The 60,948-nt window shown below is 46.7% G+C and overlaps 1 pseudogene across 7 annotated transcripts; it reads left to right on the forward strand.

Annotated features, from left to right (window-relative positions):
* The first annotated feature begins 54,948 nt into the window (after positions 1-54,948).
* On the forward strand, positions 54,949-60,547 carry LOC123775844 (large ribosomal subunit protein eL43 pseudogene; annotated as a pseudogene). Of its 7 annotated transcripts, none has more exons than XR_015725572.1 (3): positions 54,949-55,807; positions 56,320-56,803; positions 58,758-60,547. The product of XR_015725572.1 is annotated as a large ribosomal subunit protein eL43 pseudogene, transcript variant X2 (transcript). The 7 variants fall into 7 exon arrangements; XR_015725573.1 differs by having other exon boundaries at positions 59,219-60,547; XR_015725575.1 differs by having other exon boundaries at positions 59,337-60,547.
* Positions 60,548-60,948: the final 401 nt, after the last annotated feature.

Here is a 60,948-nt window from a genome sequence, read left to right on the forward strand (position 1 = left end):
GTCTGAAAATGAGGGGAAGTTCCTCTGAGTTTGTTTCACTAACTTCTATTGTTTTTCTCCTGATTTTTCTCAAAATACACATGCATATTGTCGTTAAGAAAGAAAGAAAAATGAAAGAAAGGAAGAAGCAAGAAAAATGAAAGAAAGAATGAGAAAGAAAGAAGAAAGAAAAAGAAAGAAGGAAGGAAGGGAGGGAGGAAGGAAAGAGAAGAAAGAAAGAAAGAAAGAAAGAAAGAAAGAAAGAAAGAAAGAAAGAAAGAAAGAAAGAAAGAAAGAGCCAGATTACTGAACATTTGTTTTGTAAACTGCTTTTTCTGCAACATGTGTACATAATAGGGATTTGATTTGAGGGTAGAAGTGTACATAGCAAATATACAGTCCAGCCAGATCTTTGAATCACAAATCATTAAAAACTCCATCTTGGTGGAAAATTATGTGTTTGTGAAAAAGTTTCAGGGGCCCTTCAAGAATTAGTACTTTCTTCAGACAGGTGCACAGAGAGGGAGACAAGGTCAGATTTACGTAGGGTTTTACTCTACAGTCTTTACTCCCTCCGTATTTACCCCAAGAACTGAGTTCACAGAGTCAGGGTAACAGCCATCCTCATTCCAGGGAGCAGGCACTGTGACCCCCACAGGCTGGCACGGGGCTGGCACCAAGCAGACATAAAAATACATATCAGGTTGAATAGGAACCAGTTACAGTCAGCTTCATGCTGATGGTATCTCATCCCTCTCTTCTCCAACGACTCAGACCAGAAAACTGCGACACACCCCTTTTTCCATTACCTTCTTGTCTCTCAGGGCCTGGTGATTCTCCGCCCCCCAAGCATCTAACTCACCTTCTCCCATGTTCCCATCACTTTTGTAGACCGTTAGGAACCCAAGCCCAGACTTCTGCCCCTGCCTGGCCTTTGGGCTCTCCAGCTCCCCATCCACCATTTACCTTTCCTGAACCCAGTTCCTCCCACCACCCTCTGCTGAAGGTCATACCCATGACCCCCTTTTCCCAGGATGCTGGTCAAATTCCTTAGCCTGATATTCAGAGCACCACATAATCAAGATTCACCATCTACCAGCGTGGGAACCACTGAGCATTTGAAATGAGGCTGGTGAGACTGGGGACATCTTACTGGAATGAGAAACACTCTTGTTTTGCCACTGATACAACGTTTTTGTTGTGCTAAAACTACATTTCATTTTAACCACTGCGTTACACAATACATTGTTTTGTTTTTGTTTTTGTTTTTTTACACAATATATTGTTATTAGAGTGCACGTGTAGAGCACGACGTCATGTTTACATGTAAACTTGTCAATGAATTGTTCCCATTCAAATGGCTTTTCTCTATGCACCTACCTAACATTATAATGTGTTTCTTCGACTATTTTCTGCACACAATTACTGTACAGAGATACCCATGTAAATCATAATTGGTAATTAAATTATAAAATATTATTTTAATTATGATGTAATCAAAAATTTCCAGTTAAAATAAAAGGTTTAGCCAAAAAAAAAAAAAAAAAGTAAGATGTATTTATTTATTTGGGTGGGGGGAGAGAAACCTAAGCAGATCCATGCGGAGGGCAGAGCCCAGCATGGGGCTCGATCTCATGACCCTGAGATCATGCCCTGAGCTGAAACCAAGAGTTGGATGCTTACCCAACTGGGCCCCACCAAATTTAAACATTTTAAGTAAAGATATACTAATGATTCAGAATCGAGTGGAGATGCAGATGCTGGTAGTAGAATAGAAAGAGGAAAGCAGGAAAAAAAAATAATGAAAAGCAGTTGCAATTTGCTTCAGCAGATCATGGTGTAAAACGAATTTCTTAAGATGATGGAGACATTTTCAGCAAATGCACAGTGAATTTGATAACGAGTTTCTTTTCAATGAGTCCAAAAAAAAAAAAAATCAATGAAATTAGCTGCCTAAAAAGAGAATTAAAAGTTCAACAAAAAACTAATTTTTTAAATTTAAAAGATTTTTTAAAACTTTTTAAACTTTTGAAAATAAACAGAATCTGTGCTTACAAATTTAGCCAGCTATAAGAGCTTGGATTCTTGCACAAAAGAAAAATGCTTTTAGATGAAGAACTGAGAAAAGAAATTATTTTTCAGTAATGGAAATATTATTAAAAGATCCTGAGAACACACTAAAAAAGGTATTTTATAAAAAGTGAAAGCCCTAGCATTAAGTCACCAAATAATTGCCCATAAAATACAGGCTCTTCTAACAATAGCAAAGACCAATCAATAAACTTGAAAAATCACAATTACTTTCCTTAGCTTTAGATGAGTTATGCTATATAATAGGCACCACCCAATTAATACTTTGGGTACATTTTGTCTCAAAGGACTTCCAATTTACGAAGACATGTTGTTAATTCACAGCCTAAAAGATTTAACATGCAGCACAGATATTTTTAATTTTTTACATACTATAAAAGAAGTATTCCAGCTGGATAAGAAAAAATTAGTTTCTATTACTACAAATGGTAGTTCCATTATGCTAGGTCAAAATTCTGGATTTATGGGAATTGTCTTTTTTTTTTTTTTTTTTAGAGAGAGAGAGAAGGGTGGGGAGCAGAGGGAGAGGGAGAGAATCTCAAGCAAGCTTCATACCTGGGGCACAGCCCAACGCGGGACTCAATCTCAAGACCCCGAGATCATGACCTGGGCCAAAACCAAGAGTCTGACACTGAACCATGTGAACCACCCAGGCACCCCCAGATTTGTGGGAATTTTCAAAGAAGAAGCCAATATTTTTCTTACTGCTTATTTCACTCTAATACGTATTGAAAATATTTGTGCTTAGTTTCCTGCAGCAGACTTTATGAAAGGCATCGTGGATATAGTTGTTCAAATTATTCATTACATACATTTAAATACTATAAATTATCTCCAGTTTATGAAACAGTTGAAAGAAATAGAGGATGACCTTAATGAACTTCTGTTCCTTGCCAATGTTCTCTGCTTGAGTCATGGGAGAGTTCTCAAAGACATGGAATTTTTAACTCCAATCCGAGATTTTCAAAACAAAGGAATACTTGTCAAATATTCAATAATTAAAGACAGAAAATAGCTGTGTGATTTATGTTTTCTCATCAAAATCATACTGCATATGAATGAGCTAAATTTAAAATTCCAAGGTAAGAAAAGCTTTTTGTGACACAGAGATGAGAATTTACATCGAAACTGAGACTTTTATAGTACGAATCAACATAATGATTTTACACTTTTTTCTAACATGATTAGTATGCAAATTATTTTCATTGTAGTTGACAGGTGTTATGTGGATTAGGTAAAAAGACCAAAAAGTGTAAGGATCATTTCATTGTCATTGATAAGTTTTAAGTTGCTTTTCAACTTACACAGTAGGCTTCTGAACTGACCCAAGAGTTGGTGAATTTACTTAACTTGGATAGATTTCGTTTTAAAACTGATATGCTGGGGTGCCCGGATGGCTCAGTCAGTTAAGCGTCTGCCTTTGGCTCAGGTCATGATCCCGGGGTCCTGGGATTGAGCCCCACGTCACACTCCCTGCTCAGCTGGGAGCCTGCTTCTCCCTCTGCTCTTCACCCTGCTCATGCTCTCTCTCTCAAACAAATAAATAAAATCTTTAAAAAAAACAAGGGGCGCCTGGCTGGCACAGCAGTTGGGCATCTGCCTTCGGCTCAGGGCGTAGTCCGAGTCCTGGGATCGAGCCCCACATCAGGCTCCTCCGCTATGAGCTGCTTCTTCCTCTCCCACTCCCCCTGCTTGTGTTCCCTCTCTCACTGGCTGTCTCTATATCTGTCGAATAAATAAATAAAATATTTAAAAAAACAAAAAAACAAAAAAGAAACTGATATGCTTTTGTTTCAAAGTCAAATTAATTTTTTTAGAGAAGATGAATAGGTTTTGTGAATATGGATGTAAATATTAAAGAAAAATTGTTTTTTGGTACTGTTTTTGGTCAGTGAAAACTTTGATGTTTGGAATATATTAGGTATGTAAGCTACTTTTTCAACTGTAAATTTTATGAAATGCACCAGAGATCAAATATATCCAATGAAAATGTTGTGTTTGAGTCAAAATGTATTGTAAGTAAAAACTGAACACTGAATTTCCAAGATTTAGTATGAAAAATATGAAATACATCATTAAGAATTCTTTTTATTGGGACACCCGGTGGCTCAGTCAGTTAAGTGTCTGCCTTTGGCTCAGATCATGATCCCAGAGTCCTGGGATTAAGTCCCACATCAGGCTCCTTGCTCAGAGGGAAGCCTGCTTCTCCCTCTGCCTGCTGCTTCCCCCTGCTTGTGTTCTCTCTCTCTCTCTCACAAATAAATAAATAAAACCTTTAAAAAATTTAAAAAAAAGAAATAATCAGAGAAAGACAGTTATATGATTTCACTATATATGGAATTTAAGAAACAAAACAGAGGAGCATAGCGGAAGGGAGGGAAAAATAAAACAAGATGAAATCAGAGAGGGAGACAAACCATAAGAGATTCTTAATTATAGGAAACAAACTGAGGGTTGCTGGAGGGGAGGGGGTGGGGGGATGGGGTAACTGGATGATGGGCATTAAGGAGGGCACATGATGTAATGAGCACTGGGTATCATATAAGACTGATGAGTCACTGAACACTACCTCTGAAACTAGTAATACACTATACGTTAATAAATTGAACCTAAATTTTAAAAAAGAATTGAAAAAAAAAAAGAATTTACAGACATTTCCCCCAGAAAAGATGCACAGATGGCCAATAGGCACATGAAAAGGTGCTCAACATCACTAACCATTGGGGGAAATGCAAATCAAAACCACAGTGAACTATTACCTCACACCCGTTAGAATGGCTGTTATCAAGAACACAAGAAACAACAAGTGTAGGCAAGGATGTGGAGAGAAGGGAACGCTTGTCACTGTTGGTGGAAATGTAGACTAGTACAGCCACTGTAAAAAACAGTATGGGGATTCCTGAAAACAAATTAAAAATAGGACTACCATATAACGCAGTAATTCCTCTTCTAGATATTTATCCAGAGAAAATGAAAACACTAACTCAGAAAGATACATGCATCTCCCATGTTCACCACAGCATTACTTACAGTAGCCAAGACGTGGGCGCAATCTAAATGTCTACTGATGGATGAGCAGACAAGAACATCTGGTGTGTATATATATATCTATATCTCCATATATCTAAAAATGTTATTCATCCATAAAAAAGAAGGAAGTCTTGCCATTTACAACAACACGGATACACCTTGAGGGCATTATACGAGATGCAATAACTCAGAGAAAGACAAATACTGTGTAATTTCCCTTATATGTGAACTATGAAAAAATTCAAAATTTTAAAAAATTAAACTGAGCTTACAGATATAGAGAACAAATTGGTGGTTGCCAGAGGCAGGGGGTAGGAGGTAGGCAAAATGGGTGAAAGGGGCCAAAGGGTACAAACTCCCTGTTATAAAATAAATAAGTCATGACATGTATGTTCAGCTTGGTTATTATGGTTAATAATATCAAATTGTACATGGGGCGCCTGGGTGACTCAGTCGGTTGAGCATCTGACTCTTGGTTTTGGCTCAGGTCATGATCTCAGGGTCCTGGGATCGAGCCCCACGTCAGGCTCTGCGCTTAGTGGGGAGTCCGCTTGAGGATTCTGTCTCTCCTTCTGCCCCTCCTCCCACTCATGCTTTCTCTCTTTCTCTCTCTAAAATAAATAAATAAATCTTTAAAAAGTAATATCATATCGTACATTTGAAATTTTCTAAGAGAGGAGATCTCAAAAGTTCTCATCACAAGAAAAATAATTAGTAACTAGGTGTGCTAACGGAGGTTAACTTATTGCTGTGACCATGTCACAATATATACAAATATTGAATCATTATGCTCTACACCTGAGACTAATACAAGACATGGTTATATGTTGTATGTCAATTATGTTCCAATTTAAAAAAAATTTACAAAATTTGATAGAAGGGCTAGAACAGTGAGCTCGAAACCAGACAGACACCCAGACCATGGTGCGGGGGACAGCAGTGCAGAAGTAGCCGGATGGGGGAGCTGCCATTTCTGCCACCATCAGGAAGGCAGGACACAGGAAGCTCCTCCCAGAGCTGCTGGCTCCACGAACACACCTCTTTAAGCATTGGGTGTTCGTTCTAGCATCAAATATTAGATTTGGAACCACACCACTCCTGAGAGATCCAACATAGCGGAAAAGATGCCCCAGGGAGTTGGTGTCTGGACGCTGGAACATAGTACAAAAAATGAGCAATGCTGTTCTATGCATGGCCCCAAGTGGATTCCTTCCAATTCTCATGCAAATGCATTTCAGTTATGAAGCCTGAATCACACCCAGAAGCCATTACAAACAAGTCTCTGCCATCTCCTCCTTCTCCTTACTGGCTGAACTCTTGCATACTAAATACCCTTTCCTCCTGGAAGCCTTCCCTGACTTCCCCAAGGCTATGTTAAGTCAGCTCTCCGGGTACTTCATATGCATTCTTGGCTCACTCCGTTGAATTTATTTATTCTACGTGTTTCATTGTCTTTCTCTCCCACTAGACCCTTAGCTCCAGCTCTGTCAGCTTAGCCACCGTTATGTTTTCCCCACCTAGTGGTGATGCTAAATTCACCTGTGTTGAATGAATGAATGAATGAATGAATGAATGAATGAATGAATGAACGAACGAACGAACGAACGAACGCTCCTGGGGTGGGATTTGAGCTCACCTTTCTCTGTGCCTCAGGCCTTCTCACAACACGTCCTGTGTGCCCTCACAGATGCCCGACACCTGCCAGAGAAAGACCGGAGCTGGCCCACCTATCACCCCTGTCGCCGGGAGGCAAACTTGCCCTCCCAAGGAGGATGGCCTGGGGCCGCTTCTAAGAAATGAGGAGGGACTGTTGTCTGCACAGCGACTTTCAAGAAAATGCCTTGGGTTGTCCAGGCTGCAGAACAATCAGGAAAGATAGGGCCAAGGGGTTATGCTGGACATGGCACAGAACACACCCAGCCACACTCCTGTCATCCAGGAAGACGTGTGTCACTTAAGGGAGGGACCTGGAGGAGGACGAGGGTCATGCCAATGGTGGCACCTGACACTGGAGTGTTTTCATAGCTTAGGAAGCTTACTCACATGCATTGGCTCATCCGTTACTGCCCCTCCCCCGTTTTATAGATGAGGAAACTGAAGCAGAGCGAGATCAGCAGCTTTGCCGAGGTCCAGTGTCAAAGCCTGGTCTTGAACCCAAGCAGCGGAGCTCTGTGCTCACAACACATGCTGTAGAATTGGAGCCAAGTTCAAAGTCATCTCTTGCTGCACACCAGCAGGGTGTCCTTGAGCAAGTCACTCTCTGAGTCTCCATCTTTTCATACAGAAAACAGAAGATGACACCATCTCACTCCCAGGGTGCTTGTAAAAATTAAATGAAACCCTCATGCAGAGAACTTAGCTCGACACCTTGTGCCCGATAAGGATTCGGTCCTTAGTATCTATTTATTATTATTATTGCTATTCTAAATGTAAGACTTTATTATCTCAGGCTGTCCTTTAATAGTACAAATCTTACTATGATATTAATGATTTACTTAAAAATACTTCAGCAAGGGGCACCTGGGTGGCTCCGTCGGTTAAGCATCTGCCTTCGGCTCAGGTCATGATCTCAGGGTGCCAGGATCGAGCCCTGTGTTGGGCTCCCTGCTCAGCGGAGAGCCTGCTTCTCCCTCTCCCTCTGCCCCTCGCCCTGCTCGTGCTCTCTCTGTCTCTCTCTGAAATAAATAAAATCTTTTAAAAATAAAATAAAATACTTCAGCAAAGCCAGTGTGATACGAATGTGGGGGGGATGTTAAGAGGCGTGACAAGGGACAGTCACTCTGATTAGGGCTGCACACTCCAGGCCTGGTGAGCGATCACTGAACCCCAAAGACTCTACCCCAGAGGACAGAACTATAAGCACTTCCTCTATTTTTATGTCCAGTCATGACACTTAGAGGCTCTGTTAATCCACATAATGAATCTTAGAATGAGTTTCTCCAGGGGTATTAGTGACTTGTTGATCTGCGTAATGGATATACCAAATGGGCTCCGCTGACCGAATTAGTGGCATTCAATATACAGAATAAAGTACAGGATAAAATACTTTAGACACTTCCTAGCCTTCCTAGATCCTGTACCCTTAACCTTTAGGGACAGTACCAGAGGCTTGATCCCTAAAACACCCAATGCCCCACATAGAACCACTGTAGGACTATTCTGTAGAGCTCTTCTGAGCCCATAGGCTAGTACCTACCTGTGTAGTCACATTTGGTCTAATACATATTTCGTTTCTGCCTTTTATCCAGGTGGTAGTGAGTAGCTAACACTCACTCACTTCCGGGGCTACCAGATTTACCAAAAAGAACCTAATACCAGTGAGTCACCACATTAGCCCAGGTCGATTTGCAGCAACGGTTCTACAGAGCAGCTCAACAGGACTGTCAGGAAGCCCAAATCACAAAGCACATGGCTAAGCCCCTGTGAATTCTTAATTCTTATAAGAGATGAGAGTAAGAGACCTAAGCATATCTGTCCGCTCAGCTTCCTTTGCTGGTTCTTCTCTAAGACCCAGTCTTTAACCTTTATTTTCTCTCTAGGTGATCTTATCTAGTCCCCCAGCCCTAAATATCCATCCTATGTTGAGGACTTACACAGTTTTGTAGCGCCTGGGCCTCTCAACTGAGCTCCTGATGACGCATACCCAACAGCCCACTAGACCTGTCTGATTGAAGATGACCAACAGGCATCCCAAACTGACCATGGACAAAACACAGCTCTTGACCCTTTGTCTCCCAACCCCCCTCAGATGAACACCACCACCTCGAGTCTTACCCATCTCAGAAGACACTGCTACTTGGGCCAAAGACCTAGGAGTCATCATCTTTGGTTCCTCTCTTTCTGTCATTGCCCTGTCCCTTCCCCCTCCCAGTGCCCTCCTACTCATTGGTGATGGTGTCACCCTAATCACCACCATCTCACACACACCCTCCAGAAGCCTCCTAACTGATCTCACAGATATTTTCCTCCCTCACCCTCGGACAGAATGGCCTTTAAAAAATATAAATCAGACCATGTGACTCCCTATTTCAATCTTCCACTGGCCTTCCAACACTCCTGGAATAAAACCCAAGCTCCTTTTCCATACACACCTCCTATTTCCACCCTCCTCCTCCGTGGCCCCATCTCCTGCCACTTCCGCCCATATTCACATCATTCAGTTCCCCTGACTTGTTCCTGTTCCTTCAACACTGATGTGGTCCTTCCAGGCCCACCTTATGGCCTTTGAGCCTGTTGTTCTCTAGACCCGAGTTCTCCTCTTCTGGGTCTTCACCTTCACCTGGCCACCTGTGTATCACCTCTTCGGAGAGGCCAGTCCCAGCCACCCAAGCTAAAGAAGCCACTTTCCTGCCATTGTGGAGATCAAGTCCATTCATAGCACTTCTCACCACTGTCCTGCTCATGGTTTCAACTGCTTGTGTATTGTTTCTCTCGCTGCTAGAATAAAAGCCCCATGAGGACAAGGGCTTTGTCTTGTTCACCAGTTTCCCAGCACCTCCAACACCGCCTGTCATAGAGAAAGCTCTGGAAAAAACATTTGTCTGATGAATAGATGAGTAATTTACATATGCTCACCTCTACATGACTTGTAGAAGTGTAAAAACCAGCTTACGAGAATGGATAAATGAACTGTATACACCCATTTCACAGAATACCGTACAGCCACGAGAACGAATAAGCTGCTAATACCCTCACAACATGATTGAATCTCAAAGCATGTTGAGCAACAGAGAATGTACTGTAGGATTCTGCTTCTAGGAAATGCCAAGGACGGGGCACCTGGTTGGCTCAGTCAGTAGAGCATGGGACTCTCGATCTCAGGGCCATGAGGTCAAGCCCCATTGGCATGGGGCTAGAAAGAAAGAAAGAAAGAAAGAAAGAGAGGAAGAAAGAAAGAACAAAGGAAGAAAGGAGGAAAGAAACATTAATCTATGGTGTTAGAAATCAGAACACTGGCTGGTTATCTCTGAGGCTGAGAACCAACCAGAGGGGCACATGGAACTCTGTAATGTTGAAGCTACTCTGTTTTAATCACAGTATAGCGCAATGGGATTATGCATTTGCGGAAAGTCACCAAATTGTATGTTCCAGATATGTATGCTTCTCTGTATGGAAATTTTCCCTCAAAACAAAACCAAACCTGTTCTTACAAACAGACTGGCCAACTTCTTAGTATCTATTGATTCAGAATGAGGTATCAATCTGCTTTAGCTCCAGTTCAGAGGCTGCTTTGGAATCCTGGGTTTTGACCTTTTAGAATATCTACCTGTTTCTTTTAGCTTCTTTGGGCTGTTTTGATAGGAGGCAACAGTTTGGCTCTGTTTGTCGTACTATAAAAAATGATAATATTCAGTGTGGTTCTGTTCAGAGACAGATTCCTTTTGGTTTTGTGGTGGGGTTTTTTGTGTTGTTGTTGGGTTTTTTTGCTTTGTTTGCGAAGTAGATTCGGCTTTACCTCCTTGCTCCTTGGGAGTATTTTCAGGCAAGTAACACATGATGCCAAATATATACCAATCACCCCAGACTTCTAACCATCCCGCCTAAGTATAAAAACCTAAAGGAAGGAATCATCTTGAAAGTATCCATCAGTTTAGGCCAAAGAGATGAAGCTGCATTTGCCAACAGTAACGATATTTTGTTCTTGCCAGGGGGCCACTGTGACCCCAAACTCGTCCACTGGTTCCCCCCTCACCACACCCACAAGAGGTAAATACTTTGCCCCCAGGACCCTGCTCTATAGACTGACAAAGAGAAGCTCAGGGGAGTTGGGGGCTGGTGGGAGTCCACACCGAACAGGGTTTTGGGATTGGTACATTGCTCTAGTCCTGGAGGAGGATGCTGACTGAGTGGAGGTAGAATAAGTTTTCCAACTAGAAACAGACCCTGAAGGAAGGTGCACCGCCTACTATCCTCCACCTGCAAACAAACACGGCGGGTTTCCGATCACCGTCTCAGCTTCCAGCACGTTACAAAGAACCCGCAGCTTCTCTGGGAACAGCTTCACCTACAAGATGAACCATCCCAGGCACTCGGGCAGGCTGCTGGGCGGTACGTGGGGCTGGACTGGCATGGTTTTTGTGGGTGACATCCTCCTACCCTTTCGACTCCCTTCGGGGAAGTTTTTCTGTGGGCAGGCGGGCCGGGCCTGGAGCATCAGCTGTCTGAGAAGTCACACAGGGCCAGCCGGGCAGGAAGCTTTCTTGCCCTGGCTGGCAGATGAGGCCACTCAGCAGGAAAACAAGTGGGAGATGCCCCCAGTTTGTCTGGGAGAGCAGGGTGTGGACAGGAAGGGGGGCCACGGTGGTCTCGCTCCAAACCTGCAAGCAGCTCAAGAGCCCCTCGACCTTCGAGGGGAGGGAAGAGGCAGGGTGCCCAAGGGGAAAGAAGGAAAGCTGTGTCTGACGGAAGTCCAAAGCTCTTCTGGGGATCTAATGAGGAGTAGATAAAACTAGGATGTCGTCCATGTGTTCAGAGCATTTGGCTCTTGCCTGAGCAGGGAATGTGCCAAAGGCAAAGGGAGCTGCTCCATAAATAAGAGGAACCAGCCATGCTCTAACTACCTTGGCTGTTTCCCTCCGTGATGCGAGAGTCAAGCTCCGGAGGTGATGCCACGGTCATGGGCATGCAGGGTCCCCAGGGAGCCAGGCCCGAGCCTGGACCCCGCTGTGCCATGTGCTGGCTACATGAACTTGGGCATTTTCTGGACCTTTCTGTGCCTCTCTTTCATCATCTGTAAAACGGGAATAATACTAGCACTTACCTTCCAGGTTTACGATAAGAACTGAGTGCCTGCAAATTACTTAGTACAGTGCATGACACATAAACAGGGCTCCATAAATGCTATGCCTTTACTAAAAAGTTCCTTAGTAAGTTGCATGGGTGATTAATTTAACGAAGTGATTTAATTAACTAGAGGCAAAACGGCTCTTCCTGAAATACTAACCCTGGAACTCACCTCTCTAGTTTTGCTGGAACGCAGCCATGCCCATAATAATGGGGGGGGGGGGTATTGCTTAATCATAAAGGGCCTTCTCAGTAGACAGTGTGTTTAGAAGCCTACAACTGAGATATGGAGGGGGGAGGAAGGGTACGATTGTCTGAAATTACTCAGAGGTAATTTAGAGGTCTGCAAATTAGGGGTTACATTTAAGCCATGGGCCCCAGTGAGAGGATTAAATCCAGTAGGAGGAAATTGCAGGGAACAGACTTCTTCCAGGTAAGGAAGGACTTTTTGTATCTCAGAGCTTCCCCCACCCAAAAAATGGGCTATCTCTGGAATGAGCTCCCCGTCAATAGGTGAGCAACCCTCGGGTGGATGAGCCCCATGGCATGAGCCCTTGTGTAGCCTTTTACAGGTTCACAGGCACATCTGAGCTATCAAGGGATTTTCTTGGCCTTATTTCTTTTTTACAGATGAAGAAACTGAGGCTCAGACAGAACGTGTCCCTTGCCCGATGTCCCACAGTGGGAAGGTGGCACCACCAGGTGGGACCTCTGAGCTCTTAGCTCTAGCTCCAGCACTCGGGCCGCTCAGCCAAGCCTCAGTGGTGACAGGATTCCACCAGTTCTGGCTCATCGTCAAAGGGACTTGGGGAACTTTTTAAAAACCAGTTTCCTGGGGTGCCTGGGTGGCTCAGTGGGTTAGGCGTCCAACTCTTGATTTCGACTTAAGTCATGATCTCGGGGGCATGAGATGGAGCCCCACATCTGGCTCTGCACTCAAAGGGAGTCTGCTTCTCTCTCTCTCCTTCTGCCTCTCTCCCCACTCATGCTATTTCTCTCTCTCACTCTCAAACAAATAAATAAATCTTAAAACAAAAAAACAAAACTAAAAAAACCCAACCAGTTTCCTGAACATCACCCCTTCTGGATCCAAACCTTCAGAGATAACTTTTATTTTTTTAATTTTTCCCTAATTGGAATGATAAACACCCAATTCAGGATGAAGTTACCTTTGGGTTGAAGGGACTTCAGCTGCACTGGGAAAGTTGGTTTCTTCAGTTGGGTGAAATGTACAATGATGTGGTTACATTGTCTTATGTGTGTGAACGAAGCCACCATAAAAAGTTTAAAGCTCCCCAGTGACCCCATAAGCAGCCAGGCATGGGGTCCACTAGATGGTCTCTGGGGCCCTTTTCAACTCTAAAATGATCTGACCTAAGCCAGCTGGAACTGGGGGCAATTTCTGCAGGTCCATGGAGATCTGTTGTCAGTAACTAGACCCAGTTCCCACTGGGTCTACCAATCAACGTTGTTCCTGGCGCACACACCAGCCACTTCTTGGACAGAGTCAAAGGTTTAGTGGGGGCTCCCCCCAGGCCTGCCATTCAACCAGTCCTGATGAAGCCAGCCACTTTGAGGGTTTCCAGGGTCATGGGCTCCCGGGCTGCCAGAGCTGTCTGGCTTGGCCAGGCATCAAGAAGCGCAGCTGCTGGGGGCGGGGGGCTCAGTGTGAGTGCACTACAAACCCGTCCTTAGGTAGTCTGTCTTAATCAGCTCTCATCACATTTGATTAAATTGATGGCTGGTTTCAGAGCACAGACTAGCAAACAGTTGTTCCCATGGACTTAAAGCTCCCTGGCTTTAAGCTGGGCAGGGGTTGCTTAAGTCTAGGGAGGCCCAGACAAAGCACGGAGCAAAGCCCAGGCACGGCTTCACCCTGAGTCATGATTAGGCAGGACGGGACGGGCCGCCAAGGACTCACCAACCCCACGTTCAGCCTGACCTGATTACTGTTTACAAGCAGAGAAGCCGGGGGATTTGCGTAGAAATGAGAGTGCACATAATCCACAGGTGGGGAAATCCACCCACCATCCTGCAAGCTTTACGAGGTCCCTCAAGAATCAGAGTACTTAGGGACACGGTATGTTCTTGTCTTTGCTTATGGCCGTTGTCTCCCGAGGGGAGGTGAATGTGCCCCAGGGTTCACGAGATAATCCAGAAATGTCAAGGTTTCGACATATTAGAACTTCTATTGCTATTTTTTCATCTAAGTTTAAAGTTTCTTTTTTTTTCTATTTTCTTCGTATTTTATAACATACCGATTTTATTACACAATAGTCATATTAATACACAACGTTACTGAGTTCTTATTCCAAGCCAGGCCATCTTCTTTTCTTTTTTTTTTGTTGAGATTTATGAATTTATTTTAGACAGAGAGTGAGTGAAAGAGAGAGAGCACATGTGCAGAGGGGCAGAGGGAGAGGGAGAGAAGCAGACTCCCTACTAAGCGCTGAGCCGATGAAAGGCGGGGCTCGATCTCAAAACCCTGAGATCATGACCTGAGTCAAAATCAAGAGTTGGATGCTTGCGGTGCCTGGGTGGCTCAGTCAGTTAAGCATCTGCCTTTGCTTTGGGTCATGATCCCAGGATCCTGGGATCGAGCCCCACATAGGGCTCCCTGCTCGGCAGGGAGCCTGCTTCTCCCTCTCCCACTCCCCCTGCTTGTGCTTTCTCTCTCTCTCTCTCTCTCTCTCTGCCAAATAAATAAAAATTAAAAAAAAAAAAAAAAGAGTTGGATGCTTAACTGACTGAGCCTCTCAGGCCCCCCATGCCAGGCAATATTCTAAAAACTTACATACATCATTTCACTTAACCTATACAACAACCCTAGAAGGTAGTATTATTATTTCTACTTTACAGGCACAGACAAGTCAAGTGATCCTTCCAATATCACACAGCTGACATATGGCAGAGCTGGGATTTGAACCCCACAGTCTGGCTACAGAGTTTGCATTTATAACTACTACCTTATTCTGCTCTCATATACAAATATAATTTACAAATTTTAAATGAACATACAGTGGGGCTGCGTGTTCAAGTTTTTGTTTTGTTTTTAACTAAAGGCGTTTAATAAAAAAAATAAAAATAAATATAGAAAACCCACCTTTGAGGAAAGTTGGCAAGTTCAGAAAAAAAGCAAACTTCTGTGTGAACCCCTGGGCATGGAGGGTAATTGTCAGCCCCTTCCAAGCCTTACAGCACCACGGTGAACTCACAGGCCAGACCTGCGGCTTCCAAGACCAATCACTTGCACGCCTTCGCAATTTTTGCCATGTTTTCTAGTATTTTTGTCTAGCTTGTATTTTTCTTTAAATCATTTTTAAACTTAAAACATGAAATTTTGAGATAAACACTGTATCACCACTACAAAGGGAAAACCAGCATTCCTTGCAGAGATGCACCGTCTCCTTGTGAAGTATTATACAAATTCTACCCCTAAAGGTCTTGTTTTTATAAAGACAACAATAGCTAATGTGTTACCATGTCAGGTGCTTTACAGTGCCCCACACGGTTCCAGCTGTTGGAAATCTATCGAGCACACAATACCCCTGTGAGGCAGGCATTCGTATTATCCCTGTTTTACAAATGAGGCTCAGGGATCCTCAGCCACTCATGCAATCTGGAACAAGCACTGAGGCAGAGGTAGGGTTTGAACATGGGCAGCCCGGCAGTAAGACCAACGTGGCACCAGCTACATAGATGGTGATGGTGTCTATAGCACTTGGCATACCAAGGGCGAGGGCTGGGAGGGAGCACCCTCCTACCCTTGGCTTAGGGAGACAGCATCCGGAAACCTGAAACTCGGCCTCCATGAACTGGCCTAACCTTCTCTGGTCAAGTCAGGGAAGATACTGCTGTCTCTTCCTCCCATAGTGGGGCCAAAAGGGGGCCTAGACTTCCCTCTAATACCAGGACCACCTGGTGTCATAAAAACCTACAGTAAGATGTTGGCCTGGGCCAGTTCAGCAGGGGTCCTCCCAAGATGGCAGCGTGCAGCCAGCAAGACACAGGTGGTAAGAGGCAGTGGCTGGAACCATGGGAGGTAAAAACTGAGGCTGGGTGGGGAGCAGCAAGGTGCAGAAGAAGCACTTCCTATTATCTCAAGTTGTTGTGGGGCAGGCCTAGCACAGGAATCCTAAAGAACCCACGGAAGTACACATAAAAGAAAGCCAGCTTCAAAAATCTCCCATGTCTGGAGAGCACGGGGTCAGATTCTTCCAGCACCAGCCACGTAAGACCTCTCCACCCCTTAGCTCTCCTCCCTCAGAGAGGCAAGTCTTAGAGGAAGAGAAGCTGGCCACCCCTACAGCCTCCTTGGCCAGAGGCATGAAGACAGGGAGAAGTGCCACGTCCTCATTCAGAGGACAGGGCAAGGAAAATCCCACAAGACATTTTTGAAGGGACTTTCATGATTACATCCAAAGAGTCCTGCGTGTTCCATTCCTAAGAATCTTTCCTGAGCTATATCCTTTGGGTTTGGGGGGGAAGGAGCTTGGAAATCCATCCATGTGACCAGGCTTGTGGGAACTGCAGTATTTCCCAGTAAACTGACAGTGTGTCTTCCTCTCCTAGTCCCTCATTATTATGATATTCCTGACATGAACACGACTCAAAACGCCACACGACAGACGGACTAAGAAGGTGCCCCAGGGACAATTGGTATATTAGATATGTATTACCAAGCTGAATTTCTTTCTTAATTTTTGGATTAAGTTAAATAGAATGTCTAATATTTCCTTTCTTATTCCCAATGTAACATCTGTGAACTTCATTTGAAAATCCAGTGGGGAACTCTTACAGGGTTTTTTTTTTTTTTTTTTTTTTTTTTTAAGATTTTATTTATTTATGTGACAGAGAGACAGCCAGTGAGAGAGGGAACACAGCAGGCGAGTGGGAGAGGAAGAAGCAGGCTCCCAGCAGAGGAGCCCGATGTGGGACTCGATCCCGGAACGCCGGGATCACGCCCTGAGCCGAAGGCAGACGCCTTAACGACTGCGCTACCCAGGCGCCCCTCTTACAGGGTTTTAAGCAAGAGAGAAATGTGATAAAATCTGTGCTTTAGGAAGTTGAACTTGACTTTGTTGTGGCAGGAGACTAGGAGTAAGGAGGCACAGGAGGGTTTACATGGGAGAGAAAGGGATCATGACCGAGATGAACAGGGTTTGCTAAATCCCTGATTCAGCTCTGGGGGCTGGGGGGAGTGATGCTTACTAACAAACCGTCAGCCTTTCTAGAACATTCTAGATACTGATGACTGCTCCCTCTCACAACAACATAGGACAGCCCACATCTATCAGTCAGGAAAGGAGTGAGCCAAAGCAGGGAGGGGACGCAAGAAGGAAATGGAAGAGCAGGTCGAGCCAGTCAAGTGGAGCCCTGGATTAGCCCACCCACAGCACAATCAGATGAGCTCCAGAGGGCTCACCCCCACACTGCTCTTCCTCCCTATCAGGACTAAATGCAAAAGGGGAAGAGGGTGGGCGTGGCAGGACCAGAGGGAAGCAACCACTCCCAGCGCTCCCTGATTCACTCCCCGAGCCAAGGGCTGATAATAAGGGCGCCCCAGGAAATTCAAAAGCCAAAGAAGAAAGTGGTATTTGGCCCCCAAGAGCTCATGAGAAGGCATGTCATGGAATCATGACCCATCGTCCATCCTCACCTCAGGACCCTTTCCACGACCAGCAGCAAGCTATCCAGACAAGCTACCCAAAAGCAAGCAAATCAAAAGCACTAAGAAGTCACGTGACCGTAAGGGGTGAGAAATCACGCTAGCTCCCGAGGAGAGAAGTGGTGGAGGAGGCCAGAGTCAGGCTAGAACTGGGTTCACATCCCAACTTCCCTCTGGGTTTGGGCAAAATACTTAAAATGTCACATCCTCAGTTTCTTCCTCTGTAAAATGGGTAGGTCACTGCTACTTCAGAGACTCAGTTTGAAGGTTATATAAAATGACAAAAGTGAAAGTGTCCCACACAATGTCTCACACACAGTAGACGGCCAAGCTTGTAAGTATTATCATGCAGTATCTATAATACAGCGAATATTTTCTCCTCATCTGACACTTGTCTTCACATTTTGTTTATTTATTCATCATGCATGATTTTTAAATGTTTGTATACTCAAAGCTGTCAATTTTTTCCTCTGCAGTTCTGGGATTCTACGTCTTCCTTTAAAACATGCTTCCCAAATCTATATATCCATATTATGAAATTATTCTTCTATATTTTCTTCAAATACTTTTTATATCGCGCGTATGTGTGCGTGTGTCTGTTTGTTTTGTAATGTGTTATAAAATAGTGATCTGACACTATTTTTTCCATATAGAGTGCCAATTGTCCTAATAGTCAAATAGCTCACCCGTTTCCCCTGATTTCAATTACACTTTACTTATAGAAAAACTCTCCATTCATGTCTAAATGCATTGCTGGATTCTCCATTCAGGTCCAGTTGATCTATTTCATCATCCCTGCAAAAATACCACTATATTATAATTGCAATAACCCTGAAGAAGCTTTTTATATATCTAAGACAAGTTCTCCATCTCTCATTATTCTTCCTTTTATTTACTAGAATTCTTCTGCATGTTCTCTTCCTGATGAATTTTAGAATCTATTTATTGAGTTCCATGAGAAATTGCACTGGCTTTTTTATTGAGATGACATCGAGTTTGTATATTATTTATAGAAAACTGATTCATTTACAATATGAAATATCCCCATCCTGGAGCATAAGATGTCTATTTATTCAAAAGTCCTTTTGTGTACTTGTACATTTCTTCAGGTTCATTCCCTGGCTTTTTGTTTTGGTTCGGTTTGGACACTTTTATGAGTGAGATTTTTTCATGGCATTTTATGATTGATTATTGGTGGTATACGGAAAAATCTATTAATACTTTAACACTGCTGTTATATCTAGCCATCATATTAAACTAATTAGTTTTAATAGACTTTTTAAACGTTATTACCTTGGAGTCTCAGCAAATAATCATATCATTTGTAAATAATGACAGTTTCGTCTCTTCTCTTGAAATATTTCCTTTTTTTTTTTTCTGGTTTTACTACAATGGAAGAAACTATCTTCCTCTGGCTGGATTCTAGAATGTTGAACGGATGTGGTACTAGTGGGCATTCTTTTCTTTTTTTGTTTTTAGATTTTATTTATTTATTTTGACACAGAGAGAGAGAGAGAGAAAATGAGAGAGCACAAACAGGAGGAGTGGCAGAAGGAGAGGGAGAAGCAGACTCCCCGCTGAGCAGAGAGTCTGAGGCGGGGCTCGATCCCAGGACCCAGGACCTAAGCCAAAGGCAGACATTTAACTGACTGAGTCACCCAGGCACCCCAACTAGTGGGCATTCTTATCTCATTCCTGACTTTAACAGGAATGCTTGCAGATTTTCACTATTAGTGTGATGTTTGATATAGACTTTAGAAGGTATCCTTTATAAAGTTAAGGTAAGTGTTTTCATTTCCAAACTTGCTAAGATTTTTAATCAGGTATTGGTCTTAAATTTAATACCCTTTTAGTCAGCTTCATTGAAGTATAATTGAGATGCAGGAATTGTATCTACTTAAGGTATAGGACTTGATATTTATATATATATATATATATATAAAAATTTATATATATATATATATAAATTTATATATATATATAAATTTATATATATATATATTTATAGTATATACATATGGCCTATATATATATAGTAGTGAAATGATCACCACAAACTACTTCACATATCCATCATCTCACATAGTTCCATTTTCTCTATGTGTGTGTTGACAACACTTAAGTTCTAGCCTCTTAGACAACTTGAGTAACACAGTACGACACTAATACAGTGTTGTTAACTACAGTTACCATGCTGTAGATTAGTTCTCCAGCACGCATCCATCTTGTATACCTGAAACTCTATACCTTACATGTTAAATACTTTTCAACATTTATTCAGATGATCATGAATTTTTTTCTCCATAAATGTATTGCTAGAAAGGATTTCTTAATACATTTCCTAATACTGAACCATCCTTAAAGCTTTGGAATCAACTCTACTGGCTTTTTACTGATTCAGTTTGTTCATGTGATGTTTGGGATATTTGCATCTTGGCTCATCGATATACTGGTCTATAGTTTCTCTGTTCTTTTTCCTTTTATGCTATGATCATCTCATTTCATTACATTATCAAGTAATACTAGCCAAGTCAAGCAAGTTGGGAAGTTTCCCATCATTCTCTGTGCTCTGGAATAATTTACGTAATGTTTGGAATAGCTTACAGGTTTTATATAACTTGGTTCTAAAATACTCTAGACCTAGTATCTTTTTCTCAGGCTGAAGGGAGCAGGGTGGGGATGAGACAAATTTTCCAATATTTAAATTTCTTCTAGGATTATTCAACTATTCAGGTTTTCCATTTTTTCACAAGTCAATTTTTTTAACCTTCCTGGAAAATTACCTATTTCATCTTGTTTTAAAAAAACAGCTTTATGGAAATAAGATTCACATACCATACAATTCACACATTTCATGTGTAGCATTTAGTGGTTTTTGAATATTCAGAGTTGTGAAACCATCACCACAATCAATTATAGAGCATTTCCATCATTCCAAAAAGGAATCCATACCCACTGGTAGTCACTTCCATTTCCCCTCCACTTCCCCCACCGCCAGCCCTAGGCAACTGCTACCCTACTACAAAAATATGTAATCTGCAAATAGAAATCATTTGACTTCTTCCTTTTCAATCTGGATGCCATTTATTTCATTTTCTTGCCTCACTGCCCCAGCTAGCACCTCCTGCACAAAGTTGAATGGAAGTGGCAGGAGAGGACATCTTTGTCTTGTTTCTGATCTTAGGGGGAAGCATTCCGTCTTTCACCATTAAGAGTATTAGTAATGGATCTTGCATAGTTGCCACTTATCAGGTTGAGGAAGATTCCTTTTATTCCTAGTTTTGTGAGTGTTTTATCATGAAAGGGTGCTGGATTTTGCCAAATGTTTTTTCCGCATCTATTGAGATGATCATGTGCTTTTTTTTCTTTTATTCTAGTAACAGTATATTACTTTGATTGCTTTTTACATGTTCAGCTAGCATTGCACTCCTGGAATAAACGCCAGGTGGTCATGGTGTATCATGTCTTTTGCATGTTGCTGGAACTCAGTTTGATAGTGTGCTGTCGAGAATTTTTATATCTGTGTCCATAAGAGATATTGGTCTATAATTGTCTTCTTTTGTGATGTCTTTGTCTGTTTTGGTATTGGGATCATGCTGGCCTTGTAGAATGAGTTGAGAAGTTTCCTTCCTCTTCTTTTTTTTGGAAGAGTTTGTGAAGAATTGGTATTAATTATTCTCTATATATCTGGTAGAGTTCATTAGTGAAAGTACATGAACCTGGGCTTTTGTTTTGGGAGGTTTCTATATTACTAACTCAGTGTATTTACTCATTATAGGTGTATTCTGATTTTCTATTCTTGAGTCAGTTTCAGTAGTTTGTTCCCCTCTAAGAATTTGTTCATTTCACCTAAATTATCTGCTGGTTGACATATAGTTTTCACCAATTCCTCTTGATTTTCATTTGTTAGGATGGAGTTTTTCAAAGTGTTCTCTCAGTTTTCAAACTATTTTTTAATATTTCAAAATCCTTTTCATTGAAAAGATTTGTATCCTTTAATTCATTTTTATATTTGGAGCCATTCTTGCCACCCTATTTTATGTGTTGCAATTTTTATGTTTTCTTATTGTTTCTTTTCTTTGTCGATTTATATTTTTCCTTTGGCTTGGATTGATCAGTTTTTATGTCTACTCCCCCCCCTTCTGGTTAGGAACTTACAAATCCTGTATCCTCCCTGTTAATGGCTACCCTTGCATTTTAATACCCAATTTTCCATAAATATCTAAAAATAATCATTATCTCTCTCGCTTTGCCCAGGATGGCAAACTTCACAGTGTCACTCCCTCCCTCACCTCTGCCCACATCGTAATCACTTCCCATCAGATCTAGATCGTTGTTTTTTTTTTTCTTACATTATGCCTCTCATTTAGATTTAACACTAACTTTACACATTTCTTGGCTTTCAACTGGTCCTCATAACCTTCATCTTCTTGTTTCTTGTATTTATTTTTTATGTTACTGGAATATAGCCCCAAGTAGTCTTCCCAGAGACTCTGAGGATGCCAAGTTTTCTGTCCTTACATGTCTCAAAATATCTACTTTGCCTTCCTAAGTGAACGGAGTTCAACACTACCGGTTCTCCCAGAAGACGTCTGCTACCTTCTGAAGCTGTCTGGGCAGGAGGCTAAGAAGACAAATAGAAAGCTTCAGGAAGTAACAGCAGGGTTGGGCAATCTCACAGTGGTGCCCGTGCAAGTAGAAGATTCAAGACCTACTAAAAGGGAGGATCCCTGTTCAATCCCCCAGATCCACAGCGGGGATCCCTGGAGAGATCGACCCTAACAGTGGAAATGTTTCTCAGAAGCTTGCCAAAACTGCGACCCAGCCTAAAGTCAGCTCAGTCTCTGACCATCTTAAGATGATCAGCGCCCAGTCCCCTGACCAGCTAAGAAAAGGATAACTCCCTCTGGAGGAAGACAACATCGTTTGTAGTCTCAACGTTTTCTCATATAGGATGTTCACTGTACAGTCAAAAATTACCAGACATGCTAAGAGACAAGCGCAAAAACTAAGAGGAGAAAAAAAAGTAGAAATAGACCCACAAATGAATGTTTCCCTTTTTTTTTTATTTTAAAGATTTTTATTTATTTAACAGAGAGAGAGCACAAGTAGGCAGAGCAGAAAGCAGAAGGAGAGGGAGAAGCAGGCTCCCCGCTGAGCAGGGAGCCTGATTCCAGTCTTGATCCCGGGACCCTGGGATCATAAACTGAGCCGAAGGCAGATGCTTAACTGACTGAGCCACCCAGGCGTCCCAGAATGTTTTCTTTTTAAATAGCAAAAAGTAACAGATAAAACAGATGAAGAATGTCTCACCAGATAATCAGAATCTACGAAAATAGAATCAAATCAAAACGCGAGGACTGTAAAATACGATAAGCGAACATTTAAAATCTGCTAGATAAGTTTAAGAGCCGAGTTAGACCCAGAAAGGATAGATCAGTGAACTTAAAGAAAATACAAATATTTAGACTAAAGACAAAGACAAAAAAGAATGAAAAATACAGAAAAGCATGCGACAAATGAGACACGGTGAAAAGAGTTAGCATTTATGTAATTGGAGACACTAAAAGAGAGAAAAGGGCAGAAGCAATATTTTAAAAGATAATAGACAAGAGTTTTCTGATGAAACTGATGAAATACATTATAACTCGGATTCAAGAAGGTCACTGTATTCAATCATGATGAAAACAGAGAAAACCACACGGAGGCATATCATAGTCAAACTGCTGAAAATCAAAGAGAAAGAGAAAAGCTTGAGAGTGAAGAGGACCTTCAGTGGAACAACATTATGAGTCAGCAGTGATTTTCAACAGAAACAATAAAACTCAGAAGACAAGGTGCAAAGCAAAAATGTCCACCTAGAATGGTATGCTCCAAGAAATTATTTTTCCAAACTAAACTAAGATATCCTTCAGAGACAAGCAAAATTGAGAGAACTCTTAGCCAGCAGAATTGTGCTGAAAGAAATCCTGAAGGGCGTATTCTTCCACTAAAAGGAAAATTATTCCCGAGAGAAATACAGAAGTACAGAAAGGGAAGGAAAACTTACAGAAAGGGTATATTTAAATGAACATTGACTTACAAAACAATAATAAAAATGCATATGCCTTTGAGTCAGCAATCTTACTTCTAGAAATTTCCATAGGTTGTACATATGCTCCACTCCCAACGCAGATCCCTTATCCGTTCTCTGTGCCCACCTCTATCCCAGGAGGGTGGCCACTCTGGTCACCTTGGTCCCTTGCCAGCTGGCCTCTGTGGTTGGGTTTGGCTAACAAGAGGCACTACCAAGACACTGCACGGCAGGAAGAGAGAGTGGTGGAAGTATTCTTTCTCTGCTCCCTCTGTCCTTGGATGCTGTGTTTCTGGAATGTACAGCTCCTGCCTGCCAGGTAGCCTTTCCTTGGTGCTCCCCCTCTCTGGAGGCTCCAAGGCCTCACTTTCCCCTTCGGGCCTGGGGTTGGTAACAGCTTCCCACTGCTGTCAGTCACTGGGTGCCTCAATATCCACGGATATCCTTTTTTTCTTTTAAGATTTTATTTATTTATTTGAGAGAGACAGAGAGAGCACAAGCAGAGGGAGCATTACGCAGAGGGAGAAGCAGACTCCCCACTGAACAGGGAGTCTGATGCAGGACTCGATCCCTGGACCCTGGGATCGTGACCTGAGCCGAAGGCAGACGCTTAACTGACTGAGCCACCCAGGTGCCCCTCCACTGACATTCCCTTAACTCTGCCCACACCTCTGCAAAGAAGTCCCTTTCATAAATCTCTTAGTTCAAGCTTTCTTAGTTGCAGTGCCGTTTCCTTGCAGAGCCCTGACTGAAGGGCGCCTCGGAGGCTCAGTCAGTTAAGTGGCTGCCTTCGACTCAGGTCCGTGATCCCAGAGTCCTGGGATGGAGTCCCACATCAGACTCCAGCTCAGTGGGGAGTCCGCTTCTCCCCCGCCCCTCCTTACTCCCCCCCCCACTTGTGCTGGCTCTCTCTCTCTTGCAAAAATAAATAAATAAAATCTTAAAAAAAAAAAAAACCCTGACTGATGCAGATTCAAATTTCATTGATTTCATCGAAGTGCTGTTTGTAATAAAAACAGGGGAAACAGCTAATACCTAGTCAGTAAACTAGATATATAAATGAGAGTCCTTGTATGATGGAAAACCATTCCACATTTTAAAAGAATAAAGTAGCTTACTAGGAACTCCTGGGGAGTGTTCTTCAAGACTTCCTAAGTGGGGGAAAAAAAAAAAGGCAAGAAAACAGTTTGTATCATAAATTCTCATTAATATAACAAAAAGTGTTTATGTGTGTGTGGAAATATGAGTATCTCTGCAAGAATATACAAAAACGCGGCATTATTAGTTGGCTTTTTTTGCACCCTTTGAATTTTTGTTTTACCATATGGATGTATCACTTTTTCAGAAATTCTTTCAGGGGCACCTGGGTGGCTGAGTCCTTAAGTGTCTGCCTTCGGCTCTGGGCATGATCCCAGCATTATGGGATTGAGCCCCACATCGGTCTCCCTGCTCCGCTAGGAGCCTGCTTCTTCCTCTTCCACTCCCCCTGCTTGTGTTCCCTCTCTCTCTGGGTGTCTCTCTCTCTATCAAATAAATAAATAAAATCTTTAAAAAAAAAAAAAGAAATTCTTTCAAACATCTTCTAAAGAAGAACATTCTTTACTGGAGTCAAACCACCTTCTAATCATTTGTCAAATCAGCTTCCTCTCCCCTTCTCACCTGGTTTCACTCTCTTGAAAATACACCAGCAGCCACACCAAGCCTCTCACCAGAGTGGTGCCTCCGAGACACTTGAATAAATCACGGGAAGCAGAACGGTCAGAGGATGTAGATTTCAACGACCTTTGACAGATTTCTTTGTTCACTTCCCTCTCTTTCCTTTCTGAAGTATAATCGACATACAATGTTATGTTTGTTTCAGGTGTACAACATGTAACTTTCCTCCTTATCAGTGGAGATAAGACCTGGAGGTTGATGAAGGTTCTCAAGGGGACAGAAGGACAGAAACTGACTATTTACATTCTTCTACCTACCCAATCCTGCCCTGGACTGAGTGCCACTTAACCTGTCACCAGCTGCTTCTGGTTCGGGTAAGTTTCCCGTCACTTCTTAGAGTCAGTGAACGTTGCTACACAGAAGACTAAGTTCCGCCCAAAACAAAAGAGGTTACCAAGCAGTCCGGGGCAAACGGAGGGGTGGGGGTGGGGAGGCGCGGAGGTCTCAGGGCAGCATTATCCATGAAAAAGAACAGGGCTGCTTCTGAGAGTGTGACATCTTTGTCTAATGTGGACTGAGGATCTCACAACTGACCATGTTTTCCCTCTTTGCCTTGGCTGGTCAGGCACCTCAGACAAGCACTGGCTTCCTGCTTTGAAAACATTAGTGCAGCCCTGGGACACCCGCATCTGCCTACTGACTCGGTGCTTAATAGCCTGTTCAATTCTCTTTTTCCTTCGGGTCTGATTTATCACTTCTTATTGAATCATTCTGTAGTGTATATATTTCTGAAGCCACCTCAAACGCTTTTTAGAATGAAGTAAGTTTAATCCAGACACGAAAACAGGAGCTGATTGACCTATTGCCCAGAATCAGTGGGAAGGACCTCAAGCTTATTTTATTTACTTATGTAAAATCAGTAAATATGTATTGAGCACCTACTGTATAACAGGCATTGTTCTGACACCAAGGCTGTAGTAAAGAATGAAACGAAAGCCCTGCCTTGTGGAACTTTCATTATAGTGGGGGAAATCGATAATACACATGAATATATACTCAGGTATTCTACCCTGGTCTTTCCTGGGTGAACACAATACACTTCAACAACTGGTCTCTCCGGGGCCCTTAGGTGGCTCAGTCAGTTAAGCATCTGCCTTCAGCTCAGGTTGTGATCTCAGTGTCCTGGGATCGAGCCCCACGTTGGGCTCCCTGCTCAGCCGGGAGTCTGCTTCTTCCTCTCTCTGCTCATGCTCTCTCTCTCTGTCTCTCTCAAATAAATAAAATCTTAAAAATAAATAAACAAATAACTGGCCTCTGCATGTCCTGTGTCTTGAAGTTAATTCCATCCTTCATGCTGAATCCAGGAGGCTTTGATTAGGTTAAAGCCCTGATAAAGTTCATATTTTGCAGCTTAGCTATTTCGGTCCTGTAAGGTCTGGCTCCATCCTGCCTCATTCTGAAGGCACAGCTCCCCAGACATGCCCACCTCCCTGTCCCTGCTCATGCCTTTCCTCTGTCAGCCTTCAGGACCCCATACAAGCATCATCTCCTCTGGGCAGACTTCAGGAGTGCCCCAAGCAAAGTTAATCTGCCTTTCCTTTGAAGTCCTAGAACCTTGTTCAGATAACTATTACAGCACTACAAACATTACCTAGTGGTCAGTTATGTAGAAAGATAAACATGCAATGTGGTCTGTTATGTGTTTCTGGAAGGTCTTGCATGTAGCAGGCACTCAATAAATTGTGACTAATCATTAAAAATTAATAACTTTGCAGCTCACATATATTATCTCTTTTCGTCCTCACATTAATTCTATGAAACAGTAAAAGCAATAATGTTTCCTTTTGCTGATTAAGGAAACTAAGATTCAGATAGGCTCAGGCTATGGCTAATAAATGCAGCCCTCAGTCTAGAAATCTGACTCCACTCCCTGGACCACACAAGCTGGCCCAGCTTAAGCAAAAACAGTGCCAAGAGGCAGCAGCTGCAAACCACAAAAGAATTTCAAACATTGCACCAAATAACACTGTGAAGTTCAACGACACTAGGATGGTTCAATTAGACTGGTCTTAAAACGAACCAGCACATGAGCAAAGAAGCCTACTGTCACGCACACACTGAAATCAGTGGTATGTTAGGAGCCTGGACTCATGGGAAGTAAGCTAGGACAAGAAACCCGTGGACCGTTGTGTCACAGGGACAGGATCAGTGACCTGTCAGAGGAATATGCCTGACTCATACTAGGAAGACCAACTGTCCTGGTTTGCCCAGGACTGCAGACTTTCAGGGCTAAAACGGAAACCCCTCCCGGGCAAACTGGAACAAGCAGGACATCTACAAAGAAGACGGTTGTTTCTGGGGAAAAAAAACTATGTTCATCTTGGAAAGCGTGCTTTAGAATTCTCCCTAAAGATCGCCTTCCAAACCAGTGGATGATCCAGGCACGAAAAATAGCCTTGTTACTTTCGTGACACCTTGTCTTTGAACAAAAATGGCATGACTTAAATGAAATTAAAACGATGTTCATGTCTTTTCAAAGACTTTTCCCTTTAAAGGAAAAGATTTTTCACCAATAAGGATATCTGGAAGAAGGTACCAAGAACTAGGAAGGCAATCCCCCAAAAGATGCTCTAAAGTGTTTGGAGCACCCCCAAGGAGGTTAAAGCAGCCCTTCCAAATGGCTTGGTCAGTTGAATGCTTGCCTCTGGATTATTTGTTTATTAAAACCAACAGACAAAACGTTTCATTAACTTAGAGCCGATCCTCATAAATATTGATCAGTTACACTCAATTAGTAAAGCAGTAAGCAAAGAAGGCAGCCTGCCACAGGCTGGGTGACTCTGCTGGTGTCCTCTGAACGCTGACATTTTAATATGCACAAGCACCCGTTTCCAGTCGAGAAAGGTAGCGCTCTTATCCAGGACATCGTTAGGAAGAAGAGCTATGGCCGAATTCATTCCTCAGACTGGTTTCTCTGACCACAGTCAAAATCAATGGGTTGGGTGTCTTTACAAGTGAAGTAATCGATCTGGATTAGAGCCACGAGTCACAGGTATGTGAAAATATTTGAGGCGTTTGCATGTCCATCGGCACGCTTGGCTTTCACAGGTCTTGCATTGCAAAGCAGGGACTCTTGGATTTAGGTGACACTTTCGGGTGCTGAAACCTGTTACTAATGCCAGAGATCTGAGGTCCCTGAATGACTGTGGCTTCCTAGAGGAGCCCTCGTGCGTTCAAATGCTGATTTATCTCCCATGATATTGCAGAAGTCCACGTTTGGTGTTGGGTTGTAAACTCGAGGGAGAGCCAGAGCAAGCCAAAGAAAGAAAGAGAGGGAAGTTCCCGTAAGGAGCCTCCAAATAGACAAGCCCCTATGATTCACCTTCCAACTCTAAGAATACCTATTTATTGAGCGCTTACTGTGTGCCAGGCACGAGTCTAAGAGTTTAACGGTTAATGCTCTATTTACTCTCCATAACAACCCAACAAAGGGGATGGGTTTTCAGCCCCGATTGCAGCGAGGAGAGAGCTGAGGCGCGCAGGGATCGGGCAGCATGCCCAGGGGAAATGAGTTCACAGCCGGGCAGTGTGACTGCAGAGCCCACGCACTCAAACTCCGCACGCAAAGGTCTGGCGATCGGTGTGCAGCTGCTTTTCCCTTTTCGGGGGTTTTAGTCACTCCTTCACCTCTCGTCTCTGGAGTCTGGATCACCTCCTGCCCGCCCTCATGGCTCCCCCAGCTTTCCCTTGATACGTATCCCTGCTGGCATGTTCAGACACCTTCAACTCAACACAGCCCACAGTGAACACATCGTCCTCGCCCCTAGAGCTGTGTATGGCTCCCTTTGTCCCAGGCATCTGGCCTCGAACTGTATGATTCCCTGTCACCCACCCCGAACCCTGCAGAGGTTGGTTGTCTTCTCTGCTTTCCAAGTGATGCTCTGTCACGTGGACGCTGCCTCGATTGTGGCATCATTCCTATCCACCCCTCCTTCTGCCTGCCCTCCTCAGCCTCCCCAGTCCACGCTCACAACAATGGCCGGCCAGCACTTGCCCCAGGCCCCCTGGCTCCTCACTCCAACTCAGCCTGTATGCCTTGGCCTGACTAATCTTCCTAAAAGGGGACTCGGATGGGGGAGAGCACCGAAACCAGTCTTGTGGTTGACCAAATACTCCAGCTCACGGGACTTCCCAACAGCCTGTGAAAGGTTCTCCATCGAAGTCTGGGGTCAGACTGAAGGCCACAAGTATGATGAGATCCCAAACTCCTTCCTCAGCCAATCATACGCCTCCTACTCCAAAAAATTCCATGTGTATCCATTGTGTACAGAATTAGAGAGAAACTCAAATTTCTAGGTCAATGTCTTTCCGTGGCTTGGTCCCAGCCAACCTTTCCAGTGTCCCTTGCTTAATATCTTGTAGTGCAAGCAAGCCCAATCCCCGAGATGGGGTTTTCTCTTTTTTTGTAATGCAAGCGCCTGATTTAAGCTTTGATGGGTAGTAAGGAGGGCACGTATTGCATGGTGCACTGGGTGTTATACGCAACTAATGAATCATCGAACTTTACATCAAAAACCAGGGATGTACTGTATGATGAATAACATAATATAATAAAAATATTATTATGAAAATTAATTAATTAATTAAAATTTAAAAGATAAGCTTTGATGGCCAAGGCATCCACTTCAAAGAGGCACCCACTTCAGAGATGGTCAGCCTCAGGACTAGATAGCGAGCCAGGCCACCTCCCCACACTGGGGCTCCTTTGTTTTAGAGATCTTGGTTGATTTTGGTAACTAGTTGGGCCACTTGTTTTTGGTCTTCCCACACTTTAAATTCCTACTTTTACATTGTATTATCTTTTTTGAAGATTGTATTTATTTATTTATTTGTCAGAGAGAGAGAGAGCGCAGGTGCACAAGCAGGGGAGGCAGGCAGAGGGAGAAGCAGGCTTCCCGCTGAGCAAGGAGCCTGATGCGGGACTTGATTCCCAGGACCCTGGGATCATGACCTGAGCCAAAGGCAGATGCTTAACCGACTAAGCCTCCCGGGTGTCCCTGCTCTCACATTTTAAAATTTACCAATAAGGAGTGAGACTGAGAAACCCTAGGATCCGTCCCCCCAGCCCCAACAAAAGCAGAACTCCTCCAACCCTAACCCTAACCACTATCCCTCCACCCCACTATGGTCTCTCTCACTCTCTCTCTCTTTCTCTCTCTCTCTCTCTCTCTCTCACACACACACACACACACACAACCACCCTGGGGACCTCGCTACATGGCCCCAGGTATGCTGTGTAATTTCCAGGTCCTGTAAGCAACTAACCTCTATGTTTTTAAAGTTTCATGATGGCTTTTGCTACAGGGCATCTTGCAATCATACAGAGATCCTAAAGGGCTGGTCCAAAGAAAACACCTGTTGTTGATGGGCTGAGACTGGCAGGAACACGCCCCTCACACATCGGAGGTAAAAAGGTTGGATAGACGGAAGAGGTCAAAAAGACATCAAGTGGAAAAACTATTATTTTATCCCAACACAAGGACATTCTGAGCCAAAATTCAGTACTATTTTTTCTCCTAGTGAAGAAATATAGCTTAAAGGCTATTCTCTCTGGCTCTTTAAGTAGGCTAAGAAAATGGATGTTTCATCTGTTTCTCTCATTCCCTTTGTTTTTCTAGAAGGATTCCTTAATCAGGCCATTAATGAGTCATCTACCTCATTCTTAACTGATGAGAAAATGCACAAAAGCTCTCCTAAAGGGGCCCTACAACAAAGACTTCCTGCCTCTACGTTGTTAAACCAGGTACTCCGGAGACGCAGAGCTGATGTACATTCCCTCCAAGGTCAAGTGTGGGCTTCTAGCAGGTTAGGTGAGCAAAGCCGTGAGCCTCAGGGCATAGATTCCCAGGCAAGGTTATCTTTTTTCTTCATTATAGTGAAAGATTATTCATTAATTTTTAAAAATGGGTGTAAATTCCTCTAACTCCCGCTATTTCTAGCATATAAATTTCAAATGTTGGTGAAGTGGGGGAATTACTGCCCTCCCTGCTCCGCCAAAGCCAGCTAAGTATTGCCCCTAAATCAGGCTGCATTGCCTTTTAGGCCATCTCCATTTTCCTTGGCACCCCACGAAATCACCTGCTTAATAGCCCTTTCTAGACCTTCCCCGGGCGTTTGGCAAAACTTTCTCCAGGCATGCTTTTTGTTGTTATTGATAATAATAATGGCCACAGATCTCATTTAATTCCATAACAATTCAAGGAGAGCGTTCTATTTCTATTTTACAGAGAAAATGGAGATGCAAAGAAGAGAGGCAGCCTGCCCCGAATTCATAGCGGTGGAGTGCTAGGCCGGCTCCAAGCCCTTTTAGCCCTAAGTGCCCTCTTTGAAGAGGCGCTTTCTTTTTTTTTTTCTTTTTAACCTCGAAGTGCCTCTTAAATGAGGGAATTCACATGAGGGACTATCTCGTGTATCCCAACACCCAGGACTAGTTTGTTGTGTGATAAATTAGAGTTCCCCATGATTGTGTCTAAAATATCTCAAATTCTGCCTGATTCAGAATGCATACTTGGAGTCTTAACTTTGACAATGTTGCAAATGCTTGCATTAATTTCAAATACCTGCTCTGGACTGCACTGTGTCTCCCTACAATTCCTGAGTTGAAGCCCTAACCCCCAGTGTGGCTGTATTTGGAGTAAGGAAGGAATTGAGGCTAGATGAGGTTATAAGGGTGGAGCCCTGATCCGAGAGGATTAGTGCCCTCATAAGACAAGACATCAGAGAGCTCCAATCCCTCCTTTTCCCCTACTTAACTGGGCGGCCTGAGTATGTCAGTTCACCTTTCTGAGTCTCAGATTTTCTCATATATCAGATGGGGGTGAAAATGTCCATCTCATACATACAGGGGTAGATCAGGTGATGGGTACAATAGAGTAATTAGTTAATAAATGTTAGTGCCCCGAAACTCAACGGTATGAGCATAACTCATAGCCTCAGACGATGTGAGCATTTCCAGGTCCCTTTCTAAGAACAAAAATGTAGGGGCCCCTGGGTGGCTCAGTCAACTGAGTGTCTGACTCTTGGTTTCGGCTCACATCATGATCTCAGGGTCCTGAGTTGGGGCTCCACGCTCAGCAGGGAGTCTGCTTTAGGACTCTCTCCCTCTGCCCCTCCCCCCTACTCGCTCTCTCGCTCTCTCTAAAATAAATAAATCAATCTTATGATAGAAAAAAAAAGAAGAGGAAAGGATAAAGACTGAGTGAAGTAATAAGAGTTTTTGAAATAATAAGAGTTTTGTGTACCCTGGGTCTATTACTCACCAGATACTGTGTGATTCACTTTACACCCTTTGCCTTATCACAATAGAACACTTGATCATCCAAAGCTAAAATCAACGGCACAAGAAAGTTAGAAAGTTCGGATAATATTGGTCCTGAGATGGTCAAACATGAAAACATGGAAGCACACCAGGCTTCCCATGCTCCCCAGAGCCCAGCGTTGTCACAGGATCTGGCTTGACACCTTGCGAAATTGAGGACAAAGCCCCCGGGGCCCTACTGGGCCATCCATGTCAGTAGAAGTGCCCCCCACTGCTGGAGCTGGGGCTGCTTGCTGGTGAATGAGAAGGCAGGCAGCCAGATGACAGAAACAATATCCAGCTTCCAGAAACCCTGGGCTGGTTCTGGGGGCCGTTTGCAAGCTCAGGCAGAGAAAGAGGTAGAAATGAAGGTCTAGGTGACTGGAGGAGCAAGCCGACAAGAAAGGAGCCCAAGGTGGGAGAATGTTCCCCCAGCCTCTTGGAGATTGAGGTACACCAAAACAAACCAGCACCAAACCCCATCCCAGGGAACCCAGGTCACTGCTATGGGCTGACTCGTGTCCCACCCAAAATTCCTTTGTCAAAGTCCTAACCCCTAGGGCCCTAGAATATAGCCATATCTGGAGATATCTGTACCCATTTTTTAAAGCCACACAGTCTTTAAAGAGGTAACTAAATTAAAATGAAGTTATTAGCCTGTCCCTAATCCGATGTGACTGGTGCCTCTATAAGAAGAGGAGATTTGGACATAGACACGCACAGAAGGAAGCTGGCGTGAAGGCGCAGGGAGAAGACAACCGTCTATAAGCCAAGGAGAGAGGTCTGGCCGTCCGAGGGAACCAATCTTGCTAACACCTTGATCTTGAACTTCCAGCCTCCAGAACATTGCTTGAGCCACCCAGCCCGTGGCATGTGTTATGTCAACAGGAGCCAACGAATTCAATTGTTTCTCTGGAGGGGGCTCAAGAGGCCGGGGACCTCCAAGCAGGTCAGAGTCATTGAAGAGTCATTGAAGGCTTTGCTGGTATACAGCCTCAGTGTTCAGTGACAGCCAACCCCCTCACCAACAAAGGACACCATCCCCAACCAGCCCGACCCGGAACCACCCATCCACCCGCGCCCACCGGAAGTGTGTGCCTGAGCTCACCTCCCACCTGTCACCTGCTCCATGGCTGCCGCCCAGTCCCCACCAGCATGAGCCCCATGGGGACTACTGCAGCGATTCCTAGCTGGCCTCTCTGCTCCAAATCTCACCCAGCAGCACACCCTGCCCCCTGCCGACCCTCCAAGCAGCAGCTGGAATGAGCCTTTTGCGACCTACAACCGTCCATGGCTCTCATCCTGCTGAGAACAAACCCGGCGTCCTTCCCCTGGTCTAAAGGGTACTGTGCGATCTGAGCCTCACCCCTGCCATGTGTGCCCCTCTCTCGGCCATCCCGGAGTGCTGCCGCCTTCTCTGCTCCTTGAGCGTATCGAGCACATTCCCATCTCATGGCTTTTGTACTTCCTGTCCTGTCTGCACAGGAGTGAGCTTCCCGCTGATCCCCACATGGCTCTACTATTAGATGCCATCCGTCTTCCTCCTCGTCCGATCCAAGGAGCTCATCCCTTGAGTACCTGGGGATGTTCACATGCTTGGGGAATGTCCATTCCACTGACACCACGGAGTCCCAGGGCACCAGCAATTGCTGAATAATTGCTGTCTACACCTTCCCTGATCCGCCCCCCTAGGCAGCTGTGACCTGGGGACCCGTCTGTCTTCCTCCCTGGCTGAATTCCGGTCTCTGCTCAGAAGCCCTTCTGACCACCCAGCAGCATACCCTCTGCTTTTCATCTCTCTCCTCCTCCGCTATGTAGCTTTTCTTCAGAGCCTGTCTCACCATCTGCGACTGAGACACAGTATCTGTCTCTTCCTCCAGGAAACAAACTTTGAGGGCAGGGGCCTGAATGGCCAGGTCAGGTCAGTGCCGAGCCCATAGTTGCAATCCTACAGAGAGGGGGGTTCCCAAGGGCACGTGGACTTTCACTCACTGAGCCGGAGTATGAAATGACCTCTGGTCAAAGCCTCCCCCTGTGCGAACCGGATGGAACCTGCCGCGATAGGCCTTGTTACAAAGCTCTAGGTGCCAAATATAATGGGTTGTTAAATAATTAATGGGAATTTTCTGGTGGGTGCTGGGGGTGAGTCTGATCGCCAGCCCTGCGTGCACTGGACCCCCAGACCTGCCCTCGCAGAGAACGTGCCTCCCTGCAGCCAGGCTTCCCAGCCAGCTGTGAAGATGCCCCCCAGCCAGCCCACCATGACCCCTGACCTCTGAGCACCAGCTGTGGCTCACTGAGCGACTCCCATGTGCCGCCGGTGTTAAGGGCCGGACACGTGTGTTGCCCTGACCCTATCTCACAACCCAAGAGGCGTTGTTGCCCCCATTTTTTTAGATGGAGAAGTTAAGGCTCAGAGAGGTGGAGTCAAGCACCCAAGGTCATGAAGCTAATAAGGGGCCTTGAATCCCGGCGCCTGACTCCAAACCCACGTGCTGCGTCTGGTGCTGTCCCACCTCTAGCCAGTGAGCCCTCACTGCAGGAACTTTCCATCAGCTCTGTGCCGCAGGCCCAGTGAGTACCCAGGTGTCTTCTAGAGTTTGTGGGTCTCTCCCCTTCCCAGCTGCACCCCGCTCCTTGACCTCACAGCCTGGCCTTCCGTCTGTGTGCACTGGGCATGCTGCAAAGGCTCTGTCTTCAGGGGGGTTTCAACAAATCTCTGTTCACTCATGGACCCATGGCCCCACTGTTGTCGGGGGAAGGGGTGCTGGTCCCTTCACAAGCCATGACCCGATTCGTTGAACAGCACAGCAAAAATCACGTGACAGGTCCTGGTGGGCAGGGTTCTGCCTGCCTCCTTTCCTGTCTCACCCCGAGCCCCCGGAAAAACACCTGGAAACATTTAGCACTGACAGCATGTGGCCGATGGTCAGTCAACAAGAATGGCTAATACGTGTCTCCCTCACTCAGTCGTGAGTTTCCCACAGAGAAGATTTAGCTTGTTTCTCTTTGTATCCCCAAACTCCAGCATTTGTTCCTTAATCACTGATTCACTCAACAAGTATTTATGACGTGCACCACTCCAGGCATGAAAGATACAGCGAGAAAATTACAAAGGCCCATGTCCCTGCCTTCGAGATTTGCTAGAGGAGTCCTGTGTGCCTGGAACCATCCTAGGTCCTGGGGACTCACCGCTGATCAAAGCGAAGAGGTCCCAGCTCTCAGGAGCATTGTATTGTAGAGGGAAAGAGACAATAAGCAAGCGAGCAGATAAGTAAATGAAACCCTCACTGACTGTGAGAATGGCCATCCCAGCACACACACAGGTGGTGTGTGGAAAGGGGAGGTAGGGGGTGAGCATGCTCAGGAAAGAAGGTCACGGCTTGAAGGCCAGCTGTGCCGTTCACCAGCGAGTGGCCTTGTGTGGTCTCGTTGGCTCTCCAAGACCAAGTTTCTTTGTCTGCTGCACTTACTGCGTGGGGAGGCTGTGCTGACCAAGTGAGATGAGCATGGGGGGGAGGCAGAGAGAGAGGAAACAGGCAAGCCGGTGAAGGGGAAGCCGAGCTGACAGTGGTTACTTGTGACCTACGCTCATGTCCCCTCCTGAGGCTGACACCAGTCAAAGGCAACAGCCCTGCAGCACCCAACCCCACCCTAGGCTTCGTGAAACACCTGGGACTGCTTTTGCAGGAATTTTTCCTCCAACATTCAGACGTCAATTAATGTTAATGTTTGGCTGAAAAAGTCCAGCCAAGCTCTTCCTGTCCCAGGTTCAACTGGGACCAAGCAACCCAGTGTTTTCCTGGATTGGCCAAGCACACACACAGCCCACTCCAACCACATCAAATGCAGAACAACTCAAGGAGCAGGGAAGACCTTGCCTGGAGATCAGGCCTCAAATCAAATCAAATCTGTATGTGATCACTCATTCATCCAACAAATATTTATCTAAAACCTTGATGTAACAGGTGCTGTTAGATCAGGGTGCGAAAATGGCGCCGGCCGCCATGTTTATACAGGGCCAGTTCTTGTTCTGGAATGTCCTTATGGATCCCCCCACCATCACCACTTCCCAATCTGCCTATCTCCCTTCATCTGCTGAATTTCATCCCTCAAGGCTAAGTTCAGGTGCATCTCTTGGCCACCTCTCCCAGTCTAGATGCTTCCACATGACCCCACCCTGTGATCAGCTCTGTCCTGTGCTTGGCCTGCTGTGTGGTAAACACCTGTCTGCTGGCTCTCCAGTCTCACTAGACCGTGACCTTCTTGAGGGCCTTGAACTATAGTTGAAACTTGATAAATAGGTGTTGAATAGGTATTCTTGACCCACTTTCTCTATCACAGGTTCAAAAAAGAGCTATGTCTGAAAAATTGGTCCATAATATATAGACAGCAGCCCCTGCTATCCGTCCTGAAGATATTCAGCCAAAATGCTTCTAAAGGCCATGGATATAAAATACCCGACCGTGCTGAGCAGGAACTAAGTAAACAGTTGTTGTTATGGTATCGTTGCTGTTATCTCTTCGATGATGTTAATGATGATTATGAGAGAAGATATTTAAATTTGGCTGGAGGAAGGGACTAGAGGGCAGAAGTCTATGACTTTCAACCATGACTTTCAAACTTGTGCTGTGACCTTGGACAAACCCTGCTGATTCCAGCAGTATCCTCTCCTGGAAATTGGGAGTTGAAGCCCTTTCCTAGTCCCTCTGAGTTTGTGACAGGTGACACAGTCTGAGCCTGTAGCCCTCATCCTACCTCCCTTCCAGGCCCAAGGACCGATTTTATTCCATTTTGAGCCAGGTCAATAGCAGGCCCTGAATCCCAGGGTCTGCAAAGCCATCCGTGATGACATCCTGTTCCTTTTCTAGTCTATACTATCCAGACACTTTTGCTCCTACCACGCATTTCTCGAGGCACATGGCTAAGGATAATCCCACCTGAAAGCAAGACAGAAAATGTCATTGCCACAAGTAGTGGCATGCTTGAATAGTTGTTGATGTCTTTGAAGAGTCCCAAACTGGGTCACGATGAAGAGCAACATGAGTGACCCAGCCAGCCAGCACGGTGCACGCAGCGCAGTCAAGGCTGTTACCTGCTGGAGAACAATGACCAGAGCCTTTGGGGACACCATGGCCAACTCTAGGGCAAGTAGTGACAATGACACCCATCATTCTGCAACCCACACTTTCTGGGACATTCAGAACAATGCTCCTAGGGCCTGGTTTTATCCCACTCTGCCCATCCCTTCCCCCAAGAAACTTGGGGCACGGATGAAGGATCTGAGACATTTGGGACATTTAGGAGTTAATTTGGGGGATACCAGTAAAGGCATCGTGGTTCTATTGGGGGAATCCATTGATCCACATGGCCCTCTGGACCTTTCTGGCCAGGCCCTCAGAGGAGGTCTAAACCTGGACCAGAAGAAGAAGGGAAAATGGAGAAGAAAGAGGAGAGCTTTGGAGGCTCAGGGCCCCACAGTAAACCTAGAGGCTAAGCTGACCTCCCCTGTCCCCCTGACCTTGGAACTAAACCTCTGTAGAAAACCTAAATTACCTCTCCACAGACCTTCCTGCAGGGCCATGATGGCACCTCTTCCAAGAAGCCCTCCCTGACCTGGCTGCATAAGCCTGACCACTTTTGGCATCCTCCATTGGAGCTCCCCATACTACCTGTGCTTATCACTGCTCTCATGTCACAGAATCCTAATTGCCTATTTGCATGTGAACTCTAGGGGGTAAGAATAAAGATAGAGAAATTAAGACACAGAGTCAAGCTGGAAAAATGGCCTGGAGCACAGTAGGCAGGGTTGAAAAAGGCCATGCACAAGTGAGAAACAGAAGTGATAAGTGGAATTCTACTTATTGAAAGGGGAGACCATCCCCTCTCATGCTCCCACGTTCCCACGTACTCTCAGCTTCCAGAACACTGACAGCCAGGCTGGTATGCCCCAGGCTAAAGTCTGGGGGGGACTTTACTAGAGGGATCAAGCTCAAAAATCAGCCTAGGAGAAAAGACCCACCGGTGTTGCATTCGGAGGTTTGACAAGCAAACACCCTAGTCGCTGCCCTGTTGTCCCACCGTGATTCCCACTGGTCAACCCGGTCCTGCCTTCGGTTTGTTAGAGCCTTGTTCTTAAATTGGACAGGCACTCCAGGTGCACCAGACATCCGAGGAAAGCCTCCCACAGGAAAGTCAGAGACAAAACCAACATCAGGAAGAAACTCACTGGGAGTAGAGGCAACTCAGGGAACAGAAGAAAACTCTGGAAAGCCCATATAACCTCAAAGACAAAAGAGAACAGATTGCACCCCATGAAACAAGAACAGGATGCTTGCAAAAGAGATACCCTGAAAACAGAAAAGGCATTTGGAAATCAAAGTTATAGTAATTGATTATATATGCATATATATTCAAAAGAAGAAGAAAATACAGAGAAAACAGAAAGGAGAAAATTCTCAAAGAAAGAAGAATATGCTCCCCAAGTTGAAGAACCATACTTCCCAGATTTAAAGGGCTTGTCCAGCGCCGAGCCCAGTGAATTTAAAAAGTGCGCCGTAGAAAAGTGGCAGAGGTATTAGCTAACTGCGGTGCTGATCATACTGATACGTAAATGTATCAAATCCACAGGTTGTAGGCCTTACAGTTACACAATACGTCTAGTCCACTTCAATACAAAAATACATAATAAAAAAAGTGCCACGTAAAGGCCCATTGTCCCGAAATTTCAGAACAAAAGGGTTAAAAAGTAAATCCTAAAAGCATCCCAATTGGGAATCAGAAATGCATGGGATTTCAGACTAGAAGCTAGAAGATAATGGGCAAAGCTTTCAGATTTCTGATGGGAAATGACTTTTATCCTAGATCCTACATCCAGTCAAACCCTCAGAAACGCGTGAGGATAGATGACAGACCGTTTCCGACATGCGTGATGTGGTCCCTTCCTCGCCCTCCCTGGGCTCTCCTCTCCTCCGCAACGGGGCTGAGCCAGCTGCTTTCTGCCATCCATTCTCAATGGGGGCCAGATCACCCCCACAGGCGTAAAAGTTGGTTCTTCAGCAGTGTGAAAAAATCATCTTCTTTTTAGTATAAAGCACAGCTACATACACTGTACACCAATCAATATATAGTCTATCTGGGGTATGAAAATTGGGGGGGGGTGGAGAGGCAATTAGACAAAAAACGTCCCCTTGGGGAGATGATAATAGAAAAAAGGTTGAGAAAGATTGGGTTACTCAATGGAAGACACTGGCAAGAGACTGAGGAGCGAAGCCACTGGAGAGGAAGCCCTTTCTCCGCTCTGCCTCTCTGCTCCCTGGGGCAGCGTCCTCGGCAGTGGTCAGTCACATCTCTGCCTTAAACCCAGCAACTTCCAGCTTAGGCTGGCATGACCCCGCCTCCGGGCTCTCTTCAGTCTCAGGATGGCGGGAGCACCCTGCTGTTGCTAACCCCTGGGGGGTGGGGGGCCTCCCCATCCTGTCTGGCTTCTTAGTTGTTCCATCCCACAAAACCATTCCCTCGATTCAATCCCCTCTGTTGACTATGGGAGAGAAATAAGGCAGCCCTCTTTGGTCTCATAAGCTATGCGCTTTATACAGCTGCGAAAGACATTGCTGTACCTTAATTAAAAGATTTAAAACTTCCAAAAGGAATAGTAGTTCATTTTTTAAAATAAAATTAGTCATAGTGGGCCCAGAACAAAAGGGGTGGGAGGCAGGATGGAGGGAAGACAATGAACAAGCCATGTTTTCAGTTATGAGCCCAGAAACCACGTGGTACTTGCCCAGCTGTTGGGGACCCCAGCACAGGGTCTACACAGCACACTGCACATCCTAACAGAAGCACGCTGGGTGAGATGTGACTGCGTGGCCCCTACGTGCCCCTCACAGGCCAGGAGGAATGACCAAGAGACTTTCCATTCAGTCAGCCCAGCGCCCCCACAGATGCACAGGGAAGATTCCCACCCAGGACGTCTTCTCCCATTTCTAGGTCTTCCTCGATGGATAAGCCAAGGATGTTAAAAGAATTTGAAGATTTGTATTTTTGTTTAAATCAATGAAGAGATATGTCCCTTCTCCTTTTCACCCATCTGGAAACCACAAAGTTCCCCAGGGCCGGTTGAGCTTACCCTGCATTGCTGAACCCATGCCCTCCACTCACTCTGGATTTTTCCTCCAAAGTCTCTTATTTCTACAGGCAGTGAGGAGATTCATGTGGGCTCCCTTCTTTCTCAGCCTCTGTTACCCAAACTGGTGAAAGTGGGCATCAGGTGAAAAGCAAGTGCCAGGCAGCTAGCTGTGTGCCCTACTGAGCCCGAGGGTTCACCTTTCCATTCAAGAAAACTAAGAAGGAAGAAAGAAAAAGAACCAGAGAAGGAAGGGAGGGAATGAGGCAGACAGACATAGATGGGCTTGGAAACAGACCTGGTGATTGTGACCATTTTTCTCTTCTTTCTTTTTATTTGTGTTCATTTATTTGCTTATTTGTTTCCTGATCTGGTACAGCATAGACAGTAAAAACGTTGGAGTTCTCCTTGTTTTGTTTTTTTTTTAAGATTTTATTTATTTATTTGACAGAGAGACAGCCAGCGAGAGAGGGAACACAAGCAGGGGGAGCGGGAGAGGAAGAAGGAGGCTCTCAGCAGAGGAGCCTGATGTGGGGCTCGATCCCAGAACGCCGGGATCACGCCCTGAGCCGAAGGCCGACGCCCAATGACTGAGGCACCCAGGCGCCCCTCCTTGTTTTGTTTTATGTCAGACACTGAAGCAGGGAGGGGAGGGGGTAGCGAGGAAGACAGAGAGTAAACATAGTGGATGGTAACACGGGAGCTCGCTGCCGAGCCCAAGGGCAATCCTCCTTACTTTTCTCGTTTATCTTTCCCACCCTTTATACTAGGACGATTCTTGGCTTTTGTAATAACAACAAAAATCCCTGTACACAAAACAACAACAATAATAAAGATTTTGTCTTGTTTCTGAAAAAGAAAAAGACTAAAACTACTCCAAACTATAAACAGTGTTTGGGGTGTTTTTGTTTTTTTTTTTTCTGAATGATAAGATTTGGGGCACATTTTTCCTTTTTGCTTATCTCTGATTTGCAAGTGTCAACAAAGAAAAGATATCACTTGGGTAAGAAGGAATCTCAAGACAATTGTGTTTCACACCTTCCCTCGACACACCCCATCCCCCCTGGGACACCCCACGAGGGTCTCCAAACTGTAGAGGAACAAAGCCACTAGAGAGACTGCTTCAGTCCCTTTCTCTCCTCTCTTTCATTGTCTCAGGGAGGAAGGAACAATAAACACGACTTCCAAAAAGGACTTCACCTTTGCTCGCGGTTGGGTTCGCAATCAGCACTGCAGAGAATTTTCTTCCACAGGGCTCTTAAGCTCAAATCAACACATTTATTTTTCCAATAGGTTGTAGGCTATTAAATTACCTATCACAGGTGGCTGATGCCTTCTCACTCACTCAACAAACTTTTCTTGGGGGGTCCACTGAGCACCATCAACTCCGTGAGGGCCTAGGAGACAGACCAGGGCCTGGGCTCTGCCCTACAGGTCCCAAGGAGGACAACGTGTCCACAATAGTTACAACCCAGAGTAACCATGATTAGGCTGCACCAGACTCAGCAGGCACAGATGTTGAAATGTTTGAAGTTGCAGGGCACTGGGTGTTTGGGATGCTAGATCAATCCATGTGTTCACAAGGGCATGAGAATCCGTGGACCCAAGGACAGCTGTTTGTTCTGCTGACTTGCTTCAACCTACCTCCAGCTTCCAGAGCCCGGGGCTCAGCCCTATTCTGGGCAGAACTCCCCTCATCCCCTCTCCCCTTGGCTGTTGGGCTGTCCATTGCCAAGGACGCTAATTGGATGGATTGGAATATCCAAGCTCCCCTCCCCTCCCCCCTCAGGAGGCTGGGCTCTGTCCCTCAGGGAAGGCTGATAGGATTCTAGTAGAACAGAGTAGCATTCTGGTAGAACAGACAGAAAGTTCCAATAGCAGCTTTGTTGATATGGGGGAGTCTGACCAAAATCCTCAGCAAAGTTCCTCAGAATCACATTACTCCTGCCATGTGCCACGTGGAAACCCTGGCACAATGTTCCTGAGGAGCCGAGTGCCTCCTTCATGGGCCATTCCATCATCGACCCGTTCAACACCCAGACTGACCGCCTACCATTGGCCAAGTCATACCTGGCTCTAGGGACACACAGAAGGGAAGCTATGGTCTGGTGGGAAGAGGGAAGTGCAAGCAATCCTTTAATAGGAAACCCGTGGAAAGCGGGGTGTGTGGATAGAGGCCAGGGAAGGGGAAAGCATTGGGCAGAGGAGACCGTGAGCTGGAGATGCAGACAGGTGGGAGACTGACAACTGCGGGGACCACAGGGGCTGGAAAGAGGAATAAGGAGGTGAGGCTTAGCAGGAGTCAGGAGCCAGATCAAGATGGGTCCCATATACCATGAAAAAGAGATTGTGTCAGGTCCCACGGGGGCCAGAGTCACTGAAGAATTTAGAGCAGGGGAGTGATGCATCTAAAGTGGGAGAAAATTTCAAGGAAAGGTAGTCGATAGAGTAATCCAAAAAAAAAGGAGGAATTAAAAAATTCCTAAGCATTGGATTTGGGAACTTGGAGGTGATTTGGGTCATTCTGGAATCTGCCGGGGCGGATGGAGCATCTGGAGAGGGGACAGGCACTGCAGGGAGAAAGGTAAAGAGAGTGTTTATTATAACAGGCCAGGTGAACAGGGGTCAGGGGCCAGGGGACGAACCAGGGCAGTGGTGATAAAGGAGGGGGCAGCTGGGAGATCGAAGGGGCAGAATCAATGGGATTTGGTAGCTAATTGCAAGTGGGGGGTAAGGTACAGTCAGAGGTGAGAAATGAGCCCTGGATTTGGGCATGCTGAGATCCCTGGGATGCTTGACAAAAGTAGTTTCTAGGCAGTGGTGGGAACGAAGGAGAGTTTGGGGTAAGTTCAAAAGAGAAGGAGAGAACAGGAAGTGCAGACACCTGCTTCCAGTTTCGTGGGAGACAGAGCAACAGCTGGGGACTGCTGTCAGTCAGAGGGGGGTCTTATTTAAAGTTGGGGTGTCAGCAATTGCACTACTGGGTATTTACCCCAAAGACTCAGATATAGTGAAAAGAAGGGCCATATGTACCCCAATGTTCATAGCAGCAATGTCCACAATAGCCAAACTGTGGAAGGAGCCGAGATGCCCTTCAACGGACGAATGGATAAAGAAGATGTGGTCCATATATACAATGGAAAATTACTCAGCCATCAGAAAGAACGATTGCCCAACATTTGCATCGACACGGATGGAACTGGAGGAGATTATGCTAAGTGAGATAAGTCAAACAGGGAAAGACAATTATCATATGGTTTCACTTATTTGTGGAACATAAGGAATAGCAGGGAGGACATTAGGAGAAGGAAGGGAAAAATGAAGGAGGGGAAATCAGAGGGGGAGATGAACCATGAGAGATTATGGACTCCAGGAAACAATCTGAGGGTGTCAGAGAGGAGGGGGGTGGGGGATTGGGATAGTCCGGTGATGGGTATTAAGGAGGGCATGTAATGCATGGAGCACTGGGTGTTATACGCAAACAATGAATCATGGAACACTACATCAAACACTAATGATGTACTGTATGGTGACTAACATAACATAATTTTTAAAAATATGAAAAAAAAATAAAGTTGGGGGTGTGATAACACACTTGTATGCCAATGGGAAGAAACCAGAAGAGGAAGGAAAAAAGGGTATAGGAAGGAGGAGACCCCTGAGGGGTGAGGGCTGGTAGGACTGGCCCAGAAATAACATGGAGGGGTCATCCATTGCCGTGGGAGGGGAGGCAGGGAGGCAGATGGTCAACAGAGGCTGGTAAGCGCATCTTTTCTGTTGGCGTATAGTTTCTCAATGAAATAGAAAGCTGCATGCGGGAGCTGAGGATGAGGATGGGAAGGAGTTTTGGGGGGCCTCAGGGGGGAAGAGGAGCATTATTGCTCTCTGGGAGAACAAGAGAGGACACTGGGCTTTGGGAAAGAAAATAGTGAGCCAGGTGCCTGCAGCCCCTGATGCCCACCCCCCCCCCCCCCACATACACAGGGCACCAATAGTCCCTGCAAAGAAATAACTCATCCAGACCCAGGAGCCCAGAGCACCCGCCTCGTCCCTCCTTGGAGGGCAGGTGGGGAGTTTTCAGCCACAGAAAGCATGCGAGGGTGATCAAATGACCAAGACAAGGAGAGGGCAAGTATGAGCCCTTGGGGAGGCAAAGAGCCCCCAGTGGGACTAAACACCCCCATGGAAGCATAGAGAGTATCAGCCACTCTGGGTGTGGGGTGCAGAGAGAGCACTGCTGCGGAAATGGGGTCCTCGAGCTAGAGCCTGGTTTCTATGTGGGTGAAGGAATGGAGTGTGTCAATAATTGGGGATCCCAGGGGGCCCCATGGAAAACATGAGGAATGAAGTCAGCAGTTATTTTTTTTTAAAAGCCATTGAAAAGTTACTTTCCAGTTGATGAAAGTGGACACTTTCCTTCGCAGCTTTGCAAACAAAGCCAATACATTTTTTAAATCGTGATACCAGTGGACAAATGATACAGTTACCACAGGGGTGGGTCCCGGGTCACCCTGGGTCACCCAACGTCCTTTTCCCTCCTCAAGCTGACTGTGACTAAGAGCTCGTCCTGCAGAGAAACCACAGAGCTCTGATGGCTCCTTTCCCAGGAAGACCAAGATGTGGTTCCTTCCCTGTTCGGCTGCCACTGATGCGCCCGTTGACCTGCCCTGCCACACACACACACACACACACACACACACACACACACACACACACACGGCACCAATAGTCCCTGCAGGGAAATAACTCATCCAGACGCAGGAGCCCAGCACGCCGATCTCGTGGCTCCATGGAGGGCAGGTGGGGCGTTTCCAGCCACAGAAACACACTTGTGTCTGTGAGTCACAGGGAAGGTGATCTTACATCCTGCCCTCAGGCATCGAGGTGGGATTCACTTCCCATCCACTTGGATTTTCCATGCCCAGCCCCTGCCCTCTGTCTCCACTTTATGGTCTAATTCTCATTTGCGGGGCACCCGGGGGGCTCAGTGGGTTGAGCATCTGACTCTTGGTTTCAGCTCAGGTCACGATCTCGGTCATGGGATCGAGCCCTGCATCGGGCTCCGCGAGCAGCATGGAATCTGCTTGGGATTCCCTCTCCCTCTCCCCTTTCCCCCTCACTTTCTCTCTCTCTCAAATAAATAAATCTTTTAAAAAGTCTCCTTTGCATTCACCACCCTTGCTCCAGCCACACCCTCATGGCTCCGCTGTGGATGCCACATGCATGACACAGCCTTTCCCTGGCCAAGCCCCAGTGAAAAAGACACACACATCATCCCAGGAGAAACAATAACGCCTCCCCAGGCCCCAGGATGGCTGCCAGATTCCTGGTTTTATCAGCAAAACCCGGGTGTCCTCTTCATGTGCTGCAGGAACACCCAGGCTCTGGCGTCTGCGGATTTGAGTTTGAATCCCGACTGCACCAGTGTGATTTTGACCTAACCCAGAGGGGCACCAGTGTACCGGCCTCCCAAATGGACCTGCCAGCCATTCTCTCCTACTCACCGCGCAGGGTGACTGTGGGGATTCCTTTGCTAAGGCAAAGCACGATTCAGACAGCAGGGAGTGATGCTAGATACATGTCCCGTCCCTTCCCCAGTGAGGTTTGTATTTACAGGACTCTAAATACCGCTGATGGAATTCCAGGCCCCGCCAAGCTGGAAATGGGTCTAATATATTCCTTTGGAACATAGGAAAGAAGAAATGAGACCATGCAAAGAACAGCTCTCCAGACCCATTGAGTGTCTGCAAGTGAGCCAACGCGGCCTTTAAAGACCTGCCTGGGCCTTTTGAGAAAGGACTCCAACCTCACCTCACCTCCCAGCACTAACTGACTGGGCGCTCCCAAAGGTCAGGGCTCTTCCTGCCTCCAGGTCTTTGTACATGCTGTTCCCTCTGCCTAGAAAGCCTTTCCTCCTCTTCTTCACCTGGATATCCCCAATTCATTCTTCAGAACTAAGCTCAGGGGGCTTTCCCTTCTCCAGGAAGCCTTCCGAGCTCCCACCTAGGTCAAGACTGCAAATACCTGCTTGCTTGTCCATCTTTCCACCGGACCAGGAGCCCTGGAGCCAGGGACGAGAATTCATGGACATATTAACATTCCTGGCATCTGGCATATAGAAGGCACGCAATACATGTTTGATTCATTCACTCAACGTATTTATTGAGCACCTGCTATGTGCCTGGCACATGGATCCTGGAGTTAATAAAAAATCAAACTCCCTGCCATCATGAAGCCAGGAGACGGACATTAAAAAGTAATCAAATAGGGGCACCTGGGTGGCTCAGTTGGTTGAGCACCTGACTCTTGATTCTGGCTCAGGTCATGATCTCAGGGTCATGAGATCGAGTCCTGGCATCAGGCTCCATCCTGGGTGTTGGCCTGCCTAAGATTCTCTCTCTCCCTTTCCCTCTGCCCCACCCTCTCTCTCTCTAAAAAAATTTAAAAAGTAATCAAGTAAGTATAAGTCGAGTCATACGAAGTGCCAAGAAGGAAAACTAAAGCAGGTAGTAAGGGTGGGGGGTGTGCTGGGCAGGGGCAACTGCTATTTTATGGAGGTGCTGAGGGAGGGTGTGCAAACCGGGTGGGCATTTGAGCGGAGCCCTGAAGCGAGCCAGATGGGCCGTATGGATATTTGCAGGAAGCAGACTGCCCAGATTTAAATTTCGGCTCTGTCACTCATTCTATTTTAAGAAAATCTCCTAACTTCTTTATGCCTCCGTTTCCTCGTCTATAAAATGGGAATAAGTGCGTACTTCATAGAGTTGCTGAGCGGTTTGATTTTTTTTATTGTGGGGAAACAGCTAAATTAAATTTACCATCTTAACCATTTTCAAGTGCACCGTTCAGGGGCATTAAGTACATTTGCATTGTTGTGCAAACATCACCACCATCCATCTCCAGGACTCATGTTCCAACACTGGAGTTCTGTGCCCATTGAACAATGACTGCCCTCCCCACCCCGGCCCCTGGCAACCACCATCCAACCTTCCGTTTCTATGAATTTCACCAACTCAAGTGCTTCATTCACAGAAATGGAACCTTACACTATTTGTCTCTTTGTGGCTGGCGTATTTCACTTAGTATCATGTTCTCAAGGTTCATTCATGTCATAGCATCTGCTGGAATTTCCTTCCTTTTTAAGGCTGAATAATAAATATTCCATTGTGTGTATATATATCCACACACATCATCCCAGGAGAAACAATAATTCCTCCCCAGGCGCTGTAAACATTCTGTTTATCCAGTCATCTTTCAGTAGACACTTGGGATGTTTCCACCTGTGGCCATGGGCACAATGTCGCTACGAACACGGTGTACAAACATCGCTTCAAGACCCTGCTTCCAGGTCTTTTGGTTGTATACCCAGAAGTGGAATTACTGGATCATATACTAATTCTATTTTTAATTGTTTGAGGAACTGCCATACTATTTTCCACAGTGACAGCATCATTTTAAATTCCCATCAACAGTGTATAAGGATTCCAGGTTCTCCACATCCTTGCTGATACTTATTTCCCTCCTTCCTTCCCTCCTTCCCTCCTCCTTCCCTCCTTCCTTCCTTCCTTCCTTCCTTCTTTTTTCTTTTTTTCTTTCTATTCGTAGTAGCCATCCTGATGGGTATGTGTGGGTAGGTTTGGTGACTTCATACCTCGTCTCTATGACGTTAGCTGACATTCCCCAGGTTTTGACCACCTCCTGTGACTTCTTCCCTCCCACAGTTGGCATGAGGCCACGCCGAATGACGCGCCGTTCCCTGAGCTGAGGCTGAGTCTTCTCCCCTCTGCTTCCTGCCCGAGCTCTCCTTCGCTTGGATGGCATGTCCCCCACCTCTGCCTGGTGAGACCCCTCCCCTTCCCCGCAGCCTGCTGCACCCCCAGTCTCCGCTGGCTGCTTCATTCCTACCTTGAGGTCTCATCCTCTCTTCATCCCGATCTTTCCTTCTGCGGCATCCAGAGTGAACGTACCTCGTTCAGTCAGTTGTTCTTTCGTTTGTTCCTTCGCTTCGTCTCCTCTGCTTGCTTTCCTCGAGCAAACTCCATGAAGGTGGGGAGCCTCTCCGCGTGGGTCACTCTTGGGCCGTCCACCACTAGCACAGTGTCTAGTGTGACAATATTTGCTGATTGAAGGACTGGCATTGAATGAATGAGTGAGTGGCTCCCCTTCCCCAGACAGAATATGCCTCCTCTGTCGTGGTCTGAACCTTGCCTGTAGAGCATCCCAAGTTGCCAGATACTATAGCAATTTTTAAAATTGTGGTAAAATAAGCTAACGGAAAATGTACCATCTTAATCATTTTTAAGTGCACAGTTGAATGGTACAAAATACATTGTTATTGTGCAATGGTATCATGGTCCATTTCCAGACCTCGTTTTAAAGACTTTATTTACTTATTTATTTATCTATTTATTTGAGAGAGAGCACGAGCAGGGAGACGGGCAGAGGGACGGAGATGGGGGACAAGTGGACTCCCTGCTGAGCACGGAGCCCAACATTGGGCTCGATCCCAGGACATGGAGATCGGGACCTGAGCCAAAGTCAGACACTTAACTGACTGAGCACCCAGGCACCCCCAGAATTTTTTAGGTTGCAAACTGGAATTCTGTCCCCATGAAGCACCAACTCCTCATCCCCCCTCCCTTATCTCCACATGTCCCGGGCCACAGAAGGCCCAGAGACGAAAGAAGCTGTCACACTCCCACCAAGATTTTAAAGTTCCCATATTACAGTGCGTTCCCACTCTCCTCCCCAGTCTCCCATCACCATGACAACGAGATCCCACAACAAAAGGGAGAGGAAGGGGATGATTCCATCGCATTCAGGGTCCTTGTCCCTTGACAGATCCAGACCTATGCCACCATCAACCGTCCTGCACTGTATTTGGAAGATCGCAAAGCACCTAAATGTTTATAATAGTGGAGTTAGCTTTACATCCACAGGGTTCCAGAAAGAGCATGGTATTCTAGAGCAATCCTGGAGATAAGGATCTGTTCATTGCCTACCAATGACCCTGAGGAAACTTGGGTGAAGGAGACCTGAACATGTTCCTGGCCTTCTGATTTTATTTATAAATCAAGGGTTTTTTTGGCCTTTGTTTTATTTTTTTAATTTTACTTATTTACTGGAGAGACAGAGACAGAGAGTGCAGGGAGGGGCAGAGGGAGAGGAGAGAGAATCCTGACCAGGCTCCATGCCCAGCACGGGGCCCAATGCAGGGCTCGATCTCACCACCCTGAGATCATGACCTGAGCAGAAACCAAGAGTCGGAGGCTCAACTGACTGAGCCACCCCAGAGCCCCGAACACCTCTTGATTCATACCGGTGTACTCACTAAAATTTCTCAATACTCGTGAGCAAGAATTCAAGAACTCCAGCCTCTAACTTGCAAGTGTTGGAACCACTCGATCTTGAGTTGCATAATCCTTGGGTAAGGACAGGGTGCTTGGACCCCGGCTGGCCACTGGGTGTGATGCCGCCTTGGTGCCCCGTTTTCGGGGCATATTCTCCCACCGTCCTCCTTCAGCCACTAAAAGCCAGCACATAGCACCTTGAACTGGATGCAGATGGGGTAAGAAAAGTGTGCTTCTGTTTCCTCCCCTGTAAAAGGGAAGTCAATAGCGTGACCTCGTAGTTTTTGGAGCCTAACTGGAGTCCTTATGCATCCAGCTATCAGCACCGAGCGTGGCACATGTGTTCGCAGCCACCACAAGTTTAGTATCTCTGGTGTCCCCTCACCACCCACGAACACGGCCAGATCTCCCAGAGAGAAGATGGCCTTCCACACGGGAACATGCCTGAACATCATGACCCCGACGCCATACGATTCCCCTGGGAAGGCACGGAGGGACAGAGAGAAAGGGAGAAGGGAAGGGAATTTGTTCTGGATGCCTACTTAGTAACCTCCTCCCTCTCCACCGTGTTTCTTTTACGCCTCATGGCAACCCTGCACGTTACGTGTCATGTGTTATCTTTCCCCCTTCCAGAAAAAACCACAAGCAAACTGAAGCCCAGGTCAAGTAACCTGTCCAAGTTCACAGAGTTTGTGCAATCTGAATCCCCAGTCCCTTGAGATTCAATGAGTCAGCCTCCAGGAACATTTTGTATCACCTTTTTATCTTCACCCGACAGGTGCCCGGGCCTCCGCAGAACCGACACCTGCCACCCCAGCTCCTGCTTTTATCCCCTGCTGTCGTGGGGAAGGTTTTTGTCAGCAGGAAAGCGACTTATATCTGGGAATACTTCCCCCTGGTCTTTTTATAAAATCCAAGGCTTGTGCTATGTGCGTGAGATGACAGTGTATGCGATTTAATGCTATCTGCTCCACATCTACGAGCAGAGAGAAAATTCTTACACATGTATGCATCCTGAGTAAAAGCATCAAAATGATCCCCTCTTGGGGCGCCTGGGTGGCACAGCGGTTAAGCGCCTGCCTTCGGCTCAGGGCGTGATCCCGGCGTTCTGGGATCGAGCCCCACATCAGGCTCCTCTGCTATGAGCCTGCTTCTTCCTCTCCCACTCCCCCTGCTTGTGTTCCCTCTCTCGCTGGCTGTCTCTATCTCTGTCAAATAAATAAATAAAATCTTTAAAAAAAAAAAAAATGATCCCCTCTGCTGGTACAGGCTCCACTGGTCAGCAGCCTGCCCAAACTGCCACTCAGGTCACGGCCGCCGGCCACTGGGCGCCCGCAAGCTCCCAGCCCCACCTCTGGCCACCCACCTGTCTCCCACCACAGCTCTGAGCTCTGCAGCAGCTATCACAGCTCTGACTGGAGGGGTACCCCGGAATAATCCCCCGGAGGCCCAGCATCATGCCCCCCATCCATACCAGAGCCCCAAAGTCACACAGTTGGGAGCCCTGTCCCTCAAGCTGTGGTGCCCCCAGATCAAAATCACTGTGGGGCCCCCTGGTGGCTCAGTTGGTTAAGCCACCGACTCTTGATTTTGGTTCAGGTCCTGATCTCAGGGTTGTGAGATCGAACCCCACCACCACCTTGCTCAGTGGGGAGTCTGCTTCTCTCTCTCCCTCTGCCCCCCACTCACGCGTGCACGCACACGCGCTCTCTCTCAAAAATTTTTTTAAAATTAAAAAAAGAGAGAGAATCAACGCAGACAATTGAGGGAAATGCCCCAGCCCAACGGATTCACTATCCAGGGCCCGGGAATCTGAAATTCTAACACGGTCTTCGTGGGCCTCTTAGCACAGAAAAGTCTGAGAAAGAACAGGCTCAGACAGATTTTCTGACACTGGCCTTCTCCCTCCCCGGAATGTCCTGCGGCCCATGAGAGAAGATGGCCAGGCAGGGAGAAGGGATATGTCCACACAGTCCGTGGAGAATGTGGTGAAGGAGAAAGCAGGTCAGGAACAGACATTCTGGGGCCAGGGCTAGGGGTGAAGTGGCAGAGGAAACCGGTTCGAGAGAAGACACAGGGCATGAGGCGGAGCAGAGGGCCTCGTGGGGAGCAGCAGTGGCTGGGGTCACCGTGTGGGGGGGGAGCAGGAGGACCTCACCCACGGTCCCTCTCTGTCCCTCTCTGAGCCCCCACATCCCCATCTGTACAAAGGAGGCGACAGCAGCGCCTGCACCTCCAACTCCATAGGGCACCGGGGAGATGAGGACCGGAAACAGTAAAGGCCTCGGGCAGCCCGAACTCCCGGGTGACAAGGGAGACAATGCAGGCATTTCTGTCCATGCCCACGTGCGACAAGAGGCCTGGAGAAACCCGGGACCCCCGGGCCACCCAGCGTTCGTCAGGGCCCAGACTCTGCAGCCCACGGTCCCTGGCCTCTCTCCTTCCCGGCTGTGTGTTCCTGGGCAAGTTACTTAACCTCTCTGTGCCTCTGTTTCTTCTGTAAATCACAGCTCACAATAGTCCCCACTGCACAGGGTTGTTACCATTAAATGGATTCGCGCTGATAAAGGGCGCAGGGTCTCATACATAGGAGTGTTTGTTACAACAGTGTGGGGCAGAGGAGCTGGGGCAGAATGGTCCATTGTCACAGAAGTCACGGAGGGACAGGCGTCCGGGTTCCCAGGAGCAGAAACACGCCTCAGTTGTAGCTCTTCGGGGTCAATGTTCCACCTCTTAATCCCCTTGTCAGGAACTGCTCCAGCTTGATTCTGTCACCACCACTGCCCACTAGAGGGAGCCACCTCCCCTCTTCCTCTCTTGTCTCTCTGTCTCAGTCTCTGTGTCTCCTCTCTCTCTGCTTCTCTGTCTCTGTGTCTCCTTTCTCTCTTTCTTCCTGTGTCTCTGTCTCTGTGTGTCTGTCTCCCCCTCTCTGTCTCTCTGTGTCTCTGTCTCTGTGGTTCTCTGTCTCTCCCTCTGTCTCCCTCTCTCTCTGTTTCTCTCTGTGTCTATCTCTCTGTCTCCCTGTCTCTGTCTCCTTCTCTGTCTCTCTGTCTCTGTCTCTCTTTCCCTCTCTCCTGTTCTCTTTCTCTGTCTCTGGATCTCTGTTTCTCTGTCTCTGTCTGTCTCTCTCTCCAACAAGCCTGCTTTAGAAAACACTCCTCTTTCTTCTTAGCAAACCCCATGGCTTCGATCTTTCTAAAACAGTGCTCACCCAGAAACCAAGAATCTGTATAATCACACAAGTTCAAACAAAACTTTACGAAGCCTGGGGACGCACTTTGCGCAGAGGCCATGCTGAGCCAGGCCAGCTCCCCAACCAAGAGGGTGCTGACCAGTTGAGCCCAGTGGGTCTTCATGTCCTCCCGGAGTCCTGGCCTTTCTCTCCACTGCCCTGTCTGGGGAGCTCGGCCTGACCTCCACCCCAGGAGCAGAAGATTGTTTCTGGGTACCAGGGAGGTGGGGGCACTCTCTTGACCTCCTCACTGTCTCTTTCTCCTCCCCCAAACTCTCCCTCCTGGGGCAGAGGCTGGGCAGGGGCTGGGGAGGCCAGAGGCTCCATTAAGGGTCCAGGGGTTATTTCCTTCGGGAGAGCCACAAAGCTAAGAGGCCACCCAGCACATGGTCAGGGGCACAGACTCTCCAGTTGGGCGGCCTCGGCTCACTGCTCTGAGACGAATTCCCCCTCTGAAGCCCTCTTGCTGTAACCTCCCCAGGGAAGACCACAGTCCAGACAAGCCCTTCCTCTCCTTAGAGGCCTCCTGGGAGTGGCCCTCTGTAGAGCCCAGCAGGCAAATGCCCCTGCTGGTGAACTGCAGCTAACCCTGCTGGGCCCTGGGCCCCCCGGGGCTGGGGTTCTTAAGTGCTCTGGACCCCTGGGGCAGCTGGTCATCCCTATCCCTGGTGCCCAGCCCTGCATGGCTGTGTGGCTCGATGGCTGTTGAAAAGAGATGGAGTAATGGAGGGAAGTAGGGGAGGTGAGGAAAGGGGAAGGAGGACAGAAAGAGGGGAGAGGGAGGGAGGGTGGGAGGGGAGAGGCATCATGGAGAGCAATTTCAAAGAAGGAACCAGACATTAGGAGGCAAAAGTGATGATGTCGAGGCATCGCGTCTACCCTCCTTGAACCCATGAAGAGTTTGGGTGCCTCACCAGATGGGCCACAGAACCTTCCGGGATAGACCAAGGATAGAGTTTGAGCCTAGGTCTGCCAAATCCAGGGACCCCAGATCTTCCCCACTGGTGGGTCAGGACACCCAGGACACCAGGCGAAGACTAGGCGAGCCGTTGCATGCTGTTGTGTAGGCTGTAGAGGGATGCAGAGGGCGCCCCCGCCAGGACGGGCTCTGCCCCCGCCTCACTGCAGCTCCAGGAGCCCCCAAAGGGAGGCACTGCATGGGCCACTGGCCTCTCTGCCACCAACATATACTATCACTTCATGCTCTCAGAGAACCCTTTCCGGGAGGTACGGTGGCCCCCTGGAATCCACAGATTTGGGTCATCGGCAGGAGCCCCCAAAGCAGGTCTGTGGCGTGGAAGCTGGGCATTTTGTCTGGGCTGGCTTCTATATCCCTGGGAGCCGCTCTCTTGGCTGGTGAGCAAACCCAGCAGCGGGCCTGGTTCAGATCTCAGTGCCACTTCGTTGTGCCCTACTGCTTCCCCTTTTGTGGTGAGAGCTCAATGGAGGACAGTAGTATTCATAAATATTACAATTACTTTTAAAATCTCAAGAAGTGTATCATTCAGGGGAGGAGAGAGATGGCACGCCCCGAGGGTTGAGTTGAAGAGCTTACTAAAGGGATTGTAGTTACTATTTACAACAAGTGGATAGTTCTGGAAGCCGATGAGGCTGGTCAAGCCCTCAGAGAGGAACCAGCGTGGGAGCTGTTACTCCAAGAGGCCTGAGGGAGCAAGAGGAGAGAACAGTGTTTACTGGAACCCCGGGGGGCTGCTGGAGCTGGCCCGGCAGGAACTCAGGTCAGAGAGGACCACCGACCCCTGCCAGGAGGGGTGTCGGTAGGAATAAACACCTCCACCTCTTTCCCCTCTTGCCCACTTGTCTCCTTCCTGTGCCTGTCTCAGGTCAAAGCCAACAGGAAGGCAGAAGGCAAGGGAGCCTGCGTGATACAATCCGTAGACGCCGGCCTGCCCGGCACAGGTTCGGGGCTCAGTGATGAAGACAGAGACGGGGTGGGGGGGCGAGGGGAGGAAATCACATGCCTCTGCTCCCCTTTGATGACTGAAGGGCCCTCCTCAGCTCTCAGCCCCTGGCGGGGCACCAGGGCCCGGAACGTTCCCCTCCCCTCAAGGGGGTGAAACATTTGGGCAACACTACAGAGGTGGTGAGGAGGTCGAGACGGGCACTCTTACGCTCTGCTGAGCTATTGACCAACCCGAGACCCATCTGGCAAGACTGTCCGGCGGGATGTTTGCAGAGTGCTTGAGCTCCACTCTGAGATACGTACTCTAGAGAAACTCCAGCAAGAGCGCGAGGACACTGGCACAAAAATGGTCATGAAAGTGTTGTTTGTAACAGCAGAGACTTGCCACAGTCTGAATGCCCATCGACAGAAGAAGGCGTCAATAACTTGCCATGTATTAACACGACGGAATGTTCTACAGACGCGAAGTGACCGAACTCTAGCTCCGTGTATCAACATCGGGCAAATCGCCAAAGCATAATATCGAACAACAAAAGAAGGTAAGTTGGAACCAGGCTGAGTATAGTGGTATAACAGTCTCTAATGTATATATATATACATATTATATATTATTATAGGATAAAAAACTTTATGATACGTAGACCGTAACAACATGTGTGATAGCATAATTATTTATGGAGACAATATTTGTATTAATAATATAAAAACATGCCTGGGGGTAATAACCAAACTCAGAGGGAGCGGGGCAAGGGAAAAATCAGGGAAGGGTCCAGAGGGGACTCTGATTGTGTCTGTATTGCTTTTTTTAAACATCTGAAGAAAATCGGGCAAAATGCTCGGCTTGTATAAACCTGGTAGCAGGTACACGGGTGCTCATTGCCTTACTTGCTCTTCTGCTTGCTGGGATCTTGCATAAATTTTCAAGGTCTCTAATATTTCATGAATCTCACTGTAGGGCCCTGGGGCTGAATATTTTAAATCACCCCTTCATTTACCAACTTGGCTCACTTGTCCCTAAACACTTGCAACCCCCTCTAACCTGCGCCCACAGGTTCCCTAAAAGCCACCCCGGGCCCCCCCTTGCCCGGCCTGGAGTCCTGGACACCCTTGTAAATCTTGCATTCACTTCAGCGGGTGTGAAGCATCATCGGATACGCAGCCTGCCTCCAAGAACACTTGACTTCGTTCTGCGTCATCCTTGGGGAGGCTTCCGGCACGACAAAAGGAGTCCGGGAAACATCTTCCTCACCAGCTAACTCTGGAGGTCCCCGGCACTGCCTCCTGCCCCCATCCCTACAGAGACATGCAAACCAATTCTGAGCCCCTCCGTGGGCACCCCCTCCCCACTCGGCTCTAGCCCCCTTTCTCCTCTGCTCAGCCCCTTGGGAGGGCTAGAACCGGAGCGAGGCTGAGGGCACTGGGTGGAAGGCCAGGCTTGCGGAACACGCATTCGTCCCCAGCCAAGGTCAGGTGCAAACTCAGTCTCCCCACTTAAGTCTGCTTTAGGATTCACTGAAGATCGAATGGTTGCAGAGGTAAGAAGGAAATGATGGGCTCCCGGTTTTCCTCGGGAGATTGGGAAAGAGGCATTCATTCATTCATTTATTCATGCATTCTAGATGTTTCTCGAGGTCCTACTATGTCCCAGTGGCTTAGGGGACATCTGTGAATGGAACAACAGAAGTCCTGTCCTCACTGGAGAGGGGAGTCACACCCGGATTCAAAATACCCTGTGTAAAGATGATGGGGCCTTGGAGGGAAAGAGTAAGGGAGCTCGGGTGCTTGGGGAAAGGACTGCAGTTTGAAATAGGGCCTCAAATTGAGCCAACAGGCTCAGGAGAAGGGGGGAACCAACCTGATACTGAAGGGAGTGTTTCAGGCAGAGGGCTCAGGACGAAGGCCCGGAGGGGGAATGTGCCTGGCAGGTTCCAAGTGCAACAAGGAGGGCCGCTAAGGCTGGGGCAGAATGAATACAGGGAAGGAAGAGGAGTTAAGTGTGTGTGAAAGTGGCGTCGGGCGGGGTGGGGTGCAGAATCACTCAGGGGCTGCTCACTGAGGGCTTTGTCTTCTACTCTGAGGAAAGGAACTGTTTGAGGCTTTTGAGAAGAGCAGAACCAGCATACTGGTTAGAGGAGACACTCTGCTGTCTCCTGAGAATCATCAGACTTGAGCTCTGAGCCCCTGAGTAAAGAGGCCCACTATGACCCCAGGATTGTAGGACGGTAAGGATGGTGTGGAGAAGAGCTGGGAGGGAGCCTGGGAGGCCCATGAGGAGACTGCTGGCAGTTCTGGTCTGCAGCAGCCAGATGGTGGTACTGTGGATGGAGAGTGGAGCCTGAAACCCAGGAAGAGCTTCAGAAGCATAATCCAGACTGGGTACGGTGATCAGTGAAAGGAAAGCATCAAAGACGAGCCATCAGTTTCTGATCCAGGAACATGGACTGTGGCACATGTTAATAAAATGACAAAAATTAATAGATTAAACAAGCACGCTTTTTTTTTTTTTTTTAAAGTAGATTCCATGCCTAGGGTAGAGCCTGACGCAGGGCTTGAACTCACCACCCTGAGGCCAAGACCTGAGCTGAGATCAAGAGTTGGGCATTTAGAAATAAGTCAGTCAGAGAAAGACATTTATCATATGATCTCATTGATATGTGGAATTTAAGAAACAAAATGGAGAGGAATAGGGGAAGGGAGGGAAAAATAAAATAAGACGAAATCAGAGAGGGAGACAAACCATAAGAGATTCCTATTCATAGGAAACAAACTGAGAGTTGCGGGAGGGTAGGGGTGTGGGGGGATGGGATAGCTGGGTGGTGGGCATTAGGAGGGCACGTGATGGAATGAGCACGGGGTGTTATATAAGACTGATGAGTCACTTAACTCTACCTCTGAAATTAATAATACACTATATGTTAATTAATTGAATTCAAATTTAAAAAGAGCCGCTTAACCGACTGAGCCACCCAGGTGCCCTTTTGTGATTGTTCTTCAGATGACCGGCCCTGTGCCCTCGCACTCGCTGCCCACCCACCTTGCACACAGACAGCACTACCGCAGCGCTCGGGGCCTGGGCTCACTCTGCTTGCCTTTGAATTCCCGCCGTCTCGCAAATGAAACTATGTGGTTTTGGTTTGCCCTGTTGGTTTTTTCTTTGAAGAAATAGTTTACATTGCAATAACCCACATGACATAAAATGTGCCTTGGTAGCCATTTTCAAGCGTGCAATTCCGTGGCGTCATCCTTTCTCCTCCTGTGTCCACCTCAGTCACACCGGCCCTCGGGGCGTCCTCATCACCTCTTGCTGAGTAGCGGGTCCCCCGCTCCTCCTCCACGGTGCCCCCCAGACCCCCCTTCCACGGCAGATATGTCATCCAGTCCAGCTTCTGGCCCCAGACTCCTCTGGACCCCCTCATCATGCGTGGGCAGTGAAACAGATTCTTTCTCAAGCTGGGCCCTCACCATGGCTCCGGTGCTCCCCTTTTGCAGAAACTAAACGCAACCACCGACGGCCCTTGGTGGCCAGGCCCACCCAGCACTCTAAGGCAGCCCATCGAGCCAGCCAACTGACAGCTCAAAAGTTGGCATCCCACACGATTTTACTACAGAGACACGTTGTCCAGGTTGGCAGACAAGAATCTCTGGATGGTTCGAAAATTGTACTGTCATTGTAAGTTGTGATTTATAGATTTTTTTCACTCCTAAAAGAGCTCTGGGCATTGGCTTTCCAGAGTCTACTCCATGTCCCTCCTACCACTTTCTCCACTGTCCCTGGCTCTGGCCCCCAAGGCTGACACTTTACCAAGGTCCCCTCTCATTGGTTTGCTTGACCCAATGTATCAGGTCCACGCCTCAATGTAAATCATAATTCACATTTGCCCGCTAACCTCAGGTTCACGGTTTGCTTTTGCATCAATTATCTGATTGAACCCTTTCCTCCTGGGGTGCAGAGACCCATTTTACAGGTGAGCAGACTGAGCAGCAGAAAGGGAACGCGATTCGCTCAAAATCACACAGCTGGTTATGTAGCGCACTGAGACACAGAGGCGCTTCTCTGTCTACACACAGGGAGATTATTTGCTTAATCTGAAATGCAGAGAAGAAGCTCCCTGGGCTCAGACCTGCTTTGCAGAGACATGGCTAAAGGCACCAAGAAGGTCAGAATCCTCAGTAAATACGGGAGCCAGGACGGTGCCCCGCACAGGAAAATGGTGAAGAAGACTGAACTCAGCCAGCACGCTGAGCGCACCTGCGCCTTCTGGGACAAAACCAAGATGGAAAGACGAGCCACGGGGATCCGGCACTGTGGTTCCTGCATGAAAACGGTGGACGGCGGTGCCTGGCCCTGGGACGTGGCTTCTGTGATCACAGCAAAGTCGGCCAGCAGGAGGCTGGAGGACCTGAAAATCCACCATTGACACATTGCAGGCCTACAATAAATGGGTTAATCTATGTAACAACATTTTGAAAAAATAGAATTATAGAGAAGAGTAAGGAAGGTGCTGGATTTCCTCATTTTAATCAGCATCACGGGGTGGGCAAGGCACTGAAATTCATCAGACTCTACGGTGATAATTTGCTTACTTTTCTTAATGTATGTAATACTTCACTGAAGGGTTTTAAGACTCTATTAGTTTAATAGGAATACAGGATGAATATAGGTTTCAATGGTGGTGGGTTAGAATGGTATAGACAATCTCGCATATTTTCAAGTTGGCGAAGCAGGTTGATGACTAGAGTCACGGAGAGTTGGAAACAGCTACAGATGGAGTAGCCGGGGTGCTACAAACAGACACCAACAGGAGTCTGAACAGGAGTCAAAGACAGAATGGATGGCAAGTAGCAGGAGTGACGCGTGGTTGCCTGTTGGGCTGGACCATGTCTGCACTTACAGATACGGATCACCACCACAAGCACCCTTGTCCAACACAAAGGAAGCCTTTAGAATAGACCCTGTGTGGCTATCTGCCATGGCAGGTGTCTGCTGCCAGATCCATCCATTCATTCATCTTCTATTCATTTATCAATCCCATCTGATGTTCTGTTTCTCAGACTGGGTCCCAAGGATATCCCAAGGGTTCACTGATGGAAGATTCTTGGAGGTCTGTGAAATTTTTCCTATAAAGGAGGCCATAAATAACTTAAGTTCCAGAATCCTAAGCAAGAGGCTCCAAACTTTGTTCTAAACATCAACAAGAGACTCAAAGACATGTAAGACCAAGTCCCTTGAAGACCAGGTCACAATATCCTGTTGAATAAAAGAGCAAGTTGCAAAATAATATGTATTGTATGATCTCAGTCTTCCTCAAATATGTATAGGGGCATGAAACCAGCTTGGATGGATAAATAGCCAGGTGCCTTCTAGGGCTGCGGGTGTCTTTGTTATTTCTTTTTCTGAACTTTCCTGTACTTTCCACACTTTCTACCACAGAGATATATTACTTTGGAAATTTAGGAAAAAACATATAAATAAATGTTTATTATTTTAAAAAAATCATTCCTAGCCAGAAGGCATATAAAAATCATACAGCTCCTAGCTGAATATACTTATGCTTTCACATAAATGATAAAAAGACTTGAGCCTGTATCTTTATTTAATACCTCTCACAGCTTTTCTGTCCTCTCTCGTATGCTAGTCCCCGAGTTTCTGGGAGAGGGAGTGTGAGGCCTATGAATTCTA

The sequence above is a fragment of the Ursus americanus genome, chromosome 8 (assembly GCF_024610735.1).
Source record: "Ursus americanus isolate L20-20 chromosome 8, mUrsAme1.1.p, whole genome shotgun sequence".
Classification (NCBI taxonomy): domain Eukaryota; kingdom Metazoa; phylum Chordata; class Mammalia; order Carnivora; family Ursidae; genus Ursus; species Ursus americanus.